This window comes from Solanum stenotomum, chromosome 10 (genome assembly GCF_019186545.1).
Source record: "Solanum stenotomum isolate F172 chromosome 10, ASM1918654v1, whole genome shotgun sequence".
NCBI lineage: Eukaryota > Viridiplantae > Streptophyta > Magnoliopsida > Solanales > Solanaceae > Solanum > Solanum stenotomum.
In genome coordinates, this window is record NC_064291.1 from 52,330,291 (window position 1) to 52,402,379 (window position 72,089).

At 32.2% G+C, this 72,089-nt stretch overlaps 3 protein-coding genes and 1 pseudogene across 3 annotated transcripts; all 4 read left to right on the plus strand.

Moving 5' to 3' along the window:
• Positions 1-7,322: 7,322 nt before the first annotated feature.
• On the plus strand, positions 7,323-8,795 carry LOC125842547 (uncharacterized). Its single transcript, XM_049521854.1, has 4 exons — positions 7,323-8,123; positions 8,228-8,293; positions 8,393-8,443; positions 8,538-8,795. Exons 1-3 carry the CDS (start codon positions 7,524-7,526, stop codon positions 8,396-8,398), a joined length of 672 nt encoding a protein of 223 aa, XP_049377811.1. The 5' UTR covers positions 7,323-7,523; the 3' UTR covers positions 8,399-8,443; positions 8,538-8,795.
• Positions 8,796-12,022: 3,227 nt separating this feature from the next.
• LOC125841283 (E3 ubiquitin-protein ligase HOS1) lies at positions 12,023-21,672 on the plus strand. Its single transcript, XM_049520383.1, has 10 exons — positions 12,023-12,333; positions 15,115-15,505; positions 15,790-15,924; positions 16,014-16,189; positions 16,605-17,006; positions 17,118-17,276; positions 17,621-18,115; positions 19,203-19,340; positions 20,237-20,928; positions 21,049-21,672. Exons 1-10 carry the CDS (start codon positions 12,217-12,219, stop codon positions 21,224-21,226), a joined length of 2,883 nt encoding a protein of 960 aa, XP_049376340.1. The 5' UTR covers positions 12,023-12,216; the 3' UTR covers positions 21,227-21,672.
• Positions 21,673-24,977: 3,305 nt separating this feature from the next.
• LOC125843150 (2-oxoglutarate-Fe(II) type oxidoreductase hxnY-like) lies at positions 24,978-27,828 on the plus strand (annotated as a pseudogene).
• Positions 27,829-46,719: 18,891 nt separating this feature from the next.
• On the plus strand, positions 46,720-49,611 carry LOC125841271 (transcription factor KUA1). The gene is made up of 3 exons (XM_049520366.1): positions 46,720-47,293; positions 48,375-48,583; positions 48,898-49,611. The coding sequence occupies exons 1-3, from the start codon at positions 46,993-46,995 to the stop codon at positions 49,414-49,416; spliced, it is 1,029 nt and encodes a 342-aa protein (XP_049376323.1). The 5' UTR covers positions 46,720-46,992; the 3' UTR covers positions 49,417-49,611.
• The last annotated feature ends 22,478 nt before the right edge of the window (positions 49,612-72,089 follow it).

Genomic DNA, 72,089 nt, shown 5'->3' on the forward strand with positions numbered 1-72,089 from the left:
AAAAAATTTGATTGATTCTTGAAATTAATCTATCGTTAAAAAATTATGTATAAAATACAATAAATCGTGATAATTGACAACTTAAAATATTTATTAAAAAAACAGAAAAAAAAATTTGACTAATTCTTAAAATTAAATCGTGATAATTGACAACATAAAATTGTTCAAAAATGTTGTATGTGGGTAGTCTTATTGTGCCTTGAATAGCGTCAAAGAAAGTACAGGTTTGTGATAAAAAAACTTATTCCTTTATCCACGTAAACAATCGCTTCAAAAACTTCATTATTAGCCCCAAAACATACTATTTATGTTATTGGGCCAGTGCATAGCACGGGCAACAAAATCTAATAGATAACATAAATCGTTGTCTAACTACCTGATTATTTTGATTTGTGAATTTAAAGATTTAATATTAATATTTTTTATAGAGAAAAAAACAAAAAAAATTGCTGACATTTTGACTTTACATAGATGGACTATAGTTTTGTTTATTCATCTAATTTATAAAACGTGTATCGAACCGGTCAAATAAAGACTAGGAGAGACTTATCAACAAGTAATCAAAGAATAATTATTAAACCTTAGTGATTTTTTTTACCAATTTATAATAATTGGAGAGACCATTATATGCAAGTAATCGACCGGTCAAATAAATACTTCCTTCGTTTCTATTTATATGTCATTATTTTTAATTACACATGCATTAAGAAATTAGGTAAGTTTATTATTTTACCCTTGTTTAATTTTCTTTGAAGTCAACTATTCAATCAATGAATATAAATTAATTTATTTTGATTAATTAATTTGACCAATGAACATTAATTATTCACTTAATTTTTCTATATTGGTCAAATGTATATTTTTAAGGCTAATAACTCACAGGTCACAAGGGTAAATTGGAAGAATATTGTAATTTATGCATTGATTTTCTAAAATGACAATTATTATTGACCAACTATTTATAGTAAGGATGACATATATAAAAAGGAACGGAGGAAGTAAAAAAATTAAATACTCTCGCCGTTCACTTGTTCCTAAAATAAATTTAAATTTTTACTCGTCACTTTTGACATATCAAGAAAAGACAATAATTTTTTCCATGTTTTACCCTCAACATTAAATACTTATTTTTTAAGACATTATTTAATAGGGTTAATTTGGTAAAATACCTATATCAATAATTATTTTTTTAATGGGTGTACCAAGTCTAAGTGTGACAAGTAAAAGTGAACGGATGGAGTAAATTATTAGTCCCTCTGTCCAACAATACTTGTTCATTATTGACTTTGCACACTTCTTAGAAACTATAAATACAAGAGTAATTTTACTATATCATCATTAAATATAATAAATATAATGTCTTAAAAAAGGTAATAGGAAAATAATCATAATTAATGATGAAAGTAAATTAGAAACTAATTACTTATAAAATTATTCATTAATTTTATAAAGTGGATAAGTATTATTAGACGGAAGAAATATGATCCGACAGGACTTTTATTGGATTCAAATAAAAATACAAAAATTATGTACATGGAAAATGATTACGAAAATATTAAAAATATCCGGCACAAGGAAAGAGAAGTTATGAATACACTAGATAGATTAATGGTAGTAATGATTAAGTGGAGAGAAATTTCATTAATTTTTAGCGTTTGAAATGCTATAACCAATACGTCCTCCGTCCAAAAATAGCTATCCAGTATCCATTATATTAAAGGAAGAAAAAAAAAATTATCAGAAAATTTGGTCAGAATGATATTTTAATTATATTATTTTACCTTTTTAAATATTTTTACCCTTTTAACTTTAAAATTAAAAAAATATTATAGTTTTTTTTAATTTTCTGGTCATTTAACACTTTCTTATATTACAAATACTTATTCAACAATACTTGTCCAGTTAAGAAAATTAAGAGATAATTTACTTTTTATATCTAATTTTCCCTTGCTATTAAATACTATTTGTCATCTAACACATTTCTCAAAGTATTAAATTTAATAAAATCAAAGTATAAAACAATAAAATTACTCCTATTATTTATTATTTCTTAAGGGGTGTGCCAAGTCAATAGTGGACAACATTATTTTACAGAGGGAGTAGTACATAACGATATGAAGATAACTCAAAACAAGAGAGTATGAGCAATTACTATATATACGCAGACTTAACATTGATTGAAATAGTTGTTGGAGAGAAGGCACCAGTCAGACTTGCAAGCACCGAGTAGTACGCAACGACAATTTTCAATCATACAATGTGTACTCCTAGTTTGACTTTTAGCGGTAGTCAGTTGTCCTCGTTCTCCTATTTAAATTGCCCTATTAAGTCACGGTCGGTGCTTGCAAAAATGACGAACCGACGGGATCAGGTACTAGTAGTTACAATAACAATGGGGGGCTGGACACTAGTTGTGAGAGTGGAATGACTAAACTAGACCTAGTCAGCCCAAATCGTTTGCGGTTCTAGAAGACCCTGAACAAGAAGAGGCAAGATGTCAACCTAAAGTACATAAAAAAATCACTCTCTCCCGGGAGTGCTTTCGAGAACACATGTACCGCATATTGCATCAACATCTTCTACAGATAATTTACCAACAAAGGAGATTCCACCAAGAACTTCTATAACCAAAAGATCTAATTCAAGTCTACTTATTGCATTAGTCATGTCTATTTTGAAGTCTTATTTAATTCGTTCGATGTGAAGCCCTTCCACACCTGTATGAAGCATTTTCTCTCGAGATTAGTTCTTTCAAAGTTTCTAAATTCGCTTTAGAGATTGAACAAGTGTCATCAATCTAGGACATGGCGTTCGGGTGATGTCTACCAGAATAACAACTCGAGCCAAATTGAGGCTTCCCTTCCTTTGTTTCAACATAAATATCATCTTAATAAAATAAAATTATCTTAAAATAAGTATCATCATAGTAACTTAAGACAAAAACAATATTATTTTTCAGTTATATCATTATAATTTGAGTAAATTTTAGGTTTATCAAACATAAAAATCATATTTGTATATTATAGCTATAGTTTGTATAATTGCGCTACATAGCAAATTTTATGTTTGCTATGACGATTAATATGTATATTTCGGTATACATATATAAAAAGAATCAATTGTATAATCTGTTTCGGTATACATATACAAAAGAATCAATTGTATAATCTATGTTTGTATAAATCAAGAAAGAGAGAAAGACAAAAGAAAACTGGGTAGGGGAAGATTTGTATTTGTATAATTATAAGTGTATATGACAAAAATATATGTATTTGTATTTGTATATACAATTTCTCTCGTTTTATACAAACACAAACGCAATTTATACATTTGTGTTTGTATAAAGTGAGAGAGGCGAGTGAGAGTGGCGAGCGAGATTNTATAATCTATGTTTGTATAAAGCAAGAAAGAGAGAAAGACAAAAGAAAACTGGGTAGGGGAAGATTTGTATTTGTATAATTATAAGTGTATATGACAAAAATATATGTATTTGTATTTGTATATACAATTTCTTTCGTTTTATACAAACACAAACGCAATTTATACATTTGTGTTTGTATAAAGTGAGAGAGGCGAGTGAGAGTGGCGAGCGAGATTCTCTGGGGAGAAAGACGAACGAAAAGATATGTATATATACAATTTTCTCTCATTTTATACAAACACAAACACATTTTATACATTTGTGTTTGTATAAAAGTGAGAGAAGCAAGGGAAAGACTGCCAGCGAGAGAACGAGAGTGGCGAGCGAGAATTTTAGGGAGCGAGACGAATGACAACAGTTTGCTATGAGTTACAATTAAATCAAACTGTGGTTATATAGGGATGGCAATGGGGTGGTGTAGGGCAGGGGCAGTGCGGGTTGAGCTTAACCCGCAAAATTTATAATCCGCCCCGCATAACAACTCTTTTCATTTTCAACTCGTCCCACCCCGCCTCGCATAATTTTTTTAATATTTTCTTTTTCTAGTTATGTTTGATACTAAAAATAAATTCATTTTTTCATTAAGTTGTATTAATTTAATAGGATAGTAACTCAAAATTTTATTTTTTAGAGGTCAATTGGAAAACATGTAAGAAACTGTATTATTTTTTATTGAACCCTTTTCATTTATTATCTTGAATATTTTAGTAGCTTTAATGAAATTATCTTAATAAATAATGCTCTATCACTCTTATTACATGTAAAAAATTAAAATTAAGTTTGAACCCACATATACCCGCAACCCGCCCCGCCCCACATTAATTTTTTAAAAACCCACTTCAAACTGCCCCGCATCCGCCCCTCCCCACATAGCCTTAAACCCACCCCGCCCCTCATCTGTCCCGCCTCATTGCCATCCGTATGGTTATAACATTTAATTTGAATTAATAGTTTGCTATTTTATACAATTTTCCCTTATAATTTATCTTTTTTAATAATATTCAATTTTTAAAAGATATTTATTAAATAAAATTAATTAAATAAATTACATATTATATTAATTTATTAATAAGCGTGAATTTTGCTAATTGACAATTATTTTGGAACGAAACTATTATTAAAATAGAGAAAGGTAACGCAATCTGTGGGCTAATTATAAACCTTTTGAATTTCTTCTTCTTCTTGCCTTTCCATAATCTATCGGCTGACTTACTAGGCATCGTGTCTTTCTATGAATCCAAAACTAAGGTATAACAAAGAATTACGATTTTTTTTAGGTATAATATATAAATATGTAATAATTTGATTTTATGTGGTATTTATGTTTTTAATTAAATTATAAGTGTTTATAAATAAACATTTAAATTTATATAGAGTAGAATAAGTAGACATATATATTCTACTTACTTGAAATTTTATGTGGCAATTCACATTCTCTATATTATTCTACGTGTACTATGTCACGTAGAATGAATATATTTATTTGTATAATTTTATATAAATTTACACGCTTACTTGTACCTATTAAAAGTTGAATAATATAAATATTTATTTAGTTGGAATTAAAAAGATACATTATATATTATATCGAAATATATGTGGAACTTGTATCCTAGTAAATTTCACGTTGTTGAATAAAGTAAGTCCAAAAGAGCACCATGCAGGCAATCTCCACGTCAGCATCACAAATTCTCAAGAGTATTTTTGTCTGACTTTTTTTTTTTGGAAATGGCCAGACCCTAATGAATATGGTCAGAAGAAGAGGGCATTTATGATATTGGTGTTGATAGATGAAATGGATGCTCGCATTTGAGTTTTGTATGCTAAGAATGTAACATCAAAATTTGAAGGTGGTTTTTAAACGGTGATTGTTTGATTAATTATGTTGTATGGAGTAGAGTATTAGTCAATTAAGAATTTTCATGTTTGGAAGAAAGTTACAAAAATGAGGATGTTGAGATGAATATGTATATATTAGGAGAGAAAAAATTAAAGTTAAAGATATTCAAAATAAGATAGAAATGACCTCCGTGATAGACAAGGCGAGAGCGAGGTTGGAATGACTTTGATATGTAAAGGGGGATGAAAGATGTGGGAGGTTGACAAGATCATGTTGTTGTTGTTCACTTTTGTATTATTTTTTACAAATTGTTTTGAAATGCTTGCCTTTAAGATATGAATAAGATCTGATACATTCTATCTTCTTCAAAACTTCAAGAAAATAAATTCGATATATTATTGTTGCTGAAATTTAAAGTAATTTCATTATCAAAATATTATTATTTGGACTTCGTTACACTTGAGTCTCGAACGAGCTTCAGGATAATTTATACCAAATGATTTGGCAAATATTTTCATTTAAGCTAATTTTGGAGGTAAAATTAATCGATTGTCGATTGTGATAGTATATGTAGTAGTATTAAAATCTATCTCTCCTCTCAAGTCAATGTCGTGCGCTATAATCAAGTCAAGACACGTCTTAAAAATAATTTTGCACACTTTAAGCAAGCTTTTGTTGTAAAGTATGATAATCGATAAGGAGCGGATATATATATATATATATGATACAATATTAAAAGTTGAGAATCAATTTTTTCACTTCTCTTCACTCAAGCAAGAAAACGTCTAAGGATAGCTATAGATTAATAATTGCCCAAAGAAACTCCAATTAAGTTGTGTGCTTACTCAAAATAATATATTTTATCATAATTAAACAATAAATAATATAAAAAATACCCAATACGTGTAACGGTGTAAGTTTATGGATGATAAACTAACCCGATAGTAATTCACAATGTTTGAATCTCCCACATTAATTCTTCTATAGAGTTAAATATTTCTTACTCTTTAATTAATTAAATTAGATTTTTTTTCCCTTCTTTTTGATAAACGAGTGCAAGAAACTCTTAGGGGGAGTCAATTGTATTACCTTAAATCTCTCAAATTATTCTTTGGCACTCTTTTTAGTCTATCTAAAAAGGAGGGAGATATTTATATATTTAATACTTATTGTCTCAATTTATGTGAAATATGTTTTCTGTTAATCTAAAAAAATTATTTCATTCATCCCAAGTTATATGATGCCTTTTGAATTTCAAATTTAATCTTATCTTTTAGAGGTATATCAAGGATTTCTAAATGATGATACACTATTATGAAAAGGTAAATCTAATCAGTTTGACATGTAGATTCGTATCATTGAAAACAGTTAAAATTTTAAATCTATAGGTTCAAAATTAAAATAATTAATTAATTAAAATGTCAAAAGTGCTACCAATAACCACTTAGAGAAGTATTATCTAATTTTAGAAAGAAAAATAATACAAGATAGATAAGATTTCTAATCTCACTGAGAGGTGCACCCAATCATAATTGCATTATATGATACTTCGATTGTGGGTTCACACATCTATATTTAACAAAAAAAATTAAAATATAACACTACTATATATGATTTCACGAGCGAAACATGAGTTCACGTGAACTTGGTGACCCCCTCCTGCATACGCCTATGTATCTTTTAAATATCCTGAACTATTAATTTTAATCATTTGTTTACTTTCAAATATGTAAATTTTATTTCTAAAGGCTTAAAAGACTTTATATCTGAATTTAGTAATAATTTAACTTCAAATATTTCATTTAACTTTTTATAAAACAATTTGTAACTATACATTTTTATTTTAGATCACAAATTTTAAAAATATTTTCTGTTAAAAATAATTTATAATTTCAAAAAAAAATATTATATTTTACTTTACTTCATCAGTCAAACACCGTCACATAAATTGAGTCGGAGAAATAAATAGTTTACCCACCCTATGGTTACATGATGCACATTTTATACGTATACTATATCCCATCCCTTTTACATCACATATATAATCCCTTTTAACTTGCTTTCTCATTCCATTTCACAGTGCCCACAATAACAAGGCAACCATTTCTCCTACGAAAAACCTCTCTTGTTTACCACCGGCGCCGTCGTCGTCATTTCTCTTCTCCAAAAACCCCATAATTATTCCATAGACAGTACCTTTTCTTCTTGTTTTCATCATATATTTCAGCCAAAAGGGTGTTTTCATCAGTACTCTGTTTTGTAATGGCAGCAGCACCGGTCAAGTCTCAGCCTCTGCACTATTTCTCTTTACCCCAATTGAAGTGGGGTAACAAAAGTCACACAAATGCTAACCACCGTTTCCGCCGCCGTGATTCTCCGCCGTCTAATGGAGATAACCCACCCCAAACCGCCGACGTGGACGGTGGGTCTGACTCTGAGAAGGTTCAACCCCGATCGGAGGCAGAGGCAGACCCTAATGGGGTTTCGTCTTTACAAGGAGAAGACGAGCATGAAAAAGAGGTTAAAGAAGAAGAAGAAGAAGAAGAAGAAGAAGAAGTGGGTTGTGAAGAAGGGGAGGTGAAGTTATGGAATCTAAGGCCAAGAAGGGGTGTTACGAAGGTTGAAACGGCGTCGTTGAAGAACGTTGAAATGCGAGTTGAAAGCAGTAATCATATGCAGAGGTCGCAGAGGTTGAAAGATAACGCGGATGGGAATGGAGTCGGGTCGGGTAAAAAGGGGAAGAAGAAATTATGGATCTCACTGTCAAGGGAAGAGATTGAAGAAGATGTGTATTCTATGACCGGGTCAAGACCCGCTAGAAGACCCAAAAAACGATCCAAAACAATTCAGAAACAACTCGATGTATGGAAAAAAAACCCGAAAAACTTCAGCATCTTTATGTTTGTTTTATGCTTTTTTGCTTTCTCTGTTTGTTCTTATGTTCTGCTTGATATGTTTGTTTGCAGAATGTTTTCCCTGGGTTGTATTTAGTAGGGCTTACTGCTGACTCATTCAGAGTCAATGATACTACGGTATAAGCTCGATTCACGCTATGTGTTCGTGTTTTATATGATGTTTAGTTGCTTTATATGATGTTGATATATGAACATGAATCACATATTTTGATGCAGAAGTAGATATGGCATAGCTGGTGTATCCGAATTTTTGCTACTGTGGAGAAGGTGTGTTATTTATGGTTCTGTAATTCCATGTTGATCCTTGTTTGTTTGATAATTTTTGAAGTTGAGGGTATAATAATTTTTGATGGTTTTGCAGATTTTGCAAGGATTGAGGAACACAAGTGGGGGAAAGCTTAGAGCTTTGAGGACGGCTGCATTCATGCCTCGACTGTAGGAGGTATAATGTATTGAATTACGTAAAGGGAATAGCATAGCATCTTGGAATTATATCTAGTTTTGTTTTAATTAGTAGCATATAGATATATTTGGAAAGATTTTGGTTGCAATGGTAACCTAATATATGTAAAGAATGGAACTTGAGATATGGATGGATAGGTTTTGTTATTTTCGCTAACTGGTTGCAGTTCCATGAATGTCAATGGAGGTGAGCATGACAAAGGTTGAACTATTTATGTGCTTTCTGTACATATTTCTTGATTTCTATGAGTCATGATAAGACTCGAGGATACCTTTTTGGGTTGGTAACTTACTTATGCTTGGTAAATTATTTGCTTTCGGATACTGCATGAAGGGCAGGTATATAATCTTTTGTCGAAAATATAACATGTTCATGTTGCCTTGTGATGTTTCTTGTCCTCCAAAGAATGTATGTCCATATTGTTTTTGCTCTTGTTATAAAGTTCTTTGGCAATCATATGATGCAACTAAACAGAATTCATAGAAATCATGAAGTTATAAATATTTGGTGATAGATTGTCGGAGTGCAGTATTTGGTTGATTGGTAGCTAGATGTTCTCGAAAGGGAGCCAAATTTTGCTATATAATTTCAGTCTTAATGCATCTGACAATATATGGTGGGGTGTACTAAACTTTACTTTCAGACTGTCTTACACTTGATGATGAAGTGCAGAAAATGCGCGTTGTGTATGTGGTTAATCTTATGGTTTTAAGCACTTCCTCATCCTTGATTTCTATGTGGAGATAATTTCCTTAAGATGTAGCAGGATTCGTTGGCTCCATCTCCTTTTGGTTATTGAAATTAACTGCATCATGCTTATGTGACTTTGAAAGGATTGAATTTCTTTTTCCCAACTTAGTGTATATTGATTTATCGGATAACATATTGTCGGTCACACTGAATTAAAGCTTGCATGTATGTTCTAGCATACCAGTATTGTTTATAGAACATATTGGATTCTGTTAGAACAGAGGCAAGGTCAGGAAAGGAATATGAAGAACATCTATGTATGTGCTTAGATCCTTGCTCACATGAACAAAGGATCCGGTTGTATTTCACCAAACCATCATTGCATTTCAAGGGAACTTCAAAAAAAACTTAATTGAGGACTGAGCTACTGAAGCTAGTTTTGTCTTGCTGGATGCACAAATATATCAGCATCTTCATTGTTCGTTATAGAGGGACCGAAATGGTAGTTTTGAACCTCTTAGGAAACACGGAAAGTTTGTGCCACTTTATACCTTTCATTTATAATTTAATCTTTCGTTACATCTCAATTCCCTCTGATTTTTCTTGGTAAGAGAGGTATGTTTTCTTGACCTTTTCATTGAAGATATATCCTAAATTCCTTCCAGGACTTTTAGTTGGACTCTATCGTCTGCTACAACAATATAATCAGTGTACTGTAGGGGGTCTGGGAAGGTTAGGATGTACGCAGTCCTCAGATGAAAATTTGCCAGGTCGATGCTTGGTGAAAATAGACCATGACATGATGAACCTTCTAAATTGTGAATCCGTTATGGCGTATTTTTCTTTGTCTTCCATATATCAATTGTGATTTTACTGAAAGTAAAGCAAAATTGTTACAGGTACTTCATGTATTTGATCTTATTTTGAGATTAAGATGTTGACCTCTTCTCGTGCTTCCAACAAATTGCGATCATAATAACGCCTCTTACATGATATGACAGTGAAATGTCATTAACTAGCTTTGATGAATAGAGTATTTCACATTAAAAAGGGTTTAGAAAAAGAATAATCAAATGTTTGAAGAATGATAGGGTCAACTCATAGAGTAGTTTTTAAATATTTTATATTCCTCGGGTGATTATTTTATGATAATCTGGGCAAACTGATATTTTTTTCTTTTTCAAATATATACTAGTAATAACAATTAACAACGGAAGAAGTCAATAAAATTATTAATCATTTTTTTTGGTGTTGAAGACATTGCATGTATTCTTTGGAAACATTTCTTTAATGCATGTGGAATCCCTAATGAGACTGTTAGAACTAAGAACTCGTTTGATTGGGGAATACGCTATTTTCTGATTATTATTCTATCTTTAATGTGGGATAAAAATAATATTATAATTTCAGCCCCGATGATAACTAATCTCAGGATAAGTTATTCGATGATTTTATCCTAACTGAATATGGGATAAACTCATCTTAAAATTAATCTCGAGATTAGTTATCACTTATCCTTCATACCAAATGTACTCTAAGAGTTTTAGATGATGGTTGATCAAACGTGTCAACAAAGTTCATTAACTTCTGCTCTAGAGTCTTCGTCTATTATTTGCTATGAAACTTGGAAGTACAAGAATATTTCAATATTTTTCATCTCATAAATTACATCAAACCAAAGATGATAAGACCAACTAGAAATTGAATGTGAAATCGCAAAGGAATAAGCGATTTACTGAAAAATAATAGTAATTAATTAGATATATGGTCATTTGGTCGTCGGTTAATATTAAGGACAAAGCTCAAAGCCAAGCGACTTGTCTGTTTTGTTTAAATAAAAAACGAAGTGTTTCTTTGTACATCTTAATTAGGAAAAGTGGCTCTTTTAACTCCAGACTCTATCGAACTTTGTTTAAATAAGTTTGTTTATATCATCGGTGTCAATTAAAAAAAAGGAGTTGCATTAAACTAACAATAAACATAAAACTTTACTCATAACAAAACAAAATTTACTTATTAAGTAGGTTTTAAATTTTTTAAAGTTTATTATATTAGTACTTCTTAAAATTGACTAATGTACTAGGTTGAGATTATAACACCTAGGTAAAGCAGAGATATTTACACTATTAAAATTTCTTATACAATTTAATTTTAAAGATGTGTTTTATTTCTTAAATTGTTTAGAGTTATTTTGATCATTTTAGTTATTTTAAATCACACATTACAAGTGCTTGTATTTTATTTTATCTTACAAAATGCTATATAATAAATTCACAAATAATGCATTAAGATATTTTCCCACATCAATAACACAAGTAATAACTAAATAATGTACAAACGATTTTAAATTTTATGCAAATATTGAAAAACTAGCCATATATAATGCTAATTTTATTTAGCATGAATAAGATATGAAAACGCAACAAAAAAAGTTAATCAAAAGAATAATTCAATACACAAAATATTACGTTTTCACTTAAGATTTAAGTAAAGTCAAATTCCAAAATAACTTTGCTAATAATAACATTAAGATATCTACATCACACCTTATGAAATATGATATTTTTCGAAGAATATTTTGTCACTCCCTTTTAAGTTTTGAATAGTTTTTTATGCCAACATTGTCATACCACCTCATGGAGCCGAAAAAATGTGAAACAAAAGATAAAAATTAAAAAAGAAGTAAAAACAGGAAGCGGAAGGAGGAAAAAAAAAAGAGACGAAGTCACACTTGAAAAGTGTTTCAAAAACCCTCCCTCTCTACCCTGCTCCTCCTTCCGTCACCGGCAACGACGGCGGCGTTGCTCTGAAACTCTGTAAGTTACGCTTCGAAATCTCACTTCTGTACAACGGCCATAAGGTTTGGGATAAAGCAATTTCTCAACTAATGGAGAGAAGAAGATTCGACGAATCCTCACTACTTCCTCATTCTGTTACCGGCGGTTCCGGTCTTCGGTCTTCTCCTCCACCTCGCCCTCCGAACTACACTTGTCACCGTGTACAGGTACAGTATTCGCACACCTCATTTTCTCTTACAGCTCTCACCTTTAGTTTCACTAGTTAAGCTAAATCTATGTCCTGCTTGCTTCGTTTTTTTTTTATTTTTTGGCTGATATAGCTTAATTTAGATTGTTTTCATCCTTTTTATGTTGAAAGGTGCTATAGTAATAGATGTGGTTGGGAAGTGTGGACTTCCCTGTTACACTGGATGCTGTTTGATTTAGAGAACTTCTGGTTTTAGAGGAATCTAGTTTATGTTTTGTAAGGCTAGTTGTTGAGTATTGTGATGACATGAATCCAATTAGAATTGAATGGATATAGATGATTCCTGTAGCCGACCCTAACTAGTTTGAGATTAAGATGTTCCTGATTTTTTTTTTCTGTTGAATGTCTAGTTAAAATTGGGAATTTAGTGAAACTGAAGTAAGGAGAAAGTTTTTTTTTTTTTTTTTGGGGGTGGGGGACTTAAAGGAGTTCAAATTATTATGTACTATCTCTTGTAATTTGATTATCACACTATTTCGTTGTAGTTTTTGTTCCTTTTTATTTCAGAGTGCTTTGTCATGCGTTTTTTGGACTTCCGATGTAGGGTAAGGTCTGCGTACACTCCCCAGACCCAAACTTGTGGGATGACACTGTTTTTCTTTTTGTTGTTGAAGTGTTCAAAGTTTCTACCAGGGGGTGAAGATTTAGAAAGAAAGGGGGCTGTGGGCAATAATTAGTGTCTTGAAGATACCTTGGAATTGTATTTACAATATTCATTTTGACTCTATATTGCAATGTTACTCCTCTACAAGCTTTGTCTAGGTAGTGTGGGGTGAGTTAGCCAATTAGGTCTATTGTGATGCAGTTGGGCGTTCAAGTCGTATAGGGAGGATTTTCTGTTAGGAGTGTTCTTGTTGGAACCCTGATGGTGTATGGTATGTATGCTGAAACTGGGCACAACGGAGATACAGCTTTAAGAAACAAAACTGGAGATTTATTACTGATAATCTTTTCTCATTAAGATTTCGTTTGACATGGGGGGTTTCTGCTAAAGAGCCAATTATCACATTGACTGTAGCTTATATTCATGGAGCTCTGCCCCCAAGGCCTAGCTCAAGTGGCAAAAGGTGGAGGATTTGTGGCTTAGGTCGCAGGTTCAAGCCCCACACCATGCAAAGCGAAGCCTGGTATTTAAGTGGAGAAGGGTAGAGGGGCGGGCCCATTATCCACCGAGTTTAGAAGGCTGTGATTGGTCCAAAGGGCGGGTCACAAACGAATTTCTCGGTTATAAAAAAAAATAAAAAATAAAAAATTCATGGAGCTCTTCTTTTCTCTCTCTTACATCATTGGCCTCTCTATTTCCCTTTAGGCTTTGTTTGGGAATACTTGCTGTGATCGGTTTTTTGTACCCAACCATTTGATAAAGAACTGCCTTTGGTTAAGCATCTTTGTGGTTATCTGCACGTAAAATTTCATGCATAAGGTTGGTTCGGGAAATCTGTAACTATTCCAACAAGTCCAAAAATTTATTATCTTTCAGAATTTAAGCTTCTTTGTTCAGCTGTGGGCAACACTTGCTTGTACTAAAAAGAATATGATGATTCTTTTGTTGAGAAGATATGTTAGTTATTCAATTTAGTTTACCAGTTTCAAAAAAATAAATAAATTAGTTTTTGAGTTTCTCTTAAGACTTGGACTCAGGAACAAGTGAGAACTAAGCAAGCTAGGACTTTGCTGATTTTCTTTCCATTTGTGTATTTTGTATGAAGGGAAATGTTCTTTTTTTGGAAAATAAGTCATTTAGAAATAAATGGTTTTCTCACTTATTTTCAGTGTTTGGTTGGTTAGTGGAATTTTTTTTCTAAAATGGATAGTGCTTAATGTTTCATTTTGGTATTACAGATTGGTAATAATGTCTAACTGCTATTTGGAGCTAGGATATGGGGTAATAATTGGGATAGTTATAAAGGAAAACGAATTCCGCTCATTAGTGAGAGGAGTATCCCCTTTTTGTTGGAAAATGTTTTCCTCCGAAAAATTCATTCGTTTAGCTAAACCCCATAAAATTGTTTCTTCATTGAAAGTATTTTTGGTCACACCAAGCACATGTCCTTGAGTGGAAGGAGATAGGAAGAAGGGAGCCAAATGAAGATTGGTGGGAGTTAATCCCAGCCTGCATCTGGTGGTCCCTATGGAAAGAAAGGAACGGAAGATGCTTTGAGGATAAGAGAAACAACATCCAGAAAATTAGAATGAATTGTCTTAGTCTTTTGTACTTTTGGTGTAAACAAGATATGATGGGGGATATAGAACTTTTTGATGACTTCATAGGTAATTTGTAATCTCCCATAGGGTAGTTTGATATGCTCTGATGAGATTGTAAGTGACCTATGCTCATCATTTATTTGATGATGAGCCTTTTGTGAATACACTGTTACCTTTATCTCAAAAAAAAAGAGTCTTTTTCTCTCTGCTGAAAGGGAAGTGCACTGTACTGTGTTCAGTAGAACAGCTGCTTTAATGGTACAAAAAGTGGTTCCTTACTATATGACTTTGGGTCAATCTTTGTGTTGAGTAGTTTTGAAGAATATCTTTTGGTGGTCTAGTAGTATCCTGACGGTCAGCAACTTACCAAGGAAGTTCATTTCCCCCCTTACTAGCACCATTTGCTCCATTAGTTGTTTTGCTATGATCAGGGCTTACAACTGCTTCTTGCCTTCCTTTTGCTCATATTATGTTAAATGATGGACAACATTCCAGTTTTTTTTATGGAATTACTCATTGCTGGATCTCATTACAGGGAGCATTGAAGCATTTGGCATCAATTGATCCACTGGAATTATGTGATGAGGCCAAAGTAGAGCACTGCCGAGCAACTAGAGATCTAAGAAGTTGTGGACGACATGTACAGAGTGTGTTGAATTCATGTGGTCATGCCTCTTTATGCGAGGAATGCAGTCAGAGATGTGATGTTTGCCCTATATGTAGGATCCCATTACCAAAAGATGCCAATAGACTTCGACTACGCCTATACTACGAGTGCATAGAGGCAGGTCTCATCTCCAAGAGGTGTGATGACAGATTACAAGAGAAAGAGGACAGTGATAAGCAACTGGTTGCTGATATCCAGCGTCTTTATGCTTTGTTTGATGTGGCACTGGAAAACAATCTGGTTTCTCTAATATGCCACTGTATCCTTTTCATACGGAGACCTGTGGGGGACTAACATCCTCCGAGTTGCGGATATTTTTCTTGCAAAGAAATGAGTTTAAAAGCTGTTGAATCTTTTTTCTTTATCGTTCTATTAATTCCTTGTGAAAGGAAGGATTACTGATGCATAGTCAGAAGATAACCATAAAAGGAATAAATGGGTGGTTGGTTGTGTGGTTCTTTTTTTTCTTAAGAGAGTATAACCTCTTAACTTCTTAGTAGCTGGTTATATTATTAATTTTGTTGTCTTAACAGCAGTAAACAGATGTGACAGATGTTTGTATGGATGAAAGTGCTGTGTCCAGTGATCCCATCATTGCCTTCTTGCTTGATGAAGTGGTGGTCAAAGATTGGTGCAAGAGGACGTTCAACAATATTCTGACCGAGATTCAAGTGATATGTATCCTAATTATTTAACTTATACTGTATTTCTAATTCCTTATCAAAAGGGAAATAATGATCGGTTAATTTCCCTTGATTTGATTATAGATAATCTAACCATGAATGAACTGAAAGAGAACTTGAGTTTATTTCTCAAGTTCTCTGTGAAGTTAGGTGGTATCTCTAACGTTATTGATGTCTTGGAATCATCGTTTAAAGGCTCTCTTTCTGCAAAGGTTCATGATTTACACCACCTTCAAGAGAGCATCTTAAAGACAAAACAGGTAAGCTTTCCTGAGATTCTTGTCAAGTGGACCCAAGCCACCTTTTCCTCATTTCTTATTTTTACGTGTTTTATTTATTAGTTGCTCTTTTTAAGAGATACATATGTACAAAAACAACAACATACCCTGTGCAGTCCCACAAGTGGGGAAGAAGCTCATATGTATCAGCACAAAATGAAATTGAGTAGATTTACTATTTCTTTATGCTACTTGCATTAACTAGAGATCCTGGTTGGTGTGATGAGCTAGTGATTATCACCACATGCATGTCGATTGAAAAACTTTGATTCCAACGGGTGTTTTCTGAATTTATGTGTCAAAAAATTGCGTTTTGTAACTTACTGATTTGTTTTTTAGTTTTGTATCTTGCTGGTACAGCATTTTATGAGATTATAACTACTGTGCCAATCTGCAGCACATGGAGATAATGATTTGGTGTATAAGACATGAGTTCTTGGAGAATGTGAAGTCTAGGCATAAAAATTATGCATCGTGGCGAGCTCTGGTCCGTGAAAGGAAATCTGCTGCAATTAAACGTGCATGGCCCGATTCAGTAAATCATTCTGATGAATACAATGCTTCAACACTCTTTATTGAAGATGCTCTTTCGAATATTGAAGCAGCAGAGCAGGGAGACTTGGATGATCATGAAGAAGAGTTAGCACTTGCTTATTTACAGAAGGATGAGGGCTCTTTATATTCACGGTCAAAAATTGAGGGAATGGCTGGATGCTATCCATTTGAAAGTTTGCGGGCTGCTGCTGACATTCTCTTTTTACGAGGAAGTTCAGACTTGGTAGTTGCAAAACAAGCAATTGTATCCTTTTGCAATAGAATACTTAGTTTAATGGTTTTTTTTGGATAAGTAGCTGATTTTAGTGTTTTTTCATGAAAATGTTCCCTTTTTCTTTTCCTTAATCCTTCAAAGTTCTTGTATTTTATGTTTGACCGGCAATGGACAGTACCTGATGAGCAGTGGAGACACATCATTGATGATTTTTCTGCCACTTTTGGTGTGACCAGGCACTCGCTATTGGAATCCTTTACATTTTTCCTCTTAGATGATGAAGGAGTTCCGGCTCTGAAGGTAAGGATGGAAATGCCGTTTCAATTATTATTGTGTTGTAGTCTGAGTCATCTTATCATAATCTCATATCTTTTATTTTTAATGTAATCTCAGATATGCTCTCTAATGAGTTGTAACATGTGCCAGAGTTTATGTGATGAAACTAATTCTGCTTTATAGTTTTTCCCTGGGGATCTTATGAATTGTTTTAACTTTTGTCATTTCCACAACATGAATAGACTTGGTTATTGTATCTTCACTTTGTCCTTTTTAAAATAAAGAAATCATCATTGTGAGCCTTGTTAAGCAACGATATGGTCTTTTGACTGGTGTGGATGCTGATAATCAGTTACTGGTATCCCCAGGAAGCCTGTCAACTTCTCCCAGAAATATCAAGCCCAACAATCCACCCGAAGGTTGCTCAGGTTCTGTTGGAGCGGGGAAACCCTGATGCAGCTCTCATGGTTCTGAGGTGGTCTGGACAAGATGGCACACAGCTAATTTCACTTCGTGAGGCTGTAACTGCTGTCCGTGTGCGGGTAGAATGTGGACTTTTGACTGAAACATTCACGTATCAGAGGCTTATCTGTGCTAAGATCAAGGAGAAAAAGTTGAGGGATGAACAGTTTCAGGGTGCTTCTGCTGAAGTAGAGGACCAATGCAGGTCGTGGGGTCTCTGGGCGGAGACTCTTGTCACTGAGATTTGTTGTCTGTGCATTAGGAGGAACTTAGTTGACCGCATGATAGAACTGCCATGGACTGCTGATGAGGAGAAGCATCTTCATAAATGTCTGCTGGATTTTGCTACCGAGGATCCTTCAACGCCCATAGGAAGTCTTCTTGTAGTTTTCTACTTGCAGGTACTCCCTTCTACATCCAGGTTTCATGTTCTTCTCTTCTGCAATTTTCTCAGACTTGCTGTTGCACTCAGAAAACTTGTTTATGTTGGCAGCTTATTCACCCACTTACATGTTTCTCGCTTTCATTTGAACTCATTTACTAATTACCTATTAATGATAAGAATATGAAATGAGTGTCGTTCAATAGTCCTTTTGGTATTAGCCACCAGTGACAAGACTTTTGTCTGATTGCACTTGATTTTTCACTGGCAACCTACTGGCAGTTACTGGACTATTGACTTTGAATTTTGTTCTCTTCTGAAAGTTTTTTTTTAACTCTGCAAAGCCTGGGTAAGAGCCATTGGAGTTGGCAGCCATAACCAGATACCTCTGGTAACAGGTAGTGGTTGAACGCAATGTTCATCCCTGTCAGAAGAGATTCCAAATATATCTTCTTTCTTTGAACACCCTGTATATTCTGAAAGATATTTGTTAAAGACTTTGAATTTGCAAGGAAACATTAATAGGTACGTAGGTTAATAAATTCATCAGATTCCATCCAGATAAGTGACATTTGAGAAACATTGTGAAATAGATAAAATTGGATTGGTCGACTTTTCACCCATGTCTATTTCCACTTACCTAGTTATGACTTATTTAGGACAATCAGTGATGGACACGTGGATGGTATTTAAGAGTATAGATATTAAAGAGGGAATTAACATATGTCAGGACTCGGGGCATCCTGACAACTAAAACAAACTTTTGGGAATAAGTATGATCTAATTTTCTTGGACTCGGGTACAGGGGTCCGATACAGGTGTGGATCTAGAAGTCGGATTCTTCATGATCTGAATTTTTAGACTTGGGGGTATGGATACAGGTGCGGGGACTAAACCGAGCTATTTTGCAGTGATTACCATGTTTATTATAGAAGTTTCAAAAAAAAATAAACATGTTTATTATAGAGCTCAGTCCTTGACTTTACACATTATGCACTCGCAGGAGATGATTTCATGATTACTTTTGGTACCCTGTAATCTATCCATCTCGATAGGGACTTCATATGGTTGCCTAACAATTGTGCTACTGTTGTCTTTTTGTAAAGCGTCATAGATATGTTGAAGCATACCAGGTTGATCAGAAGCTTCAGAGCATGGAGGAGACCTTCATTTCTCAAAATTCTGTCAGTGAAGAAGTCTTAGCGAGGATCAGATCAATAAATCATTGGAGGACTTGTTTGGTTGTGAGTGAACTTCAACTTTTTGATTGGTTGTTTTCTATATGCATATAAAGGATTTGGATATGTACTAGTGTCAAAGTTTTGGTGTTTGAATTGGAAATTGGTAAGAGTTAATAGTATTATTTTTGTTCTTATGAATCATGGTCCTCTTTTCTTTTCTATTTTTTAAATCCAGATCATACTCTGGTTTGTTGTACACCGCTAAATGAAATATTCATGTTTTCATTTGAATAGATTATTTGGACTGCTATACATAAACTGATTTCCTTCTTATGTCCTAAATTTTAATTGTTCCAGTACTGATTGTATCTCATTGGATGCTTGGACCAGTATGTACTGTTACCAGCAGATACAAGTACTATTCCCTTTTTATTTATGTTATCTGGTTTGACTGAGCATGAAATCTTGGGAAACCTTGAATATTTCATTATCTGTTGAAGTTATTTGGAGATGCCTCTTTCAAAAAGTCGGATTGTGTGATAACTGAGGTTTCAGATAGGCAGCTTCATATCAAAGGTTGAAACGGTTGTGTAGTGCTTCACTTTCCTCTACCCTGCTTTCCAGACAAACTATTAAGAGTTGATATATGTAAAAGTATCACAATAGAAGTTGAAGCTACAGTACTGATATGAAGATTGGGATCACCTAGTTGAATTGTGACACAGAGCAGTGTAGGTCACTGATCACGAGGTCCTTTTCTACTTGATGTCATTTTATTGCTTTAATGGTGATAAGTAGCTGACTTCTAATTTTGCTTTCCTGTTATCTCTTGGATCACTTTTCAGCTTTTCTTTGACTGGGTTACTTGTTTATACGGCAGTTGTAATTTATTACAGCTTCTTATTTTGATGGTGCTGCAATGTATGTTTGTATTTTAAAAAAACTTTTAATTGTTTTAGGACAAGGGAGTAGAGTTGTTACCAGATATCTTACAACAACAAATAAGGACAGGGAAGTTGCCTGAAGTGGTTGTTACTTGCAATGACACAGTCAACATCTCTGAGAGGTCCAATGCTGTAGCCCAAGAACCTATCATGACCAGTTTATTGGCTAATCCTCCCAGCGATTCTATCCTCATTCAGCGAGTTGATGTTGTTAAACCTTCTGTTCTTGACGCTCCATCTGTACTTGGGGGATCATTAAATCTGTCGAGCTTTAAAGTTGGGCGTTATAGTTCTCCCAGTTCCCCAGCTTTTTTTAATGATGCTGGAGTATTGAAACCTGAAAGTATCCTTGGGAAAAAATTGAAATTTGATGAGATTTTGACCCCTGCAAGTCGTCGTGTTAATCCTCCTGCTCCTGTAATGAAGATCACCAGGAATTCGTCAGTGGAACCTTCTATTAGCCGACTTCGCAATTCTCAAATATATAGAGTTTCGCCTGAGAAGTCTCAGAATGGGTTCCCAAAGGAATCTTATATTTTTGACCAGACTGCTGCTAACAATGTAAATTCTCTTAGTAGCAACAGAGGCATATTAAAACATTCTGTTGAAGATTCAGACATGAGTTATCATGGTAAACGTCTACTGTCAGATGCTGCTGATAGATCACGGATGTTACCATTAAATGATTCAATGGATGTAACCTGGAGGTAAACCTTATTTTTCAAATCTCTTCTGTTTTAGGCAGCAGATTTAATTGTCATACGTTTGGTTGCCATCTTAACTTTGATCTAATTTTGTTGTTATTACCCTGATTGTCACTTAAATAGCCATGAAGAAAAGGGTCCTTCCACCATGCATCTAGAAACCAATGGCGGACCAAGGTGGAGGTCTGATGATACCAGTGAAGACGAGGAAGTCCCCTCACTAGATGTATGCGCTGGAGTTGTCTCTCCTGCACACACTTCAAGGGGAGTGAGAAGAAGCAGGAGAATTGCCAGGAGATGATACCCCTTGCTGTTATAGAATCTGAAAATGTGACAAAACATGTAATCCCTTTTGCTGGATGTGGCTTTTAGTTAACAGACCAGAGTTGGGAGGCATTGAAGTTTTTTAAATAACATTTGCTGCTCGAATTTTTCCTCTTGGAAATAGTAAACTCGGGTTGAAACTGATACTTGACGCTCCACACCTCGATGTTTCCTCTTTCAACCCTTGCACTGATTTTCACTTGGATGCAGCACATAGTTTCAAGGAGCAGCTGATGGTCGGGGTTTAACAATTTTTGTACGTGAGATGAGCGATTTGAAGCTTGGTTGTAAAAATATTTATCGTAACCTTTTCAAGTCGTGCCCATATTGCCATAACTTTTCTTTGAAAAGCATGTAGATAGATGCGTAAAGAGACCTTGATATTTTTGTTTCCAATTTCATTTCCAAGCAGGTAAGGTTTTTATCCACAAGGAGAATAATTCATTTTGAATCTCAAAAGTTGTAGTCTAACATCGAGTAGTTCTTTTTAACTGAAGGAGAGGTTTACCATTTTATTCTCATTTTTTTTGAGAGAGCCTAAACTCTGGGTGAACTTAGAAGAACGGAAACGTATTTTTTTTGGGAAAACAAGTTTCACAAGCGATATTTCACATTGATGGTGGGAGTTTAGTTAGCCAATCAACTGAGTTACTAAGATTGTATGTAATTATCCTCTTTCCATAAAAAAAACAGATTAGATCAACTGGAATTCTTCATTTCAATGACAAGGTCAAATACATATATATGATAAGAAAATCATCATTTTCATACCAGCCAGATCTCTCTGATCATCAAACAGAAACAATGAGTATAGTATTATCGCGTTCGAATAATAACTGACTTCACAATTAGATACTTATAAATATTTTAATACATATATGAGATATGAGCAAAAATCGCTATATTCCTATGTATCAGTAGCTAACATTCTGGATCCGCCTCGCCAACCACCTCCTCCATATAGTGCTCTAACCCCACATGAGTCCATAAAATGGCTACAATCACTGTAGTATCTGCGAACAATATGTAGTCATAATGAGTGCTACTGGTTTTGAAAAGTCAAAATTCTCCATCGACCTGGCCACTCATTTCTTTCCTTCAAAAGTCATTAACTCCGATAAAATCCAAGTTTCCAAATGCCTTAACATTACCAACTCATCACCATTTACTCGATGAGTAATATTAAAGCCTTTGGAAACTTAGACCTTATCGGAGTTAATAATTTCCAAAGAAAGAAATGAGGGACGAGGTCGATTGAGAATTTTGATTTTTTCAGAACCAGTAGCACTCATTATGACCACATTTTATTCATGACTTCTACAGTAATTGTGGCCATGTTACAGACCTATGTGAAGCTTGAAAGAAATTAGAGAGTTTTGTAATTGTATAAATGGAGAAGATATCCATTAGTTGTTTGATTGAAATGATAATTTGACAAAGGAAAAATTTGGGTTTGTGAAGGAAGAAGAGTAATGGGAGGATTTTATAGTACTCAAATAATCCCTATTGCTTCCTTCTTCAACACAATAGGGGGTCCTCATTTTTAACTAACATGCCACTAGGGGTTCTCTTTTTGACAAACATGTCACTAGGGGGTCCTCTTTCAAACATGTCATGTCTATTTGTTTTTTGCATAATAAATAAATGTATCTTTTAAATTAGCGTCAGCTGGTATCTATATCATTGTTCATAAGTATACCTTGATACTAATTCTGCTTAAAGAATATTCTATGTTGTTTCAGAATGTATAGTATTGTATTATATTGTATCGTAATGTAAATAAATGTTTCACACCAATAATTTGAAGGACAAATTTACAAAAAAAGTAAGCTACAAGCTAGAGCTATTATGAAAAGGTAAGATAGAGGATAAAATATGATTATTATTAAATAATAAATAAAGATAAAATGAAAAGGAAATATTGAAATAACGACTGGATCACACCAAATCAATAGTTACAAAAAATGGAACTTTTTGATATGACCTGACAATAGATTTTCTTCTTCTAATAAATCTTTTCGTACCTCCTCAACTATTGATCGTGATTAAAAGAATTGTCCAACTTTTGACCATTTTGATAAGTTGTTTACTTGATAGGAGGCATTTATATCAATTATTATCGGATTCCACTGAGATTGGAGACTTTCTTAGAAGTCTTCGTTTTATTCTTTAATAATTTTTTTCCTTTTTTTTTTTGAGGGTCTCCAACCTTTCGACCCTTCGTGACAAATACATAGGATCCTCAATATTTGTGTATTAATGGTATTAATCATATGTTCATATTGGACATCTATCTTAATTCTTAGGTATTTACGTTTTCATTTCAAATGTAATAGGTAGATTATCCCATCCTCCGAAGATTTAGGTTGTGTGTCTGCCTCAAATCAACTATAATCGTATGTTATTTGAAAGATGAATAAAAGTTTTTTTCAACCAAAAGAAAATTTATTTACAGTTAGTACTTATCTATTTAAAGCCCTTATTTAAATCAAGTGTTTATTATGTCAAATTACTTCAATTTACTATGATTAATAATTTAACATAGCAAAAATATGTATTAATTAATCATAATTATTTAAATAACATATGTGCTTGGTAGTAGTCAATATATACATGTCATACATATATTTATTTAATGTGAACACTTATATGATGCATCGGACATTTAATTTGAACTTTTTATTTAGTCATTGTTATCCTATAACATTTCTTTTAAGTCCGTTCATTATAATACTGTAACACTCCAGTTAATTAGGTTCTGATTATCTTTAACCAAAATAACCACGACTATATAGTATATATAAATATAAAATAATCAATACTTTAATATTTTTTTATTGTCCACTTGTGTATTCTTTAATCGTACTTTTTTTTCATTTTCTATAGAGCTATTATAGTTTATTGGTTCAATTACTTCGATGATTTAGCGTCAACTTTGAAGTATGCTCTCATTTGGTTCATAAACTAAATTATTTCATCTCAAAGATGGATTAAATGAGGAATTTTTCGCAAATAACCACTATAATAAACTTAATTATATTTCATAGCTATAATTTATATATTTACGAGTTATAGTTACTGTTTATGTTGCTCGTTTGTATAATTCACGGGTTTGTATATCACTGAATGTTGGTCGTGAGTGGTAATTAACTAAAACTATAGCTATGATGACTAACTAGTACATATTTGCTTAACCATGTAATTTTCCCTAAAATAATAAATACCAAGTTGAATGAGATAATTGATGAGGTAGATATCTAGATTAATTAAGTTTTAGATAAAATTTAGGGATAAAGGTTTGAAAAATACCTCAACTTTGGTCGGATTTGCTGTTGCGATACTAAACTTTCATGAGGGCATATTACCTCCCTAGACTAGTTAATACCGTATTTTTTACCCCCTAAACTATTTAATAATGTATTTTAAAGGTATATATGTGCCCACGTGGACTCATTACTATTTATAATTTTGAATTATTTTTTATGTCCACATGGGCAAATATATATGTTTAAAATATGGTATTAAATAGTCTAGGGAGGTAATAGGTCCTCATAAAAGTTTGGTATCGTAACAGCAAATTCAACCAAAGTTGGGATATTTTTCAGATCCTTATCCCTAAAATTTATATTGTAATATATAAATGTATCCCTGAAATATCTCACATTATCCCGCATACCAAACAACCATTAGAGTATTTATCTTTTAGTATAGGAACATAGTCTATAGTGTAGTATTTATTTTTCAAACAAAAAAATGGAGGGAGCTTTGCAAGTTCCAATAATTGATCTTAGCTCTATAGATCTCACTGATTCACTCAAGAAGGTACATTCTATACTCTTTAAATTGATTCAATCAACAAATTAAAGTAGTAAAAGTTGCAATGCTAAATGATGAGAACATTTGCTTGTAGGCATGTATTGAGAATGGATTTTTTTACCTCATAAATCATGAGGTAGAAGAAGATTTGATTCAACGAGTTTTCGATGGAAGCAGAGGATTTTTCGATCTATCAATTGGAGAGAAGATGAAGGTGCTTCGCAAGAATCATAGAGGATATACACCATTTTATGATGAGAAGCTTGATCTTGTTGACAATCCTAAAGGTTCTTTCTACTTTCATCCTTACGTTAGATATAGATCTATTTGTTATTTAAGTCGAAAATAGTTTCTCTAACTTCACTTGATTNTTGATTCAACGAGTTTTCGATGGAAGCAGAGGATTTTTCGATCTATCAATTGGAGAGAAGATGAAGGTGCTTCGCAAGAATCATAGAGGATATACACCATTTTATGATGAGAAGCTTGATCTTGTTGACAATCCTAAAGGTTCTTTCTACTTTCATCCTTATGTTAGATAGATCTATTTGTTATTTAAGTCGAGAATCTTTCGAAAGCAGTCTCTCTAACTTCACTTGATTATAAGGTTGTGTACGCTCTATCTTCTCTAGTCTAGATCTCACATGTGGGACTATACTGAATATGTTGTTGTTAAGTTAGTGATGATTTAGGCACTCCTTGTTGCATTTTATCTTAACATTTTTCACTTTTTATTTCGTTGCAAAAACATATACTTTTATTTATAACAATTTGAATGTTAAGCTTTAGATCTTTACTCTTAATGACATGAGTTTATAGCTAGTGGCGGAGAAAGAATTTTAGTTAAAGAGGCTCAAAATTATACAGAAGTAAATAGACGAAAAAGTCAAGGAGATTCAATTTCTACTATATATGTAAGTAAAAAGAATAATTTAACCTTATATATACATTTAATAGAAATGTTATTACTTGCTCTTCCCATTTGTCCAAACCTTGGTGCACGTAAGTATCCGATGCTTGGTGGGAGGTAGTAGACTAGTAGTATCGTTTACAACTAGACGAGGTGAGTGCTAGTTGATCTGGACACCGTTCTTTCTGTTGCTCATTTACTTTTCCTTTGAATTGGATTTCAGGGGATCCAAAAGAAAGCATCTATTTTGGAGCACCTGAAGACATATCACCCTATGGTAATCTAAATCAGTGGCCTCCAGAAGGTATATATCCATACTCTTTCTCAATTTCGTGACAGATTTTTCAGTATAGATTTATATAATCGATCCTAACTTGTACAAGATTGAGGCGTAGTAATTGTTATTTGCTTGATTTTCTAATTAATAGGAGTATATTGTTTCACTTAAATATGTCATGTTTTTATTTTTGGACATGTAGAAATTTTGCCATGTTGGAGATTTACAATGGAAGAATATTACAGAGTTATTCTGTAAGTATCAACTCTCTTATATTTACATAGATTTGTCTCGGAAACAATGTCTTTACTTTCACAAGATAGGAGTAAGGTTGCATATGCACCGCTTTCCCCTGACCCTACTTGTGGAATTATACTGAATACGTTGTTTTTTTGCTGCTAATTAGGAATCTTGGTAAAAGAGTACTCTCACTCATTGCTCTAGCTTTGAATGTGAACGAAGATTTCTTTGAAAAAGTTGGTGCTTTTAATCCTCCGGGGGCTCTTCTTCGTCCTATGCATTATCCAGGTAAGGCAATTTCGAGATCTTATTTGATGGCTTCACTTCCTGTAAAATGTTTTATAGAACCGGAGGTGTCATGACATGTTTGAGACCACAAATTTCATGTCTTTTTTCTTCTTTAGTACACTCGGTGCCCAGTGAATCAAAATGTGTCATTTAAATTGAAATAGAAGGAACATTTAACTGATTCTTCAAGCAAATTAAATACTAGTAGTACTTTGTTATTATCAGTTGCAGGTGAAATAAACTATAGTGATCAATATATGCATGGTTGTGGAGCTCATACAGATTATGGAATGATAACTATCTTAATCACCGATGGTGTTCCTGGACTTCAGGCACGTTAAAATGAGTTAGATTTTTCTCAGATGGTCACTCAACTAATAGTAGTTATTCTCTTAGAAAGTCACTTTCTTTATTGAAGGGAATTGAAATAAAGAAAAAAGTGACTTTCTGAGATAATAAGGTCAAGGCGAAACAATATTGATAGTTCTAACATTTCAGTTGGATTCTGTTTTTATCAGGTTTGCAGGGATAAATTACAGATTTGGGAAGATGTGCCTCAGTTGAATGGGTACTATTATGTACCATACTTTACTAGGATTCTTTAAGGGTCACATATTAGTTTAATATGCAGAGATTAATTATAACGAAGGGATTATTATTTGGCAAAATTGTATGATGTTACATGAAAAAATAAGTATTATGAGCTCAAATGCATCTTCGATTGAAATTTGCCAATTTGCAGGGGTTTCATTGTTATTGTTGGAGAGATATGATGGAAAGGTGGACAAATTGTTTGTTTAGGTCAATATATCACAGAATAACAAAGCCAGAACAAGAACGTTATTCGGTATCCAACTGCATCCTCTTAACATGTTTTTCTTCTCCGTCTTCGTATGGATCCTAATTTTGAGTCCTCATTAAGGTTTTCTTGTTAATGTTTTATATTGACTTATAAATCGATCAGGTCGCGATGTTTTTCGATCCAAGTCTAGATTGTGTTGTGGAATGCTTGAAGAGTTGCTGTAGTGAATCTTCTCCTCCTAGCTAGGTATGATTTATAACTCATTGCTAAATATTCAACCAAATTGTGTTGTTTTGTTCAATTCTTTTTACTTTCTTGAAAGTATATATTATATATATTGTTGTGATTTGTTAAACATGTTTCCTCCAGTTACTTGATGGAAAATTACAACATTATATTACATATGGCTGGCTACCAGTGTAAGTATTTATTTATGTTCAAAACAATGTTGTATCAGAAGCAACTTTGCGAAAATTACCTCTACCTCTGATATTTTGACCTCTTTGATTTGTGTCAATCAGTCGGATTTGATGTTTCTTCTTTTAAGTTGCATTGTATGTTGATTCATGGACATCTCGTATATCACCAATTCATCTTTCTAATTAATCAAATGCCGTCATAGTGCTAACATCTTTGGTAGCCTCATGTGAACTGCAATATTTTTTCAACAACTTTAACTTGGTCTAATATTTCTTCATTATTCCTCATATTGACGTTATTAATAGTTCTAGTAAAGAGTACTGACTAGTTCAAATTCGCATCAGGTAGGCCCATTAAGTTGGAAGTATATCTATAGTTTAAAAAGATTCTCAAAACTCGGAACTGCAATCATCCCCACACACCTTAATTAATAAGAGTTCTTGATTGAAAACACAAGTTTAATATGGATTTACCAGATGTCAACTTAATATAAATCTTGTTTTATATATTAGTATAAATGTTGGGACACATAAATAGAGGATTGACTTTTATTTGTTTTGCTGCAGAAATATGTGCAACAAAAATATCACTGAGGAAGAGATGAGAGCTGGTTAATTTGTTCACCAATTTTCTCAAATATTAACGAGCTTTTTATGTGTGACAAAAAATAATACTAATATGGAACGGTTTGACTTTAGACTATTAATTTTATTGAGTCGTTCTACTTTTAGAAAGGAACCACGTGTATTCTTCGTGAAATTCATGTGTATTCACTCAGTCACTCTACACATTCAGATATGGTCTCCACTTTCTTTTAGTTGAACTTATCTTATATTTTATAACCTAAGCTAACAAGATAATTGTGGCAATATCTAGATAAGCTTTCTTTTTAGATCCTTATATATCCAGACTGCATTGCATGCATCGTGGAATTGTGCTTTGATTTTTCCTCACCATATAATTAATTAACTTTAGAGTCGAGTTAGATCCAATAATTCATTTTTAGCCGATGAAAGTGTTTTCCTTTATATTGCCAGTGCACGCTCTGGTAAATCAAATTGGAGGTTGTGTTCGGTATGCAAGCTAAAAAATATTTTTTGGTTTTTCCATATTTGGAAATTATATTATCTTTAATATTTGGAGGATATAAGATCAGAATCTTTGGAGGGGAACATTGTACCTGACCTTAATTTGGATTCATGTTACTTTAGGTTAGTCAGCAAATGGGGAGGAGGTGCCCCAATCAGTTGACAGAGTCATAATTTTTACTAAGTGGTTGAAAATATGAAAAGTAAACACACGAAGAAATCAAAGGAGGTTCGACGTATATATATATATATATTGTAATTTTTTATTGAAAGAGATTCGCATGAACCCCTTGATCCTACCTAACTCCACCCCTAACCAAAAGTCAGGGAAACTCCCCATGGTCATCGTTTGACTTGCTAATAAAGTTATTTCGAAATTATTTGGGATTATAATTCGTAGACTAATTTATCCCACTTGAAAGATGGAATAAATTTTAGGTTTAGCAAACATAAAAGTCATATTTGTATGCTATAGCTATAGTTTCTATAACTGCGCTCCATAGCAAACTTTATGTTTGCTATAACTATTAATATGTATATTTCGGTATACATATATAAAAAAGTCAATTGTCTAATCTATTTCGATATACATATACAAAAGAATCAATTGTATAATCTGTGTTTGTATAAAACGAGGAAGAGAGAAAGACAAAAGAAAGCTGGGCAGGGGAAGATCTGTATTTGTATAATTATAAGTGTATAGAACGAAAATATATGTATTTGTATTTGTATATACAATTTTCTCTCGCTTTATACAAACACAAACGCAATTTATACATTTGTGTTTGTATAAAGTGAAAGAGGCAATTGAGAGTGGCGAGCGAGATTCTCTGGGGGAGAGAGGCGAATGAAAAGATATGTATATATACAAAATTTTCTCTCACTTTATACAAACACAAACGCCTTTTATACATTTGTGTTTGTATAAAAGTGAGAGAGGCGAGGGAGCCAGCGAGAAACGAGAGTGGAGAGCGAGAATTTCAGGGAGAGAGGCGAATGACAACGGTTTGCTACGAGTTACAATTAAATCAAACTGTGGTTATAACATTTAATTTGAATTAATAGTTTGCTATTTCATATAATTTTCCCATAAAATAATATCAAATTTGAGATTAAATCTACATTATATTTGGTTGAAAGTTAAATTTATCAACCAAAAAAATAGAGAAAATGTTTTAAGAAAACACAAATAGGTTGTTTACATGTTTTGGCCTTTTGGGAATGGATAAATATCAACATCCCAACATTATTGGATGTCCAGAATCCTCTTGCGGAAAATTATTAAATTATTTTTCAAATATATATAGTTTAATTTTTCAGTTGAAAACAAAAGTAGTTCTGTATAACAATTCCGTACTATCTTCGTTGCAACTTGTTTTTATGTCTCAATGAATTTGATATTGAAAATTGGATCAGATTCATTGCATCCTTGACTTTTAAGTAAAGAAAATTGTACAATATACTATTTTTAATCGTCTCTCCTTTTTATCTTTTTGCCGGACTATTAAATTAAATAAATTTGTGGTGAGCAGTGGAGCCAGAAATTTGGTGAATGTAAATTTTCTTTGTAGTTGTGTTAAAGATGTGCAAAATCATATATATATATATATATATATATATATATATAATAACTAATTACATTTAACATATGTACACCACATAATTTTCTGATGAAAGTTATACACCGAACTATCCTTCATCGATCATGACTCCGCCCTAGTGAGATCAATTCTTTTTCTTGAATTCGAATTCGTGACATCCTGATTCAAATAAACATCTCTTGATTATTAAATGGTAAAAAGTAGAAAAATATTGTTAACCATAGTGTGAGGTTAAGCAAGCTACCATGGTTAGATAAGTTTACTAGTTTGTTAGAGTCAGTTAAGAGTTTGTTAAATAACTGTTTTTGTACTTGGTCTATAAATACAAACTCTCATGTACTCATTTGCAATAAGTTGTAATGGAGATATAATGAATACAGTTCGTTCCTTCTAGAATTATTTATTCTTCTTCNAAGCAAGCTACCATGGTTAGATAAGTTTACTAGTTTGTTAGAGTCAGTTAAGAGTTTGTTAAATAACTGTTTTTGTACTTGGTCTATAAATACAACTCTCATGTACTCATTTGCAATAAGTTGTAATGGAGACATAATGAATACAGTTCGTTCCTTCTAGAATTCTTTATTCTTCTTCCTTTTTCCTTTCAGTATCAATCTCCATCTATGGAGTCATCATGGTATCAGAGTCTTGTTTAGGTCTTAGGCGAAGAGTAGAACAGTAGTGTTCAAGTGTACAAGCAGTAGAGGAGCTTAGAGTCGAAGGATCTTTGATTCGCAAGTAAACATCTAATTTTCAAACAAACAAGCTGGACTCCATAGGAGATACAACAATAGAAGCAACTGCAAATTCAGATTTGCACACAAATACAGCTGATCGATCAGCCAGTTATGCAGTTCCAACTCTAGATCACAATCATCCCATGTATCTCCAGGTAGCTCTCTAATCTCTCTTCAACTTACTGGTTCAGAGAATTATGCAATATGGAGTAGATCTATGCGAATAGGTTTTGTAGGCAAAAGCAAACTAGGTTTTATTGATGAAAGGTTTCCTAAATCTAAGTTTGCACCTGAACTGTTTGATCTCTGGGAGAAATGTAATGTTGTTGTACTTTCCTGGATAATGAATGTTGCTAGACCTGGTTTACTGAGCAATGCATTTTATTGTGGTGATGCTCATAGAGTATGGTGTGATCTAAAGGAGAGATTCGATAAAATCAATGGTGCACATGTTTTCAACTGCATAAAGAGATACACAGTCTAACTCAAGGAACTATGATAGTAACTGACTACTACACCACTCTCAAAGGATTATTGAATAAGTATGACTCTATTATGCCCTGCCCAGAGTGTTCATGTGCTGAGTCTAAGAAGTTTCAAGAGCATTGTGAGTATCAACGACTTCTAGAGTTTCTAATGGGGTTGAATGAGACCTATGCTGCAGCCAGAGGTCAGATCCTGATGCAAACTCCAACTCCAAGTCTAAATAAGGCCTTCTCATTCACCATGGATCATGAGAGTCAAAGGAACTTGGCACACATCATTAGTGATGGTTTTTTACCAAGGATTGTGGAAAGCTCTGCTTTACTGAGCCAGAAAGGAGTAAGTGGACCTCATCTGAGTGGTCACTTCAACCAGAAGGAGGTGGTAGAGGTGGTCAGTATGATAATCAGTTCAATCCACTCAAAGATCAATTCTGTTGTGTGAAGTATGTGGTTTTAGAGGACACACCAAGGAACAGTGTTTCAAGGTTAAAGGCTATCCAGCTGGCTGGAGATCCAAGAGAAAAACTGGAGGCTCAAATTCCTATGCTAATAATGTTGAAGTTACTCAAAGTGCAGGTTCTCAAAACACTGGAGGGAGTACTGGAGCTAATGTCCCTTCATCACCTGCAACTTTCTTCACACAAGATCAATACCAACAAATTTTGCATTTGCTGACAAAAGGAAGTGACATTGGTGGAGATCAGTCAACCAGTAAAGAGTAGGCTATTCAGGCAGCTGCTACAGGTATAATTCTCTCTTGTTTAGTGCCAAATTGTTCTAGTAAAAAGTGGATAATTGATACAAGAACATCTGATCATATGACATCCAGAGTTGAAACACTTAAAAATATCTCCACAATTCCCATATCAGAGAGAAGATAGGTTCACCTTCCAACAGGAAATGTAGTCTCAGTCTCACATTTTAGCACCTCAATGCTTGGTGATCAACCTCTGACCAATGTCCTCTATGTACCTGCCTTTAACTGCAATTTGTTGTCTGTCTCCTAGTTAACAAAAGATCTTAATTGCATGACAATATTTTTTCCTGATTTTTGTGTTCTACAGGATCTCTCCACTGGACAGGTCAATAGGATTGGTAAATAAGAGCAGGGGCTTTACATTCTAAAAAGAGATATCAGTAGTATACTACCATCTCAAGGGTCATCTAGAAAAGTTCATATAGTTAAAAGTAATGAGTTCAATTCATTATGGCATAGGAGGCTAGGACATGCTCATGTAGATGTATTAAGAATATCTCTTAATCTTGTTGGTTTGAGTGATGTAATGCAATCTACTTGTATTGTTTGTCCACTTGCTAAACAGACTACGTTTCCATTTCCTGTAAGCAGCCATATTTCTCAGTCCCTGTTTGAACTTGTCACGACCCGGGAGCACCCCCTAGTCGTAACCGGCGTACTCGACCTCGAAGAGGTCTAATACAAGCCTCTTAGCATTCATTCATCGCATAGACACAAAAAAAACCATAAGGAATTTAAAACTTTCTTTACCAAGAAAACATTTCATAAAAAATATATATATAGCAAGCGGAAGACTTTTTAGACTTTATACATGATGTCTCAAAACCATCTAATATTTTAGAGTACAAAATTCGGGACCAATCCCATACACAACTTAAACAATACTAAAAAGACATAAAAGAACATATAGGGTATTGTCCTCGAATATATGAGGACTCANTTTGTTGTCTGTCTCCTAGTTAATAAAAGATCTTAATTGCATGACAATATTTTTTCCTGATTTTTATGTTCTACAGGATCTCTCCACTTGACAGGTTAATGGGATTGGTAAATAGGAGCAGGAGCTCTACATTCTTAAAGGAGATATCAGTAGCATATTACCATCTCAAAGGTCATCTAGCAAAGTTCATGTAGTTAACAGTAATGAGTTCAATTCATTGTGGCATATGAGGTAGGACATGCTCATGTAGATGTATTAAGAAGATCTCTTAATTTTGTTGGTTTGAGTGATGTAATGCAATCTACTTGTATTATTTGTCCACTTGCTAAACAGACTACGTTTCTATTTCCTGTAAGCAGCCATATTTCTCAGTCCCTGTTTGAACTAGTACATTGTGATATTTGGGGGCCCTATAGGGTACCTACTCATAATGGAATGAGATACTTTGTGACAGTTGTAGATGACCTTTCCAGGTTCACTTGGGTGTTTCTTATTGCATCAAAGTCTGACACATTAGTAGTTCTCAGGAATTTCTTAACTAAAGTGAATAACCTGTTTTCCACAAATGTCAAAACCTTCAAAACTGATAATGAGAGTGAGTTTTTTAGCACAACCTATCAGTCTATGTTATCTAGTCTAGAGATATCTCATCAAAGTACATGTGTTTATACACCTCAACAGAATGGTATGGCTGAGAGGAAACACAAGACTATCTTAGATATGGCTAGGGTCCTCAGGTTTCAAGCTTTCATTCCCTTGAAATTTTGGGGTGAATGTGTCATTACAGCTGTGTATATCCTAAATAGACTCCCTTCTAAACTATTATCCTACAAAACCCATTTTGAACTGCTACATCATCACCCTCCTTCCTTGTCTCACATTAGAACTTTAAGATGTCTATGTTATGCTACATGTCCAAAAATACATGATAAGTTTTCTCCAAGAGCTATACCTGCAGTTCTGATGAGGTATTCCTCCTCACAAAAGGGATATCTTCTTTATGATCTGCATTCTAAATCTTTTTTTGTCAATAGACATGTTGTATTCAAAGAGGATTTGTTTCCTTTTAAAGATGTACATACCTTCTCTAATCCTGTATTTTCTATACTCGCTCTAACAATACCTGATCATCTCCCCTTACCAATTCCAAATGTTCTCCCAAATACATCTAGTGCCCTATCATTTCCACCACCCCTCCTATCAATACTCCTACCAGTCATCTTCCTCCCAGTCCTCCTCTCTCTGCTCCTTAAAGAAGGTCATCTAGGGTCTCCAAACCTCCAAACTGGCTACAAGATTTTGTCACCAAGCCCAACAGTCACACCTGCAACTTTTCAATTTCCAATCACCTTTCTTATGCCAGTCTTTCTCCCTCCCATAGTGCTTGCATCTCTGCATACTCAACTGAAGTTGAACCTTCTTCCTACAAAGAGGCTGCTCTTAATCTTTAGTGGGTTCAGGCTATACAATTGGAGATTGATGCTTTGGTGTCTAATAATAATTGGAGTCTGGTGGATTTACCCCCTGGCAAGAAGCCTATTGGTTGTCGGTGGATATATAAGGTCAAATACAAATCTACTGGTGAGATGGAGAGACTTAAAACTCAACTGGTTGCTAAGGGTTATAGTCAACAAGAGGGCCTGGACTACGGGGAAACTTTCAGTCATGTGGCTAAAATGGTCACTGTTAGGGTCATAGTTGTTCTTGCAACATCTAAGGGATGGTTTATTCAGCAGATGGATGTTCATAATGCGTTTCTAAATGGTGATCTAGTGGAAGAGGTTTATATGTCTATTCCTTCTGGTTTTACTAGACAGGGGGAGAATGGTAAAGTCTGCAAATTACACAAGTCCTTATATGGGCTCAAATAGGCTCTTAGACAGTGGAACTTTAAGTTAACACAAGCTTTGATCAATTTGGGATTTTACCAAAGTCGCTATGATTATTCTCTCTTTACTAGACATGATGGTGAAGATATTGTTGTTGTACTTGTATATGTGGATGATCTCTTGGTTACTGGGAACAAGTAATGTCTTATACAGTCTACAAAAGAGGATCTTCACAGACAATTTAAGATGAAAGACTTAGGAGAACTTAAATTCTTCTTAGGGATTGAATGTGCAAGGTCTAACAAAGGTATTCACATGTCTCAAAGGAAGTATGCCTTAGAATTGATAGCTAAATGTGGTCTAGGGGGAGCTAAACCTGCAGGAACTCCACTAAAGCAAAATCAAAAACTAACATTTGTGAAGTATAATGAATGCATTTCAAAAGGAGAAGAACATGAAGACCCTATTTTACAAGATCCCAGCAGGTACCAGAGATTAGTAGGAAGACTATTGTATCTCACTATGAGTCGACCAGATTTATCCTTTTCAGTACAAGTCTTAAGTCAGTACATGCATAGTCCTAAAGAGTCTCACATGGAAACAATATTGAGGGTAGTCAAGTACATAAAAGAGACACCAGGCCTTGGGTTGTTGATGTCTGCTGGAGACACTAACCAACTACTTGTCTATTGTGATTCAAACTGGGATTCATGCATAGAAACAAGTAGTGATGTTTAGTTAAGCTTGGAGGATCATTAATATCCTGGAAATCAAAGAAACAAGAAACTGTTTCTAGAAGCTCGGCAGAGGCTGAATTCAGAAGTATGGCCAACTGTGCAGCTGAGATTACTTGGTTAGTAGGATTATTTGAAGAACTTGGAGTCAATATTAACCTTTCTATTACTATGATCTGTGATAGCAAGGCAGCAATCCAGATTGTTGCAAATCCTATCTTTCATGAGAGGATCAAAATATAGACATAGTCACTTTGTAAGGGGAAAAATCAGTCAAGGACTACTGAAAACAGAATTCACACATACACATAACCAGCTTGCATATGTGCTCACAAAGAGCCTTAGGAAAGCCCAACATCAGATACTAGTAAGCAATCTTGATGGATATATTCAAACCATGAGCTTGAGGGGGGATGTTAACCATAGTGTGAGGTTAAGCAAGCTACCATGGTTAGATAAGTTTACTAGTTTGTTAGAGTCAGTTAAGAGTTTGTTAAATAACTGTTTTTGTACTTGGTCTATAAATACAGCTCTCATGTACTCATTTGCACTAAATTGTAATGGAGATATAATGAATACAATTCGTTCCTTCTAGAATTATCTATTCTTCATCCTTCTTCCTTTCAATATCAAGCTCCATCTATGGAGTCATCAATTATCTCTACTTGATCTTTCATATCAATAATTAAACGCAAGATATGTATTTTGGACACATATTTCTCATGTAATTATGGTTAAGTAGTACATATTTTTTATATAAGTTTTAAACTCAANCAGCTGAGATTACTTGGTTAGTAGGATTATTTGAAGAACTTGGAGTCAATATTAACCTTTCTATTACTATGATCTGTGACAGCAAGGCAGCAATCCAGATTGCTGCAAATCCTATCTTTCATGAGAGGATCAAAATATAGACATAGACTGTCATTTTGTAAGGGGAAAAATCAGTCAAGGACTACTGAAAACAGAATTCACACATACACATAACCAGCTTGCATATGTGCTCACAAAGAGCCTTAGGAAAGCCCAACATCAGATACTAGTAAGCAATCTTGGAGTTATGGATATATTCAAACCATGAGCTTGAGGGGGGTTGTTAACGATAGTGTGAGTTTAAGCAAGCTACCATGGTTAGATAAGTTTACTAGTTTGTTAGAGTCAGTTAAGAGTTTGTTAAATAACTGTTTTTGTACTTGGTCTATAAATACAACTCTCATGTACTCATTTGCACTAAGTTGTAATGGAGATATAATGAATACAGTTCGTTCCTTCTAGAATTCTCTATTCTTCTTCCTCGTTCCTTTCAATATCAAGCTCCATCTATGGAGTCATCAATTATCTCTACTTGATCTTTCATATCAATAATTAAACGCAAGATATGTATTTTCGACACATATTTGTCATGTAATTATGGTTAAGTAGTACATATTTTTTATATAAGTTTTAAATTCTAAGGTTAAATTACTTTATTTGGTGTAGTTAAAGTAATATAGTCATAAATTTTTATTAAGAACATTTAAAATATATATATATATCAAGTAGCTAAAGAAATTTAACAATTACATATTTATACAAATAATTTTAATATTGTATATATAATATAATTTTCTAAGGAAAAAATAATTTGGACAAACCCTAACACCAAATGAGAATATATAACTGAATAGGCATCTATATATTGTACTAAAATTCTTCATGCTAAGAGTTAAAGCTTAAAGTTAATGATAACATGCAGTTTTTGTTAAAGAATCTAATCTAAAAATATGAAGAATATATTGATGTTGTGAACTTTTGAGGCACTGCACGTTCTTATATACTGGTACAGTGGTACGGAGTCAGGTAAATTTAAGGGTTTCATCCGAATTTTCTTTAGTAAAAAATTATACAATATATATAATAGATATTAAATTTTTTCGATTCCTTCGTGTGCATACTTCTTCATTTTGAATCATCCTAATAAAAAATAGTGCCTTCGCGACTGCTGGTATAGTAGTACTAGTTTAGTACCCACATGTCCAATGAAAAAATGTATGCTTTTTAGTGCTCTAATTTTAGCTTCTAATTAGCTAGTTAGCTTTAATCTATGAGACGGACAGAAAAATAGGCATAAATTAATTAACTAGTTGGTTGGGATATATATAATAACTAAAAAGTTTTCCAATCATATATTCATATAAAAATATGAAAATTTGTCCAATAAAATAGGGCTAATTAAGTAGATGTTGGTTCCATTTGTTGATAGCATAAATGGTATTTCTATCATCGTGGAAAAAAAGAAAAAGAGAAAATTCTTTACATTTGTCTTTGACCATCCAATATTTCATCTAAATTATTTTGGTATGATGAAAAGATTTTGTTTGAATTGAAATAGGATAAAAGAAAAAAGTGACTTTCTTCTTAATTTACTCAATTGGATTGTCTTGATTTTTTCTGTTCATTCAACTTTAGTTTACTTTCCTTCTTCGTGTAAAATAAAAAACCTTCATATTCGATGTTTGATAGTTGATATTATCGTATATAGTGGCGAATCTAAAATTTATCTAAAAAATATAAAAATATAAAAGAATAAATTACGTAAATATATGATATTCATACGTTAAAAATTATTTTATGTAACTATACACAGCGTAATTTTCCAACCGATCAACCAACTAAACCCAACGTTAGTGGAAAAGCAAACACATTATCTTCAAGAGATAAAAAGGCCAATGACTTGAAAATTCCAATAATTTGAGTAGCCACGTGGCAACACAATGTAACTCAAAAAATAAATTTTTTTAAAAAGTCAAGGACAACATGTTGAACATCTTTGATTATCTCGAAATGATTCTGTGGGCCCACTATGAATATTAGCCCTCCAACTAGTCTTTGATCATCATGTGATCATTTCTTTCCTGTCCTTTTTCATTTTTCCAATACTGTATTTTAAATTAAGAAAAATATTTTGTTTTAATGTGTTTTGGTTGAAAAATTAGGAAATATTTCTTTAAAATTTGAGGTAAATTTTAATAAATTGAATAGTTCTTTTGCATTCTAAAATTCAATGTTAAAGATTGATCGAATGTTTGGTTAAAGCAAAAATTATATTGTAAGGTAAGCATTGATACATCTATAAAATAAAATAAAACTTCTACACATAATTCATAAATAAATAAGATTTATTATTCTCATTGTGAAAAAGAAAAACGTTTTCCTTCAAAAATATTTTTTGGAATAAAATAACTCTATTTACCAAATACACCTGAGTATTACTCTTTGAAAATATTAAGTCTTAATTACTAGAAAATCGTACCCCTCGATTTTCAATTCTTGCAATATTAAAATGTGTTGAGGATTTTATTTATTTTTTTGTTGAAAAGAGAGATGTGGTTTAGAATTAGATACAATGGTCAATATATCTAATAGAGTACTTTGTAGGAATTCGTAAATTTCTCTTAAAAGTAAAACAATATTTACATACGGAAATATAATAATATGTGCTATAGATAAACCAATAATTTAATTTTTGATAGAGCGCTTCTAGAGTTGTCGAGATTTTGGATATTGCAAAGATATTGAGTTCAAGGAATTTAAGGGTAAATCTGCAGGATGAGAAGGGCAATCAAACTAGATGAGATTTCTATAAAATTTTAGAAGAATGTAGAAATTAAAGGTGAGTTTGGAATGACTAATTAGATTATTTAATATCATTTTTAGGAAGACTAGAATGTTCGAAGAGTATTGTACAAAGAATGCAATTTCAATGTCGCATATCACAGGACACATGAGATAAATGAGGAAGTGAGGATCGATACAAATGTCATTCTTAACAGAGGGTTTGTAGCACTACTTGGGTCTATAATCCAAGAATATGGGAAGAATGACGAGCTAAAATGTCTAATCACATCGTATTGAAGCGAGGGTGATAAAATAGATATTTGTGCCGTTTGATGTGATAAGAACATGTCACGGTTCTACTGTGTGGTTGTTAGATCGATTATGTTGTACGGGTGGAGGGTTGGTCACTCAAAATTTTATGTGTCTAAAAGATAAAAATAGTAAAAATGAGAATGTTTTAGATAGATGTCCGAGCGTACTAGATGAGATAATATTAGAATCGAAGATATACAAACAATTAAATGGAAATAGTCGTCATGGTGGATTAGCGTCTATTTGTTCTCTTACGTACTAACACTACTATGTTAGCATTATCTTATGCTTCCATTTTATTATTACTATAATTTCCTTTACTTTGATAATCTTCAACATTTATATTTTCAAAAACCACTCTTTTTTCTTTGATATATTCATCAGAACTTTTTACTCTTACACTTTCAAATTATTTACAAAAATATATACTTTATTCTTTTCAAATCATTTACAAAAATATATACTTTATCCTTCCTATATTTCACTTACAAACACTTGCAAAAATATATAAATATGTAATTGTTGTTGTTGATTGAAAAGGTTAAAAGATAGTAGTACTAAAAAAATATTATTCGATTCCTCATTTAATAAGATAGTGTTAGAAGTACCTTTTATTGTTAGTTTTACTTTTTCTCATAGAGGTGGTCCATGAAAATTTTGATAGGAAAACATAAAAAATAAAAAAAGGAGAAAACTTTGTGATTAGAATTAACCACTTAATTAAGAATAAGATCTAGAGTTTTAATCATTAATCTAAGCCCTAATCTCGCAAGAGTACCATAACTCGATTGGATTAGGATTCACTATTTTTTAATTTTTTATTTCTTACGGGTTACGTCATCGTGTTTAATTAGAGCCGTTAATTGATTATGTGGAGGTTAATTATTTCCACATATTTTGACCCAAAAGTGGGGCTCAATAATTAAAAGAGACATAAAAAAGTGGCTGAAGATAAAAGGCTGCAAAATGTGGATAAGTTAGTGATAACGTTTTATAATAAAGTTTTTTTTTTATTTTTAATTTTAAGATAATATAATAAATACGGATATATAGGAGAAAAAGAATTTTCTAAAAATATCTACGCAATGGACGGCCGACCACATTAAAGGGCCCATGTGATGTGCTTTTGCACGCCTTCTTTTTTGACAAATCTGAAAATTACATACATATAAATTACTAATAAATTTAAAATATGTAATAATTCTAAATATAAAAATATTTCCCTAAGATATACTTATGTACTATAATAATAATTGTGTAATCTGTGAAATTTGTGGAAAATAGGTAAGTTATCATTGTATCTTGACTCCAAGAACATTGTAATAAGTATGTCCTCATTTTATATCTAATTGTCATTATTTTATGTTTCACGCCTTTAAGAAATTAGTTAAATTTATCATTATATTCTTATTTAGTATTCTCTTAAAGTCAAGTTTTCAGTAAATAAATATGATATCAATTTATTTTAAGTGATTAATTTGACCAATAAATAAAAATTAATAACATAATTTTTTTATAATGATCAAATTCATACTTTTAGGGAGAATAACATACAACGATAAAATAGAAAAATAGGAGTATCATTTATATATTGATATTGTGAAATGAAGAATTAAAATGTTAGTAAACATTTTGAAAATAATAATAATTAATTTTGAGAAGATAACTAAAACTAATATTGAGAATAAGATAGTCTTCACTATATTATCTTATTTATTTAACTTTCAAAGTGACGGCTCATGCTCTGTCCCCATCTTGTCGTGTTTGGATCATTCTCATCTGTAATAAATAAAACTATAATATATACTGAAATAACTATAAAAAAAGTGTTTTCTTTTTTGTCAAATAAAAGAACGGATATTTCCGTCGTATCACATAAAAAGTTTACTTTATATTATTGAGATGAAAAGGTTGAAACAAGAAGATAATTTTTGTTTTGTTATTTTCTTGAAAGTTATGTTTTGTTATTTTTTAGAACTTCAAGGGCCATTCTTTTCGAATGTGTTAAAATGAATGAAAAATTTTTAGTGGTTGATTGAAAACAATCTTTGTATTCGACTTATAATGATTAATGTTATAATTTTATGATAAAATTGAGTAATCATTACATAATTACTCCTATGATATTTCATCCACTAAGAGTCACGATATATTTTAAGTATTTATATGAACAAATCGAAATATATTTAATATGGTAATTTGGTATTTAATGACGAAATACGGAACAAGAACTTTAAAACATTTCACATTAAAATAATTTAGAATCTCATGTGCAATTTGCTCATAATTTTGTGGATGTGAATGAGAGACATGTAGGGCATTCTCACCTCCATGCTTGAGTTGGGTTAAAAGTACGGAATGTATTCCATCGAATGCTTCTTTAGTTTCCTAGCTAAAATTAAGAGTGTATATAAAAAGAGTGATTGATTATACTTAATTAAGAAAGAGAACCTAAATTTGTACGGCAAAAGCACTTAATGATGGGTTAAATCAAATACTTTTGTTGTCTAATCATCTACTAATTGATGTTACCCTAACATGGTTTTATTTCTTGCTTAAACAAAGTTGATTGTGGTGGATGAATAAAGAATATTCCCATCTTGTGTTATAAAATGTTTCCCATTAATTTTATTCATTTCTTGTGGAAAACTATACCATTTTAAGAATTACCCTAGCTCGAAGAATGGTATCATTCATAAGGGATTGTAAATTTATTAAGTAAACTTTACACTGAAATAAGTTGTGATTTCAGTTTAAAATATTTATATTACTATTAGAAATTGGAAGTTGGGGGCGAATCTAGAGGATTGATTATTGGTTAATGTAAATTTAAAAGTTTTTTAGATGGATCTGAAAAAATTGATAGCACTTTGAGTGATCTTTCGATTATTAATAAATTTTAATTTTAATTCTTGCAATATTTAACTAGGCAAAATTTGACTTTCAATTATTTGAAAGGTACAATTTTGATTATTTTATTTATAAATAGTCTAAAATTTTCTGAAGTACTTATCGCTCAACCATTTAGTTACACACGGATTTGTGTTAAAGTTGTGTTGTTACATATATGAGTGCAATGTGCTTCTAAAATTAATTTATATATAACATTCTAGTTCCTACATAAAAAAGATTAAAATAATTAAAAAAAAATTAAATATCAAAGGAATCAAAATTAAATTTTAATAATAATTGAGGGGGACTAAAAAATAATTATCCTATCAATTAATATTTATTTGTAAATTTAGTTATTTTTATCATATTAATTTAAAGTTCTTATGGAATCACTATAAAATTCTATAGTGAAACTTTAAATTTTGAATTCGCGAAGATATTTCCTCTTCTATAGTCTATACTAATGAAACTTTTATTCTTTAAATACTAACCAAACTAAATTTAGGAAGAGGAAAAGAGAACCCCAAAACGACATGATAATCTTTTTTTCATTTTTATGTTAAAGTGTATCAAACAACGTGATTATATTTTCTTTAAGAAATTAGAAGTTTCTATTTCTTTATCCCTATTTTTTTAGTCTTTTGTTTTTGATACCATGCAAAAGCCTACCGCAATTATAGTTACGTGCCTAATTATCTGACTGAACGTAAATGATAAAAACATAGAATCTTTTATTTCGGCTAGAAAAAGATTTCCATTAAAACATTCCATTTTATTTGGAGTCTTTATATATGGATAAGTCAAAGTAATCTATTTTTTTCCCCTTACTCTTTCTAATGAATTCTGAGCACCGACAATGCATAATTCTTTTTATTCCATTTGGTAAAATTTACTTATTATAAAAGATATTGACGTTTTTTTCAGATGATTCAGTTAATTTGGACTTTTGGAGGACGATGCGGATGATTTGGGATCGATTCCATCAGAATGTCTTTTGAGTTGAGTCTGCCGTATAGAGTTTTGTTGAGTGTGGTTTACATCCTCTGTGATATTACATGTTTGGTTAAACTTTTGAGAAATAAAATATATTTGTTTATATATTTAAAAAGAATAAGGTGTTTGACCAAGCTTTTGGGAGATTAATAGTATTTATTTTTTCTCAAAAAAAATCATTTTTAAAAAAATGAGGTATTTGACTAAATTTTCGGGGAGACAATAAATGTTAATGGGATAAATAACTCTTTCGAGAAAAACATACGTAATAGCAACTTTTAGAAGTTTGGGTAAAATACAAATTAATTCTCACATTTTTTTAAATAATAAAAAAACATTTTTTAAAATTAATTAATTTTTAAAAGCTTAATCAAACATGTTGATATTAAAATTAGTCAATCTCCATTTAATTACTAATTAAATTACTGTTATTCCGAACTATTAATACTTCAAATACAACATACTTTTTACATTAGTTTTTTTAAAACACATCTTTCAATTGATTAAAGATTAAAAATATATTTCGTCATCTAACATGTTCTTGAATTAATACCGCAAGTAATTTTCAACTGTCAATGTCTTAAAAAAGCAATTAAATTCTTCAAAACCCCATAAAAAATCACGTGATTCACTATATTGTTGGAAGTACCAAACAACCAATTAAGGGGTCAATTTATTTATTTTTGGTTTCAATCACTTAAAACAAATCAGAATTGTCCCTCTATTATTGAGGAACATCCTTGTTCTTCTCTCATTATTATTATTATTATTATTATTATTATTGTATTAAATATACATGCACAATAAATTCCACGTCTCATTAATTATATAAAGAGTTAGATAAGGATATATTTTATTTTATTTTGTCTTTTAGCCTAAGTAGTAAAAGCAAACAAAGTTTCCTTTGGACTAAAGTCTTTAACGTAATTTCCACAAACTTTGGTTGTCATTATTTGATCAATTCTTCTCCATCTACTACGTAGTATACTTTTTAGACGTGTTTGACCTATCAGTATTCTAAATTTCTTTGCCTTGACATAAAAAGTTTTTTAAAAAAATAAGAGAGTATTATCTCCCATGAAAATAAGTTAAAATAAATTATATAAGTGATATTTTCTATTGATTGATCTACTTTCATCATCTTGAGAGTCTGTTTAGATTGATTTATTTTAAATGGTTTAAGTTAGAATAGCTTTTAAGTATACTTATTTTTAAGTCAAAATAATAAAAATAAGCCATTAACTATAAATTAGACTTTAACTTATAAGTCATAAGCTATAAATCTAGTCAAAAAAGTTCCAACTCTCTGCCCACCTTGCCTAGACTATGGTCAAAATAATATTATTCTACTTATTTTCAAAATATAAAAAATAAGTACTTAATTATTTATTTTTAATGAAAATATTTTTCTTGAAAAACATCTTCTCCCTTTCATATCAAGCACACCTTCAAACATTAAAATATTCCACACGTTTTTGCAATATTAGTCTTGTGGATTACAAATTAGGGTAGGGAATATTAGTATTAAAATTTGACTTGTTTTTCTTGCTAGCTAGGACATGTATTTATGTTGTGAACGAAAGCATATTTAGCTCAAATACGGCCCTTATAATTATCAAAACTTACAATTATTTGAAGGGAATCAATTTCATAATGATATCTAATCAATTTAATTATTCCCAAAAATAATATTTGTCGGTCTAACTTTAGAAAATTTGAGGGTACTACTAAGGAGGTAATGTAGATGCTAGTAAAATTAAGATTGCAATTTCATCTTTGGGGAATAACCTAAAATATTTGATTGTACAATTATTTACTTAAAATCATTTTTAAACCTTTGATTGAGTTAAAATGTGTTGTTATATGTAAATTGCTTTAAACAAGATTTGTGTGATGAATTCAATCAAAAAATTAAAGCATGTATGAAATTTTGAACCTATGCCTCAATCACCCTGGCAGGTGTGTTTAAAATATGTTTTGAAATATGTACTGATAAGAAAAATTATCAATGGCTAATAAATTAGCCAAATTCCTTCTTCTTTTATTAATTGGGTAAAATATAGCAATGTAGAAAAATACATTTTAGCAATTCAAGTCAAACACTATAAAATAATTTCAACAAGAAAAAAGTCTCTTTTTTTGGAAAAACATTTGTGCATTACCATATATAGTTTCCCTTTATTTTCAAACTGTTTGACCAATATGTGAAAATGCCTTTTAAAACTAACCATACATTTAATGAATAAGCATAATTATTTAAATAATCTTTACCAAATAGATTTGGTTTGTAAACACATCATTAAAGACTTCCTTAGAATAACTCAATATCCAATTGATCACAAAATCGAATCATATATCATATGTTTGAATAAGTAGAAAGTTTAATTATGTGAAAAAACTTAATAGAAGACTTTATTTAGACATATAATGAAAATAACTTAATAGAAGACTTTATTTAGAAATATAATAAAATGAAAACAACTTAATAGAATGAAATATAATAAAAATAAAATCAAAATGACTAGATTTTTTTTTTAAAGGGTAGATTTTTCACAAACATGTGTCTCCACTAGATGGAATATAAATTAATAAACTACATTATCTAAATCTACAAAATATATAATTCCTATATTACCCAAAATGAAGCCACCTACCCTCACATAATTACCAAATTGCCACCTTATCTCTACCTTAAACCTAAATATATTTTTTTTGTTCCTCATTTTATATTGTCCTGTCCTTCCTCCTCTCTCTCTCTCTTTGTAAGCATTTTTTTTTCTTCCTCAAAAAATCAACTTTCTCTCACTATATATCTATATATCTCTATAGTTTCGATTGTAGCAAAAAAAAAAAAAACTTTAATCATATAGGACCTTAATTTCCCCAAAAAATCAGAACCCCAGAATCAGTTCTTGTTCTTCTTGTTGTTGTTTTTCTTGGATCATGTAAAAAAGACCCATTTGGATTTGGATCTTGATTTGGGGATTTGATTGAATTGGGTTTTGATTGGAATTCGGGTTTTTCAGCCATGACCCGTCGATGTTCACATTGTAGTACCAATGGACATAACTCAAGGACTTGTCCTAATAGAGGTGTGAAGTTGTTTGGGGTCCGATTGACTGATGGGTTGATCCGAAAAAGTGCTAGTATGGGTAATTTGACCCATTTTGCTAGTGGAAGTGGAGGTGGTAGTACACCTCTAAACGGTGTCGTTCATGACTCACCTGGTGATACACCTGATCATCCTGCTGTTGGTGGTGGCTCTGCTGATGGTTATGCTTCAGAGGATTTTGTTGCTGGTTCTTCATCTAGCCGTGAAAGGAAGAAAGGTTTGATCTTTTTTGAGTTTTGATAAGTTTTCTTGTTTTGGGTGTTTGTGAAAATTGCATTTTTGTGGTTCTTGATTGTGTTAAATGTTTATAAAGATGATTTTTTTATTTTATTTTATGAATTGTGGTTAAAGTTTCAATTTTTAGAGTTTTGGTGTTTGGTGCTGTTGTTGTTGTAGATGAATGAAAAGAGATATGTTATGAACATGTTTTTTCAAGTTGATGAGTTTAATCTGTAATTTTGTATGTATTGAAGAAAACAAAAGATCTTGGAAGCTTTCTGTTTGGCAAAAGTGGACCTAACTAGTAATTCAATCAAAGAATGTGGTTCTTATTCTTTTTGTTTCTTATTGCAAAACCTTGCCAGTTTATGAATTGGGTTTTTTTCTAAGTTCCTTATTTTTGTATATTTGAGTTAACTCATCTAATTACTCTTGTCGATAGAATGCGATTATGAGTTTTAGGTCAAGTTATTTTATTCGGTCACATTCCTCTTTGGCTCAGTAATTCAGACATAGCATAAAAATGATTGATCATAAAAGGCTTTATTTGAGTTGCTTGAAATTCTAATTTACTATCTTCTGGTGTTGTTTGAATGACTTGTTAGACATCCATTTGACCTGCTCTGTTAAATGAACACTGAGAATTTCGTTGGCATAATGCTTGAGCTCCCTGCAATTTTTTCTCTCTTCTGATGATTTTTACAATGTGAAATGGGTGGAGATTTGTGCATTCTTAACAATCTGTTCTCATTTCTAGAGAGAGAGTGTGTAAGTGGATGAAAGTGACCTGTATTTTCTTTCTTAGCTGTATTAAGCTTTGTAGATTTGCTACTCTTCATCCTTTGCAGAAGCAGTTCTCATTTCGGAAATTTTGATTTTCAAATCATTAAATTTTTCTCCTTTATGGTGGTTATGTTCTTTCAGAAGTGCTGAAGTTGATATAATTCCTCATATTGCTTCTGATGAATTTATATTGCAATTGGTTTTCTAGCTATGTTGGTTCTTGAAATTACTGTTTTGTTTTTGTTTTTGAAACTGGTAACATTGGATCTTGAAATAACTTTAAAATATAATTGCAGGGGTTCCCTGGACTGAGGAGGAGCATAGGATGTTTCTACTTGGTTTGCAAAAACTCGGTAAAGGTGATTGGCGTGGAATTGCTCGTAACTATGTGATCTCTAGAACACCCACCCAGGTGGCAAGCCATGCCCAGAAATATTTCATTAGGCAAAGTAATATGTCAAGGAGAAAAAGACGCTCCAGTCTGTTTGATATTGTTGCTGATGAAGTAAGTAAATTCTCACTTATAGATAATTATAATAATGTGCCCCTTAAAGTTTTATAGACCTTAATTGTCACCATGAAATTGTGAACTTGTTATTTTTCATAAAAGGTGTTGTCTTTTGTTCTATCTTAATGATTCTCTATTACTATAGTTCTCTTGCAAAATTATCATTTTAGTTCTGTTCCATACTGCTATCATCTGCTATGTCAAAGACACACATGCCTGTATGCTCTACCATCATACTTTTGGATTGAATATGTTTCCAGTGAATTTTCTTGTAATGTTTTTTTATTTTTTTCTTTTTGTTAATACCATAGTCGGGGGACACTCCAATGGTATCAAGGGATTTCCTTGCAGATGATCCTGCACAAGCTGAGATGCAAAGCAACAATCTGTTGCCTCCTACTCCTGCTGTGGATGAAGAATGTGAATCAATGGGTTCAGCAGCTTCTGCCAACTCCATCGATGGGGAACATGCTCTTCCTATACCAGAAAGCTCACAATATCAGCATCCACTTGTTTATCCTGCTTATGTTGCTCCATTTTACCCGATGCCTTATCCATGCTGGCCAGGTTACACTGCAGAGCCAGCAATAGCTGAGACCCATGAAGTTCTGAAGCCAACAGCTGTTCATTCAAAGAGTCCAATTAATGTTGATGAGCTGGTTGGTATGTCAAAGCTAAGCTTAGGTGAATCCATTGGTGATGCTGCCAAGCCACCTTCTCTGTCACTAAAGCTGGTCGAGGGCTCCTCTAGGCAGTCAGCTTTCCATGCTAATCCGTCATCTGGTAGCTCAGGCATGAACTCTAGCCACAATCCAATCCATGCAGTTTAGTGGGGTGCATTCACATGATATGTTTCCTGTTAATATATGAAAATGTTCTCTAGTTTGGTTGGTTAGTTATAGTTCTATTTGTTGGGTCGATCTTAATAAGACTGTTTAGGTGTTAACTGCTTAGTTAGCAATACTCATAGCTTTGTAGGCACTCTTGTTTTGAAGTATTCAAGTTGTTGACTTTGAGTCGAAAAATTTCCTTCTCCTGCTTGATATTCTTTTAATTGTTGGTTTAGATTGTCACAACTGTGATTATCGAGATAGTGGAAGTCCATTTTTCCAGCTTAAATTTAAAGAAACAGGGTTTCTTCGTTCTCTGCCTGTTTTCCTAATCTGGCAGCGCACGTAAAAGTTTGTGGAGATGTGAAACTGTAGTTCTGTGGATGAATCGATTATTAAATGAAGTTGTGTGCAAGTAATTTTTAGCCAAGTAATAGTATCAACTTGTCAAAGAGTATGACTAGTACATAATGAAGATAGTAAAGAGGGTGATCCTATCTGAGTTGTATATCTTGATAAGGTGCTACGGAGTCTTCTTGGATCTGAATGTTGGGATCCTATCTTAATATATTCCGGTATAGAAGTTCTGTACTGGGCTGTTGATAAGTTCATGTGGAGAAAGCGAAGGACGAGTTAAAGATACTGGTTTTCTGTCTTTCCTTGTAGGTATGACTCCTGAAGGAACTGAGCAACAGTAAACTGATGCAGCTAATACTATGTCATGCATGCAATTCGAGCCACGCACCAGCTACTGTGCGAATAGAAGGTATGATAGAGAAGGTCGAATGATATTAGAGAGGTCAACAACATTGGACCAAGTTTTGGCGTCGTACTATGCAGAATTTTAGCATGATTGGAAATGTGATGTTGAGAAGTCTTGGAATAGTCAGTGACATGTTTGTTGGATACACATTTTAAGTGGAGATTTAGCTTTCATCTGCTATTTGAGTTTTGCAGAAATCCCATTAGTGTTTAGGAAATGAATGCTGGGATGGAAAGGAAAACCTAGCATTAAATTGGGTGAACTGTGGATGCATTTAAGACACTGAAAAAGTGGTAGTAGAAAAGACGCTAAGTATCTTCTTGCAATATTTGCTATAAGTGAAATAGTCAAGTTGTGCGCAAGCTGAAAAGATGTTATGCGACACTAAAAGATTTATTGAAGTTCATAGTTGGACTTAGTGGAAAGAGTTACTTGGTGAATGTGGCATAGTGGACCCTGTGAAATAATTGAGTTGTGCGCAAGTTGAAAAGATATTATGCGACACACTAAAAGATCTATTGAAGTTCATATATAGTTGTACTCGGTGGATCGAGTTACCTAGTTAATGTGTTGATGGGATAGTGGGCCCTGTGAAATAGTCGAGTTGTGTGGAAGCTAGTTCAGACACTATCGTTATCAAACAAAAAGTTGGTGGGGGATGGTGAGACCTACTAAAAGATCTATTGAAGTGCATAGTTGTACTCGGTGGAAAGAGTTACCTGGTGAATGTGTTGATGAGGATAGTGGGCCCTATGAAATAGTCGAGTTGTGTGGAAGCAAGTTCAGTGGGACCTCTGAAATAGTCGAGCTGTATGGAAGCAATGTTGTATCTGTAGTTATGGATCATCTATATGAGAAAAGCTTAAGCTGTGAAATAGAGAATTAAATCCCCTCTAACCAAAGATTAGATATGTAGGTGCTTACTATTAAATTATCATTGCTTGTTTACTTAATTTTCACTATATTGTTTGATTCTAGAGAAGTACTTTTCAATATTTCTTGAACAATTCCACTAAAATGTGACCTTATATATAATTGATTACATGCAAAAAAATGAGTTCATATTAAAGTACCATCTACAATTCAAAACTTTAAGATTTAATACTTATATTTTTCTTCAATGAATATCATTCAAGATACAGTAATATTTTTTTCGATTCGTGTTATCGGTTTTGATTTGAACAGCCCATATTTAGAAATGTAAGTCGGTTGGACTAGAGATGTGTTAAAATGGACTGGCCCAACAGAACTCACGTGGGCTATAGATTTTATATGTCCAATCCAATATTACTCCAACCACAATCATTTGCAAGGTTGAGTTGCTCATTGGAGATTTGTCCATGAATATAATTTTAGAGGCGTCAAATAGGTGGGTTGAACTGAATTTAGGCGAGTTAAAATGGATTGAGTTAATTAATTTTGCACCTCTAAAGCTAACTACGATAAACTCTTATTCATTCTGTTGCGTCTGCCATTAAAGTTCAAACATAGTCCACGTTAATAATTTCTTTCAATCGTATATCTAGTAGACTAACACTTTGTTTGAATGGTTGTGTACTTGCTTACTAATATATCGACAGTATGTTTGCACATGAGCGTGTGATCTATTGGTCATTGAAGTGTGAGTTGAGAATCATGAAGTCTCATAGAAAGTACTTGTAGAATTAGTGAAGGTGCATGCAAACTGATTCTATATTGGAGTTATAAAAAAAAGTCATATACTCTCTTTGTTTCATTTTCTTGGTCTTACTTTTTGTTTTAGTTTGTTTGAAATGATTGTTTCTATTATTTTTTTACTACTTTTTTATTCTAGCTTTTCTATTTGAGAAGTTTAAAACCACAAGATTAAATGACATTTTGATAAATTTTACGTCTCTCAAAGATCATAAGATTCAAAAAGTTCTTTTTATCAAGTAAAACTTGGATATATAAACGAGAAGAAATCACCAAAAAAAATTGGGCAAAATATTATCATCATAGAGTTTTGAGTTTGGCATTATGTCAACTTCTCATGTTTTTAGTGATGATAAATAAGTCGGTCTTCCTATGACATTGCTTTAAATACGATTCTTAAAGGTCCCCAAAATAGTATAATTTCCCGTTTTATATTAGTTGATCATTTTTGTAAAATATTTATTTTATATTAATTCTCTATTTTACTAAATAAAAAAAGTATTAATTAAAGTTTTTCTACATTATCCTTACAATTAATTCTTTTTGAAAGTATTCACATCTATTTATAAACAAACAATTCCCAAGAAATCTTTTCTTATTGATAATTTCTTGATATATATATATATATATAAGGGAAAAGTTCAAAAATACCTTTAACGTATAGAAAATGGCTCAAAAATGTCCTTCCATCCACCTATTTGAATAAAAAATACCCTTAAGGTTAAGTTTAAGCCTAAAATTACCCTTCCTTTTAACAGAAGCTGATATGGCATAAATGGTTTTTAAAAATTAATTATGTGGCATTATTTTTATTTATACACATGCAATTAACTAAATCCAATTTTTTTCACAATCATACCCATTAACCCAAACCCATTTCTAATTAAAAGACCCAATACTTTCTTCATTTTCCTTCTCCAAAATTATTTGGATGAATTAATAAAGTACTGATTTTCAAGATGTGTTGAATTTTACTTGGTTTTCAATATTAAAACAAGTTAACATCAGTCCCGTTTTCTAGCAAAGCCTTGCCTTGTACATTATATTTGTCCCACTGACTCTCAAAATGTAAGCAGTGTTTCTAATTCGAGTTCTCTTTCTCCATCAACGTTACTAATTCACCTGTTTTCTACTCTATATGCACTTGGATGCTTCTGATAACTTGTCGACAAGTCAGATTCTGCCGATGATTGAGAATTTTCGCTTTTTGACTTGGATACTTTTGATAATTGTCGCCATCTCCATGCTTTTGTTTTCTTAAACAAGTTCATGACCTTAACCAGTTATACTCTTCCGAGGATATCTACAAAAGGAACCCCAATTACTAACAAAAAAATTTGTTGGTAAATTGATCAAATTGGTTGACAAATTGAGTTATCAACCAAATGCCAACTTATATTAATCCGTTGCTAAAAGGCTCGTCGGTAAATATTACCAACCGATTTTAATTTGTTGGTAAACTTACCAACCAAAAATCAGTTGGTAAACACCTAAAGATGTTGTTACAAAATTTTGAAACATGGCCTTGAAATTTCCGTTGGTAAATTCACCAACTAATTTTCGGTTAGTATATCGTTAGTGCTTTTACTAACGAATTGAAAAGGAGTTAGTAAAAAAAATTTCTTCATTATTCGATTCCGTTGGTAATTGGTTGGCAATTTTAGTAACAAAAAAATTATGTTGGTAATTTACCAATAAATTTTAAATACTTTTTTTTTGGTTTTCCATCCGGTATCGGATACCCACATTGGAGCCTGACTAAATCCGGATTCACGCTGGGAAGTTCCACATTGGGGGGTAAAGAGCTACCTAACAAATTAAAGGCGACAACGTACCCAAGGGGAATTGAACCTGAGACCTCTTGGTTAAGGATGAAGGAATACTTACCACTCCACCACAACCCCTGTTGGTAATTAATTTTAAATACGTTAGTATGATTATTTGCTTTTCTAATAAATTTACTAATTGATTGTTAGTTTGTTGGTAATATATCATTCAAGTTCAATGTTAGGTTAGTAATTGATTGACAATATCTTCAAAATATTATTAACTAAATGATTATTCAATAGTAGAATATTTATTAATTTATTGCATTTAAAAATCTAAGAGCACGAATATAAATTCAAAAATATTAATATCAATTTTATAATTCATATTTGAATGAAACAATGCAAAATCTATGATAACAAGTTAAATTAATCTCAATATGACACATATCATTGTATCAAAAAAATTAATTTGAGCACGTTTACCAAAAATATTGACCAAATCTAAATTTTGGCCAAAGCATAAAAGTTAAAATGCCTTGCAACACAAACTGAAAATGAAAGCCTCAAAATCTGAACCAACCATCCTATTAGATATAAAAATGACCTTCTGAAGCTAATCGCGCTGATGGAATTCTCATCAGAGCACGTTTACAAAAAATGCTAAGCAAAGTCAAATTTTGGCCAAAAGTTAAAAGTTAAAACACCTAACGGTACAAACTGAATATGAAAACCTCAAAATCCAAACAAACCATCCTATAAGACGAAAAAATTATCTTCCAGAGCAAATCGCGCTGATGAAATTCAAATTTGAGCATGTTTCCCAAAAAAATTGACCTAATTCAAATTTTAGCCAAAAGTTAAAACGCTTAACGACACAAACTGAAAATAAAAGTCTCAAAACCCGAACCAACCATCCTATGAGACCAAAACTGAACTTATATGGCTAATCGCGGTGACAAAATTTCAATTCAAGCACTATTACCAAAAATATTGACTAAAGTGAAATTTTGGTCAAAACTTAAAAGTTTAAAATGCCTAACGGCGCAAACTAAAAATGGAAGCCTCAAAACCCAAACCCTCTATCTTATTACATAAAAAATGACCTTCCGCATCTAATTGCACTTGCAAAATTCTCATATGAGCACGTTTATAAAATATATAGACCAAAGTTAAATTTTGGCCAAAATTTATAAGTTAAAACTCCTAACGGCACACACTAAAAATGAAAGCCTCAAAACCTGAACCAACCATTCTATTAGATAAAAAATGACCTTTGGAGTTAATTACGCTGATGGAATTTTCATCTGAGCACGTTCACAAAAATATTGACCAAAGTCAAATTTTGAGAAAAGCATAAGATTTAAAACACCTAACGGCACAAACAAAAAATGGAAGCCTCAAAGCTTGAACTAGCCTTCCTGTTAGATCAAAAATGACCTTTCGAAGCTAATGACACTTAAAGAGTTCTTATCTGAGCACGTTTACCACAAATATTGACCAAAGTCAAATTTTGGCTAAAAGTTAAAACACCTAACGATACAAACTGAATATGAAAACCTGAACACTAGACGTTGATTTACCAAAAAATTTAACTTCAATTGGTAAATTTACCAACTATTCAAATATAAGTTAGTAGTTAATAATTTACCAATAAATTTTATCACAGTTGGTAATAATTACTATTCAACTAAACATTCATATGTAATATTACCAACTAATAATTAATATATTGGTAAATTTTATCAATGGATTAATGATCGGTTGGTATATTACCAACTATTTTAATGATGTTAGTAATTTGCTAACTACAATCTTTATTCGTTGGCAAAATTTCTAACTAATTGGATATTGGTTGCAAGTTTACCAACAAATTACATTTTGTTACTAATTTACCAACACATTTATATTTGGTTGGTAAATTTAGCAACACAATCTTGTCGTTGGTAAATGTTTGGTTAGTTATTCATTGGTAATATGTTAATAAATTATATAAACAATTTTTTTGTCATATTTACCAACTGATATATACTTCGTTGGTAATATTACCAACAAAAGGTGTGCGTTAGTAATATTTCAGTTGGTAATCCATTGATAGAATGTTGCTAAATTTGGCACCATTTTTTCCCGCCGTATTTACCAACTAAAATACTTAGTTAGTAAGATTTTGGTTAGTAATCTGTTATAATTTCGTTGTTAAGTTTTAAAATATAATTCAGTTAGAAATATGTTGGTAATTTGTTAGTAGAATACTAACCAACTTAAGTTGTTAGTAAATAAGTTGGTAATTTGGGGTTTTTTTGTAGCGATGATGCCCAACATTTTATTAATTCACCAAATAATTTTGGAAAAGGAAGATGAACAAAGTGTTGGGTTTGGGTTAATGAGTATCATTGTGAATGAAATTGGATCTAATTAATTACACGTGGACCAATAAAATAATGCCACATATTTAATTAAAAGAATTTTTTATGCCACATCAGTTTCTATTAAAAAAAAGGGGGTAATTTTAGGCTCAAATTTAACCTTTAAGGGTATTTTTTTATCCAAATAGATGGATGAAAGGGCATTTTTTATCCAATAGGTGAAATGAGGATATTTTTGAGCCATTTCCAATACGTTAAGGGCATCTTTTTTTTACCCTTTTTCGTATATAAATGATATATTAAAGGGAAAAGGGTAAAAAATAGCCCTCAACTTTGGTTTATTGTTTGACTTTGCCCTTGCCGTTAAACGAAAGTTAATTTTACCCCTACCGTTACTAATTTCACCATATATACCCCTCATTTGACGGAAAGTCCCAAATTAACCCGAGTTTTTAACAACGACCCATTCTCCATTTTAAACCCAATCCCCCGACCCATATAACTCATTCTCTCAAATTAACCTGAATCCTCCATTGAAGCCCTGTCAACTACTTCAAACAATCATCAATCTCCTCTCTTCGTCCCCTAAATCCTCTCTCCGATCCTACCTTCCTCACCTCACTCCTCCTATTATCCACTCCTACCCAAATCATCACTCTCTTCTCTTCACCTCTTAAGAAATTGACCAACAGAAAACATAACTGTTGTGCATAATTCTTCCAAGTTTCTTAACACAGTTATGCCATCTGGAGATGTCGAAAACAAATTCCACTATAAGGTTTTCAGGAACAAAGCATGAAGTAACTGAAGCACTTCCAATACTTGAATTGCTGCTGTAACATTGTCTATACATCCACCAGCACCCTAAAAGTGAACCAATACGATCACATTATGAAAGAGTCAATCCAAAATTTAAAGTTAGTTGCTTCATAGCATCTCTTTTTGACAATGAAAGTTGACTTAAAATAGATAAAATGAATTAAAACATCAAAAACATATATAATTGGAATCGAATACACAGATCAATTTTTATACAGTATTAACTATAAAAGCTTCTATTTCTTCTTTTCTCACGTCTAGATCTTGACAAGGATGAAGCTATTTATACATATTTCAAGAGAGACCTTTTGGAGAACGAAAGCGGCAGCGAGAAACGCTCATTTTTGCTGAACAGAGAACTTTCTCATTCGACGGCGAGTGATATCCAACGCTGACCTGTACGACGACGAAGAATGTCGAAGTCGGAGTTAGGTGAGGAAGGTAGGATTGGAGAGAAGATTTGGGGACGAAGAAAGGAGATTGGTGATTGTTTGAACTAGTTGACAGGGCTTCAATGGAGGATTTGGGTTAATTTGAGAGAATGGGTAAAAGGGGAATGGGTTATACGGGTCGGACATTGGGTTTAAAATGGAGAATGGGTCATTTTTAAGAATTCGGGTTAATTTCAGTCAATTTGGAAATTTTCATCAAATAAAAGGTATATATGATGAAATTAGTAACGATTAGGGTAAAATTAACTTTAATTTAATAATAAAGACAAAATCAACTAATAAATTTAAATTGAGGGATATTTTTGACCCTATTCCCTATATTAAACAGAAGGAATGTTACTAAAAAGCAGGCTGGAAGAGGCTTTAAGTGGACGTCATAGTCTGTCAATGTGTTGGACCATTTTTTCCTTGAGATTTCCTTATTATCTTTCGTGTGAATTCCACGGAGTCAAAAGCAAATGTTATACTATTATATATTGCCAAATAGTCAATCCTAGTTTCATTTTCAAAGTTTTAAGTACCTTTTTTTTTGTCCCTTAGTTGTCATTTTTTTTCCCCTATAATAGGATCTTTAAGAAACTATAAATTAAAAGTAATTTTTTTTATTAGTTTATCTTTAACTTCTTTTTTTTTCAATGTAATTCATAATTTTTACTTTCAATAACAATAGTTTTATGGAAAATCAAAGTAAAAGTTACTCCTTATGTCCAATTTACGCGACACACTGTCTTTTTAGTTGATTTTTAAAAAAGAATGATATATTTTTATATTTTGTGATAATTTAACTTTAAAATACTCATATTTCCTTTAAATGAGATGATTTATAGTCGCACAAATATTTATAAGTTGTTTTAGACTATAATTTCAAATTTCATTCTAAACTCCATACCAAGTCAAATAACATCACATAAATTGAGATGGAAATGCCAATTAATTCTATCTTAATTTTATAAATTAATAAATATTTTGGGTGACATTTTAAATCAAAATGACAAGTGCTCCCTCCGTTCCTATTTATATGTCGTCATTTTAGATTTCATGTCCCTTAAGAAACTATGTAAGTTACTATTGTACTCTTATTTAGTGTTCTCTTGAAGTCAAATTTTCAATAAATGAACATAAATTAATTTATTTTGATTAATAAATTGGCCAATAAACATGAATTAATCATTTAGTACTCTTATATTGATTAAATTTATATTTTCAAGGCTAATAACTCTTAAGATTAAAATAGAAAGAATAGTGTTATTTATGTACTGATTTTATAAAATGACAAGTATTAAGTAACATCTATTTTACTTAGTAAGAATATGAGTCTGAAGGAGTAGTAACTACTAGCTAGAGTTGGACAGGAGTTTGTATTTATTAATGATATATATATATAAAATAAAATATCTTCAGACCAGACAAAATTAAGTTGATGGCAACTTTTCAATTTTGTTGGCAATTAAACCGGCTGGCTTTCGAATGTATTTTTCCTACTTTGAACAATTCGATGTTTATTTTTTCTTCTTATTTTCCTCCAAATAATTACTTGTACTACTGGTTGAATTAGTGGTCACAACAGAAGTGACACGTAATTAAATGAAGTACTTATAATTCATTGTGTTGGCTGAATTTAATTGGACCATATAAAAGATTCGTGGACCACACGGCCAAATCGTGTTTACCAAACTTGGAAATTATGATGCAGCGAAACTGATTGCAAAAGAGGGAAAGTTGGCCACATTAAAATCCACATATGTACAATGGATTAGGAGTTAAAGGAAGAAAGACTTAAAAATACTCCACTAAATTAAACGACCCCAAAGGAATTTCCTATTTGTCATTGTTAGGTATGTCATTAGTATTGACATCACTATTGTATTGAAATTTCAAAGGACGATGGAGAGGCTGAAATGAGAAGGCTTTACGAAATGTAAGAAATCATATATATTTACAGAGATTAGCTCTTTCGTTGTTAATTATTTGAGACTTCAAAACCCATTATTGATAATGAATCATACTTAGATATATAAATATTATCTCCTTTTACCAAAATAAATAAATAAATATAGGAACAAACCAAGGAAATTCAATATGAACTATATATATACTTAAAAAAGATTAATTTCTGAACTTGCATACAGATGTAATTTTTCGACAAAAGAGATGCACCACTCTAGTCTTTTAACAAATTACAAGATTATATCCAAGTCCAAAATCTAAACAATAATGAACCAAAAAAATAAAAGAAGTGAAACATGAAGAAAAATCCGAAGCGACCCAAAATATATATGTGAATACTTAGCTTGAAGAAGTATGATTCAAATAGGAATTATATATGGGGTTCTACTTGAGTAATTCATGAGTTTATGAAAAAGCCAGTTTAATCGTTCGTTGAGTCGTATGGTATAAAGCAAAAGAAAAGTAGAGTACAAAATAGAGAGAGAGTAGAAAAACAGGCTGAGTGAAGGGAAAAGGACTGATGAGTAAGATGCCAATGTCAGTGGTCCAAATATGGAACCTACAAATTGAACTATTTTAACGTAGTTTGAATAACGATGACGATGGTTTGAAGAAGGAATTAATCTCAACTGAGCATCGTAGGAAAAACAGTAAATGAGGAAACTCGTGATAGCCAAATACATCTTTAGAGGGTGGATTTCAAACGGAGATTTATAATTACTTGCTTGATACATGAGCTGTATAAGCTCAATCATCGCGGGGAAAATGAAAGCAACTAGTACATTTACGCGATGAGGAGAAGGCCGAGGAGATGCAATGAAACTCATGTATTGAGACTCTTGAGAATAATAACTTGTCATGTTGATGTAGGTGAAATTGAGTTGCCCAATATTATTGGAGTAATTTTCGCGGTGGTGGTGGTGGTACCAGCTACGAGAAACTGATGTTATTGTACTACCAACAGCCTGCGCCATTGAAATTTGAATTAATTATTACGTACCTCACACAACTGAAGGAGAAGGAGGAGGAGTTAGTAAAAGATATATGTTATACTCCATATGCAGTACTCATTTATATATGTGTGACGGATACAATACATATTTGACTGTATATAATTATAAGTCAACACATACGTACAAACCGTGTGCTACATATAATGGCAACAATAATTGTTGTCTCAGAAGCCGTTTTTTTGCTTCTTCTTTTACACTGATCTATTTCATATAGATCTCTGACTTTGATCAATATACATGTACATACTTCACTTGTCTGATTGTTTATCGATCTCATCTTAAAAAATCTTTTTGTCTCAAGATGAATTCTGAACCCTCGGAATGGTTGAGTCAATCTTTAGTCTTGTGTTGAAAGAATTCGAAATTTATATATGTACATTAAAAAGAATACGGGAGATTTCGCTTTCCGATCGTCTGCTATTTGAGATTTAGCTTATCAAAGTGAATTATATTCTAGGAGGGAATTGAAGCCTAGCAGTAGAATTCAAATTTTAAGGTCTGCTTTGAAGATACTGAAGTAATGGCACTATTAATTAGTTGATCATTTTTCCTTTTGATACACGTATTAAGAAATTATAAATGAGAAAATAAGTTTACTAATTCACCCTTTGAAAAAAATTTCGAACAAAAGAAGTGAACACTTTCGAAAACAATTACTAATTACAAAAGTAATATAAGAAAATTTTAATTAATGTTTTCTTGATAGATGGACAATTTATAATATAAGATAACTATTTTTAGTAAGATGATCAACTAATATGGGATGAAGAGAGTACAAAATACTCACTTCGTTCATTTTTACTTGGCACACCCATTAAGAAAACAATTAAAAATAAAAATTTATTTTACAAATAAATGACAAGTAAAACCGAACGGAGAGAGTATATCTATAACAAACTACTTTGTTTCATTTTAGAAGTGCAAGACAAAATTAATTATTGTCTTCCTATTTAATAAATAATATAATTATTCTTGAAGACTATGTACAAACACCTTAATTATTGCATTTAACTAAAGCAAATATTCAATAAAAAAGCAAGAAATTATATGTTTTAAATATAAATAAGGATAATATAGTCAATCACCCCACTTAACAAATATTTTTTCAAGGAACATATAAATGAAAAATAGGATAAAAGATGTCATATTCTTGCAGTACCAGTCACTGAAGTAGATCTAGTTATTATTCATATATGCCTGAAATTAGTCAGTGTCAGTAGAATGGGAATGACTGAAATTAATGTAGCCAGCCAAAACTGTACACACATGTAGATATATAAATGTGTGTATAATGTATTGACAAATCATTATGTATGTGCTTAGAAAAAACTTGCGTCTTGCTGACGTGCAAAGCTTTTTGGAGTTAGGATAGAAATATTCGATACCTATATATGTTTGTGAAGATAATATGTATTTAGTGAAATATTTAAGTTATGTGTAAAGCTAATTAAAACACTAACGATATTAAATAAAAATGAGCTATATATGAAGTTCTAGATGAAGACGCTTAACATTAAAGATGAAGGGTTTAATAGGATACGAAAGTTAAAAAATTAAAGGATTTTGCAACATATAAGTCAAATATATATTCAGTATCAAAAGTGTATACTATATTATCAATTTAAACGAGTGGTATTGAGAGTTCAGGTATCTTTTCATCTTATAATATAAAGAGAGAAGTATTGAAAACACTCTTAAACTAGATGTGAATTATTAGTTTCATTCTCAAACTATTGACAACTTTAAAAACACCTTTTTCACTTGACTAACTGAACTTAAATACACCCCTGATTTTACACCATGAGTGAAATACACCCCTAAATTCTCGCCAAATTTAGGGGTGTTTTCAACACTTTTCTCAGCTTTTTACTAAGAACTACATGTCATACAAGAGTTTGAGACAACTTGTGTAACACTCCAGAAAATTTTTCGAATTGAGACTCGAACCGTTCTTTGTAGTGAGTGAGTTTTTGCAAGGAATTTAAAATTTCTTAAGTTTTAAGATCACTAGATGTAGCACCTTGAGTTCCAAAAAGAATTAAATTGGAAATAGCAAAATTTGAAAATTTGCAAGTTAAGCTAGGTATGAGTTTTGGGTCAACTTCAAACGACCATAACTCCTAGCTCAGGGTCAGTTGGGTGTGCTACCAGATATCTGACTCCTAACACGGACCTCACTGCCTGGTGGAAAATAATTCTGACTCCCAGCTCGTTTTATTTATTTCTTTAGGGGTATTTTAGTCCTAAAACCCCTTAGGAGGTCATCTAAATTGCCCTAAACGAATAGAAAATCAGTTTTCACAAATCAAACCCTCTCATTCACTCCAAAGATTCTATGCTCAAGAAAATCAAGAAAAGCTAAGGTCTAGGGTTCTTCTTTCCAGATTTTTCCTTCAAGTTCTTCAAGAAGATGATTCTAAGGGGTATGTAAGCTTCCATAGTGTTGGGTTTGTTCACCCACACGCCAATCATGTTAATTTCAGCATTAAATTCATTCTAGAAAGTTGAAGCTTTGACGTTCTTGTTATGTATTCATGAAATTGCTTTCATTCTTGAATTGAGATGAGATTGAGGAGTTCTTGAGGTTATTATGTCAATTTATAGAGTTGTTAGAGTTAGATTCTTGTGTTCATGTGCTGGGTATCTAAATCTAAAGCGAGATTAAGAAAAAGAATCGAAGTTAGGCGAATTGGGGTTAGAAAACGAAGAAGAAATTTCGTCGGTCGAAATCTAGAACCCCCTCTGCGTCGCGCAGCCACTTCCCAGATTTGAGAATTTTTGTTTCGCATCGCGGAGCTGACACGAGGTGTTCTGCCTCAAAATATGTTTTCGAAACCAAATTTTAAAAGCCTCTCCGCGTCGCAGACCCACTCTCAAATATTGGTTTTTAGTCTTTTCTAATGTTTAACTATCTAAAATCATTCCTAAACATCATGAGACCTTTCGTATCACAAATCACAACCTTGAATTCATAAATCACATTCAAGGTAGAGTTGAGAGTCAAGTCTTGAGAGTTCTTTCGAACATTTTTTCAGAAAATCCCATTTTGTCTTTTTGAGGAGTCTTCTACAAATTCTAATAACTTGTTTCAAGGCTCGAGCAAGTGAGTATGAGAGTGAGAATAATGTATTCATGAGTCTACCTTGTCACCATGAGATTTTTCATATCAGGAACCATAACTCTTGAATTCATAATTCACATTCAAGAGAGAGTTAAAAGTAGAGTTCAAAAAAGCCTTTGAGTTAAATTGTGAATCCTTTGAAATCAACTATTGAATTAAACTAAGTTTTGAGGAAGTAAGTAAGAGAATGAGAAGAGTTGTATACATGAGTTCCATGTCGTTATTTGACTCTTGAGTCGAGTCGTTCATTCTCATAACTTCCGCATGAACCCCATCAGTTGAGTACCTTTGAGAGGAGTAGTATCTTCAAGTTCTAAGTCTTGAGTATTGAGTTCCTAATCCCCTTTGAGATTATATTTCTAATCATGGGACTATTACATGTTACCCATGAAGTCCTTGAGTTGAATTGTTCATGCCCATAATTTCGCATGAATCCTATAAGTCGAACAGTCTTGAGATGAGAAGTATCTTTGAGTCTTTAAGTTGAGTAATTCATGCTCATAAATCCGCATGAACCCTCTGAGTTGAGTATTCTTGAAATGAGTAGTATCATTGACTTCTTGAGTTTTGGAGTTTTTGAGTTCCGAGTATTGAGTTCTATCTATGGTTATTAAAAACTTGCATTGAGTCTTTCACATCCATAAATCGGCATGACCATATTTTTAAGAAGTCTTTTACAAACCTTATAACCTTGTTTAAAGACTTAAGTTTTGAGTTCAGTAAAGAGTAAAGTTGAAGTTCATTTCTTCAAAAGTATATGGGGACTAAGTAATCCCAAAGAGATTTAAAATGTTTTCACATTTAAATAAGAACGGAAACTGAGATTTCCAAAGAGCCTTCGGGCTAGTTTTCAGAAAAGAGTAAATGCTTTCTTAATTAACAAGCAGGGAAACTGAGATTTTCAAGATAGCCTTTGAGCTAAGTTTTTGAGCACTAATCTCAAATCACAGAAGAAGTTTGTTTTTAAAACATAAGAGCTAGTATATTTTGGGAGTAATATTGAGCACCGAATTGGGGGCGAGCATGAGTTCAGATAACTCACGTCTCCATAAAACCATGTAACCATTATGGGCAGAAAAGGGTCATACTTTTTATATGAATTCTTTTCACATAGACTAGTGGATCCACTTAGTAGTTCAAGTCTTATACCTTTGGCCGGGTATAGGATGTGCTGGCAGCGTGAGGAAGATCGTTATATCATCACTATAGCTCTTAAGTGATGGTTGTCGGTTAGAGAAACTCCTACAGCAGTAATTGCATGGTTCCTCAAGGGGTTCTGCTTAGTATGAATAAGGGTATGAGACTTCATTCATGCATTGCACAAGTAGACTTTGAAAGGGATCATGGTGTGTCTTTTATGATAATACTTTATTATATAAGTAAAGTTGAGTTTGTTATTGCATTTTCTTTAACGAACTAAGTTGCTTTTACTATTTTAAAAGCTTTCATTATATTGCATGTGTATTGTTGCTTTATCCAGAGTCGAGTACCCAGAGTCGAGTATCTAATCTTTGAGTTGAGTATCTTATCCTTGAGTTTAGTATCTAATCTTTGAGTTGAGTATCTAATCTCTGAGCTGAGTATCTTATCCTTGAATACTTCTGAGTTGAGTAAGTTTGAGTAGTTTTGAGTATCCTTCAGTTGAGTAAGTTTGAAAAGAGGTAAGTATGTTTCCTTTTTATCAAGTTTCAAGCTTATGTTTATGTTTTAGAATTCCCCTTACATGTTCGTACATTCCACGTAGCAGACACAGGTATTCAGGATCATTAACATGAGATTCGTTGATACATCCGGGAGTTCGAGTTAGCTATGGTGAGCCTCATTGTTTCCGGAGGATTTCATTTACTTTTCAGTTTAGTCAGGATGTGGTGGGTCTTGTCCCGACTTTCATCCTTATCAGTTAAATGCTTCATAGATAGTCAGTATAGTTGAAAAGTCTGTATTATTCATTTATTTTATTAAATGTTTTAAAGACTTAAGTTGCCTATTTTATGGCGAGTTGAATAATTTATTTTATTCAGAGTTTTCATTTGAGTTAAAGCTTTGTATTTAAGTTTATTGAATTTTATTCAGTTTTAAGTTTTTGCATGCTTAAGTTAGTCTTCCGCTTGTAGTCAGCCAGGATGAGGGTTCGCTTGGGGACCAGCAATGGTTCTTGAGTGCCGGCCACATCCAGGGCGTAGACTCGGGTCGTGACAACTTGCTGTGTCTTGTGGCAAATCGGGGGAGGGGGGGGGGGTGATTGGGGGTGTATCTAAGTTTATTTAGTCAAGTAGAGTGGTGTTTTTAAAATTGTCAATAGTTAAGGGATAAAACTAATAATTTGCGTTAAATTTAGGGGTGTTTTCAACACTTCTCTCGAGAAGTTTTATTTGAAAGATAAAAATATTAATGCCGAAAATTCATAATTTATAGTATGATTACTTATCTTTTTCTTTTGGTCGACCTGCCGTGATAAAATATGAATATGAAAGAGCCACTACTCAAACGTTTGTCTCTGATAATGGATCAGTACTCTTTTAGGATATCACTTAATAAAATTTGAAATTTCAAAATAACTCTGTATACTTGCTTACTTTTTCTTAGAAGGATAAATAGATAATAGAGTGTTTCCATTTATTCTTTTGGCTGTGGTTCAAACTTTCAATCTAAATTCGAATTCTTCTACTGCGTGATGTGTGCGCTTTCAAGCATAAGACTATTGGTTAAATATTGGCTAATGATAAAGATGTTCAATCACTTGAGCAAGCCCCACTTAATTTCGTTAAAAAACACCAATTCGTCTTTTTGGATCTATTAGATGTCCATTTCTCAAGTAGGCAACTTAAATAATTTTTGCTTTAAGGATATTTAATTTGGATATGTACTTTATGTTTTTTGGGAGAAATGGTACAATTAAGTTTGCATGAGGTCAAGGATAGATATGCAGTTAAATTATTACAAACACACCCTTAATCTTTAGGGTGAAATTGAGTTCTACTGCACATTTTGTTTGCTAGAAAAATGATATAGTTAAATTTTTTTATAAAGTAAAAAACAAGCAACTCATTAAGTTGTTCATAAGCAATTAATTATGCATGTAACTGAACTAAATGAAAACAGCAAAGAGAGTTAAGTACTAGTGGATCGGAGGAAGCAATAGAGCTACGATTGTACAACCGCGGTCTCATATTTGAAAATATATATATAGAAATACTAGAGAATAAAGATCAAGTGAAAACTAGAAAAGTCTAGAGCACAAGAATATTATTGTATTGTTTTCTTATTGCTTAGAACTGTCAAATTCAAAAAAGCGAGGATGAGACGTGAAATCGCGGAATTTAGCCGTGAGGCTCTGATACCATGTCAAATTCAATCCAGCTCAATGTTGAGCTTCAATGGAGTAATCGATTCCATTGTTGGGAGAATGAAGAAGCAATTTGTAAAATGAAAACTATATATTGAATTATCTACCACAAGTGAGGTTTATATATGTACATGTAATGTAAAGTTGATGCTGTAACTGCCTTAACAAACTAACAACTTTCTAACCGACTATTCTAATCACATCAGCTGACTACTATACAGAATACATAATTATCTAGTCTAAGCTATAGCTACTCTAATACTTCAATAAGAACTTGACCCTTTACTAGTGTATATATATTATTATATTTATAAGCAACACATACAAAGGTAATAAATAATACATCAAACTCCACTTGAGCCTTAAAATACTATGCCTAATAACAATACATCAAATATTCATATACGCAAATGTTATACGTTTAAGAAATGAGAAGAAGAAGTATGATATGATAAAATCAAACAGGAATTATGTATATATCGTGTGTGTTATTGGTGAATTTATGATAAAGCCAGTTGAGTAGTACTGTTTTATTCAGCAACGTCTGAGAAGCTGAGTATACGATAGAAACTGAATAGAAAATGGGGCAAAGTGAGGGGAAAAGAAGTGAGGAGTAAGATGCAAATGCGAGAGGACCAAATATAGCCCCAACCATTTTAGTATAATAGTTTGAACAAGTTGTTGCAATGTATTTGATCTGAGCATCGTAGGCAAAACAGTAAATAAGGAAACTGGCGATGGACAAATACATGTTTATAGGGTGGAGTTCAAATGGCGACGTATTACTTGGTTGGTACTTGAGCTGTAGAAGCTCAACCATTGCTGGGAAAATAAAAGCAATTAATATGTTTGGGTACTCATGAGAAGACGAAGAAGAAAGAGGAGGAGATGCGAAGAAAATGTTGAGCTCTTGATGAGAACAGCAATTTATATTATTGTTGACACAATATGTGAAATTGAATTCATCATTGGTACTATTTTGGTAACTATGGCGCCCATAAACTCTTCTTCTTCTTTCTACTGCCTCAGCCTCATATGCCATTTCATGAAAGAAATTTATTTTTAGAAAGTAGTTAAGTCTTGATTTCCCAATCCTCAAAATCCTACCTATATATATATTTATATATGGTAGAAGGGAACATGCAAGCTCACAAATAAATTCAGATAAGGGGGTGTTTAATTATTATATATAAGTATATCAACCTATATTCATTTTACTAATTATGTGACCGAGTTTATAATATTCATATTGATTAGTTGAGCATGACGATGACTTCATTCATGTGGTCACCTTTTTGCTTGCAACAACACGCAAGGCTAAAGTACGGAGACTAATACATTTAAGAGATAATTTATTATTTAATTCTTAATTTATTGTATTTTTTAAAATATTAAATTTATTATATTTAAAAAATGATATAATTAAATTTTTATATACTGGTCAAGTAAAAATCGACGAAAAAATTAATAAATAATTTGACATGAAAACATTCACGATGGCTTGAGTCGGAGTTTTTAATTAATTTTTGCATTTCGGTCAATAATAATTATTTTTTTGCTTATTATGTTTTTGATAAATTACTTATATAATTATTAAATAATTTTTTAATACAAATATAAAGATATTAAACTATGCCTAATTCATATCCATCATATATTAGTAAATCCGTCCCTGAGCATGCTGATCTACGGTTTGTGTTTATTCAAATGTAAATGTGTGATGCTGTTACGGTGCCCTCATACTGTATGTCTATACATGCCCTTTATTTTGGACCAAAAGGTAGTACCTAGATTCCAAAATATTAATATTATTTCTAGCTCTTTAACAATATTAATTAAAAATCAGTTTCTCTTATAGACTCTTTTATCCTCCGTCAGCATCCAAATAAATTTTTCTTATTGAGCTTTATTATGTTGTTTGGTGGAGAAATTCATTTTTCTATTGTGCTGACCAAAAAAATCAAGACTATTGAGTCACACGACGCTGACACATGGCCTCACAAATTCACCAAAGTGTTACTTTGTGTGCTCTAATAAATTATTTCCTTCTAATTCTTAAAATTCAACATCGTATACCTTATACATTTTTATTTTTTGTTTGTATACTAACAATAATATTTATATCTCAATAATTTATGCAAGGTTACAATTTAATTTGTATGAAATCTAACAAACAAAGATGTAATCTTCTGATTCCTCACTTTGCAAGAGCTTTGCTTTATTCTTTATTAACAATTACACTTGCATTGTGTATAATTATCCTGTAATGACTAGACTAATCTTAGTTAGTTAACTACTGATTAGTCAGTTAGTTATTTAACCATAGTCAGTGAATTAGTTAGGATTTTCTTCTAGAACATTCCAGTTGAATGTGTATATATGATTGTACTGATCAAACGAAAAAGGTACTAGTTCCCATTCTCTCAAAATTCAACTCTCGTATTTGCTTCTCTCAATTGCCAATCATGGCTTCTCTGTTTCAATTGAGTTGATTGCTCATCATTATTGTGAAACCTGATATTCTTGAATCAATAAAATACTTATTGGAACTTCATCGTAAATACGGAGTTAGGCTTTGATCACAATCAAAGAGATATGAAAATCTGCGGCTCATAACTTGGAGACGAAAACTTCTTTGTATGTAGAAGAATTGCGAATCACCACAAATCAGAGCTTTTCTATATATATTTTCGCTTTTGTTCGTTTTTATATAGTTGTGAAATAAGATTTTGAGGGTATTTTAGTCTTCAAGTAATTTTAGAGGACCTTGTGCATGAATTGAACTTGTCTTGTCAACTTAACTGAATGACTCAAATGTAACTTGAACTTTATTTAAGTCATATAATTTGAACATAAATATTAATCAATTTTTATTAACCAATAATTAAATTAAACTTGGTCAATATAACATGAATTTATGGATTAATTCAAAATTTAAAATGAATTTAACAATAAAATTTCATTGTCTACAAATGCCCCCTGATTCGAGACTTGTTGAAGTGCTCGACTTTTCGTACCTTTAAAGATAAGGTTTGAAGTATTCATGAAGTAAACATTTTCGTAGGAAGTTTTTTTTCAAAACTTTCCGTATTTGATTCCAATGTAAATTTACCATAATTTGTAGGAACAAAAATTTTCAAACTTTCTATATTTGAATCCAATGTGATTTTTTAATAATTTGATTCAAAAGGATTTCTTATAACTATATTCCTACGGAAATATACCATAATTTAGTTTCTAGAAAAACTTATCGTAATTTGGTTTCAATTATGATTTTTCATAGTTTATAGGAACACAAGTTATGTACTTTTGATATTTATAAATGCACATACTCATACAATGGTTGATCGCAATTTACGGCATCATCAAGCTCAATCGAATCCATTTCCACAGGTACTTTTTTTGGCGGAATGACCTGGGAGGCCTCTGTACTTGGTTTCCTTTGTCAGTTGGATCCTTCTACTTAATATTTTGTCAACTGAATCCTTAAACTCATTAGAACACAATATTTTAAACCTTTTTTAGACTACTAAGTGGTATGTGTAATACAATCGCGTACACGTGGATTTCCAAGTCATTTAAAAATGTCACCTAGAAAATTACATGTTAAAACTCTTAAAAATCTAAAATTCTCTTAAACATTTCATTCATCCTTCGTTCAATCAGAAAATTTTGAAAGTATTCAATCAGAAATCTAAAACCGCATACTCTCTCAACTCCGATTTCCACCCTTCACCCCCCATGATATTCTTTTATTTTAAAGGTATTTGGGTTTGATTTTCAGCGTATCTTTGTAAGTTTGTTGATTTATTCTCTTATTATTTGTTTTTCCCTCGTTTGTTGTCTCTGATTTTCGCTTCTGTTGGATTTTAGGGTTTAAGAATTTTACAGTAATTATGGTGCGATTATTTGGTCTCTAATTTTTGTAAACTTCAAATTCATTTTAAATAGATTCATTTTTTCCCAATTGTGTTGGGTATTGTTCTTTATAATGGTTCATTGGGTACATCAGATTATCACATGGTTTTTTACGAAGGAATATAGAGAAATTTTGGAATTCTTTTACCTTAAAAGCCAAGTCTTTTTGTTGTATTGTGTACTGATTTGTTGTTTCTTTAGTCAAAATCATTAAGATCAAGCTATCCTTGTCACGCATGGTAAAAAAATATGATTTCAACCATTGGGACACTTCAAAACCAAATAGTCACGATGAAGTAGAAGAAATTTGAAGAAAAAAATAAATTAGATCTGCACAAATCTGTAGAATAAGAGTAACAATAGAAAAAGAATAGTGAAGAAGAAATTTGTACAGAAAAAAATTGAATGAGAGACAAGAGAAAGCTCAAATTTTGTTTAACAATGGTGTTGAAATTAATGGAGAACAAGATGGGTGCTATAATGGCCAAAAGGGACCATTAATACCTTTTTTAAGGACCTTCACACTCCTAATTTGAGTGTATCACACACACCTTAACTATTTATGCCACATAGGATGCCAAGTCAAAAAAAGTGTTTAATATATTGTGTTCTAGTGAGCTTAAGGGTTTAGTTGACAAAATGGTAAGTAGGAGGGTGCAATTGACAAACGAAGCCAAGTACAAGTCTCTTAGGTTATTCCGCTATGTTTTTTTTAAAAAAAAATTGTCAATTTTTGTTCCAACTTAACACACTTGCGATAGAAAGTTCATATTTTGTTGTAGACAAGTTGAAATCATGTTCCGCTTGATTTTTTCAAAATCTAAACTCACATATATACAAAATATTTGAAAATTAAATAAAAATTCCTTTTCAGTTGATGAGAATTCTTTTTGAAGTTCGCTTTGATTTTATTTCAGTTTTATGCAGTAAAAACGTCTGTATATTGGTGTAGGACTGTCCAAATGATGAACAACTTGATTTTATAGAAACTAGACTTCTATGTCTATGAAATATCCAAAAATTAAAACCAAACTCTTTATGGATTGATAGAAATCGATTTTTGAAGTTTGCTGTCAAATCTGCCATTATTTTCCTCACAACATATGCAGTCTCACCAAATCATCCTTATCTTGGTATAGGAACATCCGAATGACGAGGATTTGATTCAATAGAAACTAGACTTCAAAGTTTACAGCATATCCAAAAATCAAGGTAAATATCCTCATGAATTGACGAGAATTGATTTTTGAAGTTGATCTCCAGATCTGTCATTATTTATTCACATATTTGTGGAATCTCACCAAAACGTTTGTATCTTAGTGTAGGAGAGTACGAATGGAGAGGTTTGACTCTATACAACATAGACTATGAAGTCTACAACATATCCAAATAATCAAAAGCCAAAGTCCTTATGGATAGCTCGAAAATACATATTAAGTATCAAAAGTGTATATATTATCAATTTAAACGAGTGGTATTGAAAGTTCA

Bases quoted from the DNA above. Each gene is read 5' to 3' on its own strand.
- LOC125842547 (XM_049521854.1), top strand. From the start codon at position 7,524: ATGGCAGCAGCACCGGTCAAGTCTCAGCCTCTGCACTATTTCTCTTTA. The intron at 8,124-8,227 runs GTATGGAAAAAA...GTTTGTTTGCAG, and splicing joins CAATTCAGAAACAACTCGAT to AATGTTTTCCCTGGGTTGTA.
- LOC125841283 (XM_049520383.1), top strand. From the start codon at position 12,217: ATGGAGAGAAGAAGATTCGACGAATCCTCACTACTTCCTCATTCTGTT. The intron at 16,190-16,604 runs GTAAGCTTTCCT...GCCAATCTGCAG, and splicing joins GCATCTTAAAGACAAAACAG to CACATGGAGATAATGATTTG. The intron at 18,116-19,202 runs GTACTCCCTTCT...CTTTTTGTAAAG, and splicing joins TTGTAGTTTTCTACTTGCAG to CGTCATAGATATGTTGAAGC.
- LOC125841271 (XM_049520366.1), top strand. From the start codon at position 46,993: ATGACCCGTCGATGTTCACATTGTAGTACCAATGGACATAACTCAAGG. The intron at 47,294-48,374 runs GTTTGATCTTTT...ATATAATTGCAG, and splicing joins TAGCCGTGAAAGGAAGAAAG to GGGTTCCCTGGACTGAGGAG. The intron at 48,584-48,897 runs GTAAGTAAATTC...TTAATACCATAG, and splicing joins TTGATATTGTTGCTGATGAA to TCGGGGGACACTCCAATGGT.